At 33.1% G+C, this 72,089-nt stretch overlaps 4 protein-coding genes across 4 annotated transcripts; 2 read left to right on the top strand and 2 right to left on the bottom strand.

Moving 5' to 3' along the window:
- The first annotated feature begins 18,340 nt into the window (after positions 1-18,340).
- On the top strand, positions 18,341-23,173 carry LOC142606816 (uncharacterized). The gene is made up of 7 exons (XM_075778165.1): positions 18,341-18,628; positions 19,616-19,898; positions 20,146-20,201; positions 20,302-20,380; positions 20,472-20,610; positions 21,363-21,476; positions 22,644-23,173. Exons 2-7 carry the CDS (start codon positions 19,729-19,731, stop codon positions 22,833-22,835), a joined length of 750 nt encoding a protein of 249 aa, XP_075634280.1. The 5' UTR covers positions 18,341-18,628; positions 19,616-19,728; the 3' UTR covers positions 22,836-23,173.
- Positions 23,174-28,652: 5,479 nt separating this feature from the next.
- LOC142608187 (WUSCHEL-related homeobox 1) lies at positions 28,653-32,217 on the top strand. Its single transcript, XM_075779902.1, has 4 exons — positions 28,653-29,242; positions 29,621-29,929; positions 30,632-30,708; positions 31,681-32,217. The coding sequence occupies exons 1-4, from the start codon at positions 29,080-29,082 to the stop codon at positions 32,029-32,031; spliced, it is 900 nt and encodes a 299-aa protein (XP_075636017.1). The 5' UTR covers positions 28,653-29,079; the 3' UTR covers positions 32,032-32,217.
- Positions 32,218-42,927: 10,710 nt separating this feature from the next.
- On the bottom strand, positions 42,928-48,643 carry LOC142606613 (phytanoyl-CoA dioxygenase). The gene is made up of 9 exons (XM_075777930.1): positions 48,480-48,643; positions 48,214-48,338; positions 48,047-48,107; positions 46,431-46,499; positions 46,169-46,287; positions 44,557-44,704; positions 44,199-44,343; positions 43,990-44,076; positions 42,928-43,149 (listed from the first exon to the last, which is right to left on the bottom strand). Exons 1-9 carry the CDS (start codon positions 48,532-48,534, stop codon positions 43,107-43,109), a joined length of 852 nt encoding a protein of 283 aa, XP_075634045.1. The 5' UTR covers positions 48,535-48,643; the 3' UTR covers positions 42,928-43,106.
- A 4,453-nt stretch (positions 48,644-53,096) lies between these two features.
- On the bottom strand, positions 53,097-62,815 carry LOC142608289 (protein ESMERALDA 1). The gene is made up of 10 exons (XM_075780034.1): positions 62,299-62,815; positions 60,531-60,600; positions 59,490-59,557; positions 58,411-58,499; positions 57,174-57,371; positions 56,035-56,239; positions 55,765-55,932; positions 54,717-54,884; positions 54,438-54,628; positions 53,097-53,882 (listed from the first exon to the last, which is right to left on the bottom strand). The coding sequence occupies exons 1-10, from the start codon at positions 62,674-62,676 to the stop codon at positions 53,708-53,710; spliced, it is 1,710 nt and encodes a 569-aa protein (XP_075636149.1). The 5' UTR covers positions 62,677-62,815; the 3' UTR covers positions 53,097-53,707.
- Between the last annotated feature and the right edge of the window lie 9,274 nt (positions 62,816-72,089).

Raw genomic sequence — 72,089 nt, 5'->3', positions numbered from 1 at the left:
AAGAAAATGCTAGCTGCAAAGCACCAAAAGTAGGAGGTGGGTGGAAGCAATAAACAAGAGTTTAAAGGACTATAAAGAGAGAGAGATGAGGTAGTTGCAGTCTTATGAGTTATGACACCCTCTTTAACTCAACACATTTATATGCTCCATATTAATGGCCCCAAGCAAACATTCATGTCATGGGGAAATACTACTCCCTTGGGCAAAATAAAAAGCCTTTGTTTTTTTTTCTCTTCAACAGAATCTTTAGAACTAATCAAAAACTTAATTACTACTACTATATAGGAAGATATCTCTCTCTCTCTCTCTCCAGCCATTTCTTATGGTTTTCTAGGGTTTCGTTGACAAAACTCATTCCAAGGAAGTTTCTGTAGGTTGTTTTTTTATATAAAGATCTCACCTTGAGTGCATGAAATTTGTTTTGTCCGAAAGGTGGCACTGAAACAAGAAGTAAAATATTCGTTGAATAGTCCCACTTCTAAGTGTGAGTTTGGATATATAAAACTTAAAAGTAATGCACCTGAGAAACTATTTAAGTTTTACCCAAAAAAAAAAAATCCAAACCCATACTAAATATATATTCATGTAAAAAAAAAAATGATTAAATGGCACTCAAATGTAATTTTTTTTCCTGAGTAGAAATCTAAATAAATGTAGAACTAGAGTTACTTGTGCTAATTTTCTCTTAAACGTAAACAAGAGTTCCATATTCAACTTATGGAATATGGGAGATAATATATCATATCATCCATTGTATATTGGTTTTGAATTAATTTATTTAGTTTTTTTGTTAAAAGTAAACTAAAATATATTTGTACTTTAAAAAAAAGTAAAAGAAGAAATTGAATATTTTAAAAGTTATATATAAACAAAATATATTAGAATTTAAATAAAAAATCTGATGGCAAAACAAATCCAACTTAGCATTAGGTTACTCATAAAATAAAATAAAAAATGAAAAAGACAAAGACAAAGTGACAAAAGAAATAAAGAATGGCAGGGAAGTATCAAAAAATGGGAAGCGCCCGAAATGACTGCTATACATAAAACCCATTAAAAAAATGTTGGGCGTACAATAATGTCCTAAAAATCTTGAGAAACCGCGTTGGCCTTGAGAGTTGTACAGGCAAAGCATCCTCTCTTCTCTCTTTGATGAAAAATTTATGGTTTTGCGATTTCAAGTCAAAAATAGAATGGGAGCTTCTAGGTATAATTAATTATAAAACGAGTCCCACAACTAGCCAAATAGCCCAATACTTTAAACCAAAGTTAGCCAGTGTCAAACTCTCTCTCTCTCTCTCTCTGGCTCAAAGACCACAGCAACCATGTTTCTCCCATGTTATATGCTGATTCATCCGATCAAAAAAGGTCAAGACCTTTTGTTTTCTCTTTGGTTTGTTTGTGGTTTTACTAAAAATAATAACATAAACACCAATATTTTCCTCTTTTTTTTTCATAATATTGTATCAATGTGAGAAGTTATATTATCGACATTATTTTTATTATATACTAATTATCAGTTATGTTATTAAAATTGGGGAAATTGGTTTAAAATTATTCTCATATGTTGAGTGATTAGTTACTAGAGTAACAAGATTATGGTATCGTTTGGTACATGTGTTTAAACACATATTTTCAGTTTTTAAACAATATTACACGTATTTTCACACACTTTTTCACCTATATGTATTTTCAAAAAATACAAATAAAGTTACTATAACAACGTTACCGAACAAACCCTAAGTGTTTTATGGATATGTCAAATTAGTCAGACAGCCTCCCTAACAAAGTTGATAATAAATCAATTTTCAATCATCAGCACTCTTATTTACACCTAAAAAGGACCTAATTTTTGTTTTGAAAGACTAAAAAGAGTCTAATTTAATACTATCCTGGATAATAATGCCTCAATTTTACCATGTTCCACTTTTTGTTTTCTTTTTTGGTGCTAATGCCAATGCATAACACAGACAACCAGAAAGAGAGGACCAGATATTTGGGCTCACTCTTCTCACTTCTAAAATAAATGGGAAATGACATGCAAATACTAGTTACTTCTGATACCCAATTTCATTGGGCATGCACTCTCTAGGTGAAGGGTAATACATGTAGGAATTGCCTAGCCTAGCACTGCGTGAAGTTTATCAAGTCAGTAGCAAGAATTTCATTGTCACCAGGTAAGGGAAGAAACTTTAACTCGATAAAATACCCCACCATATATGATTACCTAAACAGGCCCATACGTGTTAAAAGATTTAATCTTAATTTCTATGGCATATTAATGATGCTAGCATCTTTTAACTAATATGGTAAAAATATTTTTTTTTCAAAAACAATTAAATTCAATTATGTATTCAATAATCAATACAACCATGCATATTTTTCTTTAAAAAAGAAAAAAAATACAACCATGCATACAGTTGAATTTAATTGAAAAAACTTTAAATAATTGACCAAAAGGCATTCAATAGTGATAATCAAATACTTTACCAAGTTTAGTGAGGTGCTCGGATAATATTCAGGCAAAACAAACTAAAAAAGTAGTAAAATAATAAACAGTAACTGCACCAATTAAATTCAAGAAAGTTTTAACAGAAGGTACAGAAAAAAAGAAGACTGCAAAAGAAGCAAGAGCATTAACGCTAGCCTATTCGTTGTCCAGCTTTTTCCCCCTCTTTCTCAACAGTTCTTTCTCACCATTGCTTCACTGCCCCATAACGTCATTAAACTCACACTGAAAAGGCTAAAGCTATGCTCTCATTCTAATACAAATAATAAGTGAAAAAGGAACAAAAAGCTGATAACAGAAAGATCTTACAAACATTTCCCCACTTTAAATTTTGCTGTAGCATTAAAAGCAAAAGCAAAACCCACCAGTGGTTTTTCATTTTTTTTTTTTCACTAGTTGTGAAGAGGATTTGGACCCGTATGAATTATTCTCTTCTCGTCCCCATATACTGTGTCTGAATCTCCATTAATGGTGGCCGCACCAGCTTGACCTGGAGAAGTACTACTTGAAGAAGTTGAAGGTGCATGAAACAATGGTGTCTGAGAAAAACGATCTTTCCTCGGCGGAGACCTAATGAACTTACCAACTTCTTCATCAGCAGCCAAACAAAAACTTATTTGAGTGAAAATTAAGATGACCCACAAGAGCAAAATTGCACTACTAGTAGTTGTTGTTGGTGTTGTAGGAGCTCTAGCATGTCTTGTTCCTCTTGCTCTTGCACAAGCTTCCGAAGGAACTATCATTGTAGTTGTTGTAGTGGAAAATGGATGACCATAAGATGCTCAAAGAGATCTCTAACTCACTGTATACAGTGTAAAAGGAAGTGGGGTTTTGGTTAATTCAGAGAGTAGCAGAAGAAAGAAAGAAAGAAAGAAATGACCTTGTTGCTTTAGTACTTCCTTATCTTATGGGTCTAGTCACATGAGCTTGACCCTTGATTCCTGGAACCTTCTAATATTTCTTATTTCACTTTCTGAATCTTCGGACTTCGCACCTTTTACTCACACAAACTAGTAAACCAACACTGCAGCTTTGGGTTTTTCTTCTTGCTTTTTGTTTTTTGGTTTAATTTTATATAGTTATTTTATATATAAATTTCTCTCACTGTTGGGTTGGAGAGAGTGTGGGACTGTCAAGTATTAATAGCCGTTGTCTCCGGGATATATTCAAATTTAGAGAGAGTATTTGACGTTGGTAAACAGAAGAATGGTACTACCGGCCATTTTGGCTTTTTGACAGCAAATTTGTTTACTTAATTGTAAAAATCTCTGGCTACAAAGATATGCTATCATGCATTGGTTTCAATTTACTACATATTTTTCTTCTCTGCTGATGACTGAATTGCCCCTTTTGTTCTGTGCTTCCATTTCAGCGTCTCATCAGCATTTCCTAAGTCAGCTGGGGTTCGACTTAATTGCATCAGCACCAACTTGTGTCTCTACTCTCTACTCTGTGTTAATGGTTTTGTAAATTGTAATATGTTAGGGATATCAATTTGTAGGACCCGCATGCAGCAGCATCATAAATCTCATTTTTAACATTTCTCCTTTGGACTTTATTAAAATCGATATATACCTAACAAGTTACTAGTCAAATCATGAAAGGAAAATATCACTCATCTTTGCCCAAATACTCAAATAGTTATACAGCCTTGATTCAGCTAAATTTCTATCTAAAAACGAAATATTAAGGCTTGTTTGGATTTGTTGTTTTTCATCACTCATAATTTAAATTGGTGGGTCTCATAGCAGAGGGGTTTGTTTGGATTTGTTTTCAGTTTTTGTTTCCATTACTTAATTTTCTGAATTTTGAGTGATGAATTATAGAAACTAAAAACACATTTTAGGGGTTTTCAAATTATAGAAATTGAGTTTCTATGACATTTTGGTAAATAAACACACACTACTAAGACCCACTAGTCTTGTCAAGTCAGACTTTCCTTCTCTCTCTCACCCATCATAAATCTCATTTTTAACATTTCTCCTTTGGACTTTATTAAAATCGATATATACCTAACAACTTACTAGTCAAATCATGAAAGGAAAATATCAATTATCTTTGCCCAAATACTCAAATAGTTATACAACCTTGATTCAGCTAAATTTCCATCTAAAAACGAAATATTAAGGGTTGTTTGGATTTGTTGTTTTCCATCACTCATAACTCAAAATTGGTGGGTCTCATAGCAAAGGAGTTTGTTTGGATTTGTTTTCAATTTTTGTTTCCATTACTCAATTCTCTGGTTTTTGAGTGATGAGTTATAGAAACTGAAAACACTTAAATGTGTTTTCAAGTTATGAAAATTGAGTTTCTATGACATTTTTGTAAATAAACACACACTATTGGGATCCACTAGTCTTGTCAAGTCAGACTTTCCTTCTCTCTCCCACCAGTCACTCTCCCCTTTTCTTTTTTCTTTTTTTTTTTCCTTTCTTCTCCACTTTTCTTTCTTTTTGTTTCTCTTCTTTCTCTATTCTTCGCTGCAAGCAAGTCAATTCTTTCTCTTTTTTTTTTTTCTTCATTTTCGCCTTTCTCATCACAAAATATTTTTGGTGTTATATTTTCTTTTTTACAGATCCTTTTCGAAGTCCAAACAGTTTCCACAAGTAGAACAACCAAAGCAAAGAGAAAAAGAGACACAAAGAGAGAGAGAGCCATGACCGGGAAGGATGTTTGTGTGTGGGTATTGCTGTTTTTCTTCTCCATCCTTCTGGACTCCACCGTCAGCACCATCATCTTAGTCTCAGACCCATAAAAAAAATCAAGAAACAAACTTTTCAAACAGAACAATCCCCACAAAATATCTTTACAAATTTCACCGATAAAACTTAAGGGATCTATGAAAAATCAAGCCTCGGGGTTTTGAAAATCAACATCGATAAAATGTGGAAATGGGTCACGTTTCTTCACACTTCATTAGCGCCGCTGGTTGAGAAGGTGGGAGATTGGCGCCGCTGCTACATGTCGGAGGAGATCAAGCGGCCCTAGTGACGGTGCAGATCGGTGCCGCAAGTCCGAGTGTCTTCTATCTTAACGGGGTTCGGGTTTGTGTTTTAGGAGAGTAACAGGGCAATGGTGACTGAAGGGGAAATGAGCAGTGAAGAAAATGAAATGAAATGAGGGTGAGGCGGGTAGGCTAACAGAACTTATGACATGGTGCTCAAGTATGGGTCCCACAAAAAGTACAAAAAATTGAGTAATGAGAAGTTGGAAACAGTGTGCCAAACGTGCCACCTTTAGAAAATTGGGGTATTTTAAGTGATGAGTGATGAAAATTGAGTGATAAGTGATGAGTGATGACTTTTTTAAAACCAAACAGCCCCTAAACTTTTCAAAGCTTAGTCTCTTTCGAAATAAAGTTACACTTTTACACAATAAACAAAATAAGTCACATAATCTAATGAAATAAGCTGTTACAAAATCTCAATATATGTTTTTTTTTTCTTTGAAAGCCAAAAAAAAAAAAAAACTCAATGTTTGTGGAGTGCCAAAATAAACAACTTTTCAAAATAAATTATGATATTTCCTATAGTGTGAGTTGTTTAATAATGACATAAAATTCATGAAAGAGATCATGCATAAATAAGCAAACAATCAAATTTTAATGTTTATCCTCGAATTGAAATAGAGTGTCAACCACAATTGATAATAGATTATAAAATTAGTTTTCAAGAATGTAAAATTCTTATATGTTTTTATTTTTTGTCAAATTAGTTATCCAATAAGGCATTTGCAATTTTGTTTATGTTTTGGGATGTTGATATTGTGTAGAAATAAAACTTGTGTATTTGTTTTACTTATCCTTTGTACTATTTTGTTTTGATTAGTAATGTTGAGATTTGTATAATTTTAAAACTATTAAACAAATATTAATTTGTTTAGCTGAGCTCTTCATGATATGAGTGGTGAATTTAAAGTATTGCATTTTATATTAAGTAATTTGCTGCATCAAATACATGTTTTCTTTTTATAAAAAAAATGCGAAAAATATAGGTCAACCTAACCAACTTGACCCGACTCTAACTCACCCATTTGCCATGTCAAAAAAAAAAAAAAAAAAAAGATGAGAAAATGCTACTATATTTTTCTGAATTCAAATTCTTTTCTGTAAAAGGTTACAAGAAATTTTTTTTTTTTTCTCAGATACGGCATAAAGAAATCTATTTCGTTGGCAGGCTAATAGAAACATTTACTTCAGGAGTAATAGAATGGAGTAACTGTGTGTGGATGTAACTCGCAAATTTCAAAAACTTGGGATTTCCAGAGATATATGCCATTAGGTGTTTTGTCATAGTTATGATTATAGGAACCGTGTGATGATCACTCACAATCAAAGTACGTATGATAGCAGAGAAATATTGACCAGTGCAGCTATACTAAAATGGGGAATGACAGCTATAATCATGGGTGCTTTGGAGAAGTCCGTATCAAATATTCATAAATTTATGGTCGGATAAATTGTAGTTATAAGCTATCCCAACTCAATTTTAGAACAACTTATTATATATGGTTAAAGTTAATTGATGTCTTAACAGCATTGGTTTAGAAAAAAAATTTAAAAATTTTATATGAAAAAATGTAATTGATTTTTTTAATAACTTTTTTATATTTTTTATAAAAATAATATTAAAACTTTCCTAAAATAGTTCATGGACCTAACACATATACAAAACACACATTCCCACAATAAATTTGTGCATGTAAGCTAATGAATTATTAATAACTGTATTTTTTTTTTTTTTAAAGAAATGTCAATTAGAGTCCTAATTTTAAAAATCGGTATTGTCAATAAATTGTTTTTAGTATCGATTCTCAGCTTTTGACCACTTTTGGTCGGTTTTGACCAGTTTTATATCGGTTTTAGGGTTTTTATTAAACTAGATTACTGCTCAGTTTCCGATTGAACCAATCAGTCCAATTTAGTTTTTAAAACCATAATTACAGCTCATAATTTAGTATTTATTAATTTTTAACTTGCACCCTTAGGGTACTTATTAATAAGACACCTATAGAAACAATCATTTTACTTAGTGGCTTGATTCCTTATGTTAGAGTATTCGCATTAGTGATATAGTTCGACTACAGGCCTTTGTATTCAAGTGAGCTTTTACAAATCTAGGCTAGCAGCCCCTATTAGTTAGCTAAATAAAATGTAAAATTAACAAAATAAAATGATAAATTAAAGAAACAAAAACAAATTCTTCAGTAAAATTGATTCAATCATTCGATGAATATGGTTCATGACCAAAACAGAATTGCGATTTTAAAGAACAAATAATCATGGACCATATGATGGGCCGGGCCAGCAGCAAATTCAAAGAGATGCCTAGGCGGCAAAGCTAAATTGGGAAGTGACCTTTCAGCCCAAGGTTAATAGAACCTAATTTTTATCATCCCGAATCAGTGAGCCTAATTATTTCTCTTATACTAGGACCAAGAGTGGGCCAGGCAAGAATCGACCAAGGCAATTAATTAGTCATTTAAAGAGAGTTCAACAAAGTGGTCCCTTGATGAAAGAAATAATCCAAACACTGGACAAGGGTTTTTGGGCCACTGAATTAATCCAATACTAGCCTCAAGTCCTGCCCATGCTAGGGCTCGGGAAAATTAGGTTGGTGTCCAACAACGCCACCATCTCCATCTCCCACCCAAAAGAAAATACTAGGGACAATTTGTTTTAATTATATTTTTCAAAGTTATATATTTATATATATATATATATATATGTATGTATGTATGTATTATAATTCACAATTACCATGAAGAGGGAGATTTGAACTTATATGTTTCCATTGAAAATACAAATGAGATGCTACTTGAATTAGGATCTTGGCAATAGTTTTTTTAAGATAATAAGTTGTAATAGGAGTAATACCACTAATACTCCTTTCATTTTGTACCATTCTATATCATCTAAATTGAGAATACTCTGAGAGAGATTGATAGTGAATTATCTGAAGGTCTTGGGGGCCTAAATTCAAATTTAAATGTTGGTGAGTCAGAAGTGGAAGTTGTTGGTAGTTTATCATCTATTAGCATGCCAGAAAAGGTGGAGAAAGAGCCTATCGAGAATATGGTGGTTATACAAGATTTGGAGATTATCATCTATACAAGATTTGGCTAATAGTGGAGTTTATTTTAATATGGGTTGTGAGAAGCAAGATAAAGTTAGGAAAACTTGTATTGGTAAACTTCGGACTTGGACTAGAATTCCAAAGTTCAAGTGAGTTCAAATAGAAAACTCACTAGGAGTGTGTCCTCTTCATCTACAGATAAGAAGGTGAAGTTTGTTGAGGAAACTAAAAAGCTTAGTGTTCTTTTAGCCACACATTTGGGATCGGTGGAGGTTGCTAAGCAACCCTACTAGGAATAATGAGTCTTTTAAGTTGGAATTGCCAGATGCTTAGGAACCCTCATACAGTTAATGCCTTGAAGAAGGTAGTTAGGATAGAGAAGCCCAAAATTGTCTTCCTCGTGGACACGAAATCATATAGAGATTGGATGGTGTGGGTCTGTGGTCAATGTGGTTTTAAGCAAGGATTGATAGTTCCTAGCAAGGGTAGTAGCAGTCAACTCCTCCAATAGCTCTGGCCTATAAGGTCAATGTGGATGGGGCTATTTTTTCTTCACAAAAAGCTGCTGGGGTAGGGGTTATTATCCAAGATCATGAAGATAAGTTCATTGTTGATTTATGTAAAAAAATTCAAGCATCGTTGGGAGCTATTGAAGTTAAGGCTAAAGCATTTGAATTGGGTTTGCTGTTTGCAAAGAAAGTTGGTATTTTGGACTTTGTTTTGGAGGGAGACTCTTTTATATTGTTCAATCTTTGTGTGAGAATGTTCCAGCTCCATCTTCAGTGGCACCTGTGGTGTATGGAATATTAGCTGCAAGTCTTGAGTTTTGCAATGTTCATTTCTCTCATGTTCATCAGTAAGGCAATAAGCCTGCTTATCTTTTAGCAAAATATGTTTTAGGCATTTATAACTATTTAGCTTGGATGGAAGAAAATCCTTTGTTTTCTTCTCCATGATGTATCTTGTGCATTGATTTAATAAAAGTTCTAGTCTGTTTATCAAAAAAAAAAAAAAAGAATAAAAATACAAGCCCTGCACATAGTGTGGGTTATATGCTAGTATGTAATAGGTTAGACGTTTCATGCATGGTCTATCTTCTTTTCTTGTCTTTCTACCTAATTAATTAATTAAATTGTGTCAATGATGGTCAAAGTCAGTCAGAAAGTACAAAAACGGCAGCCTACATAGAAAAATCGATTTTTTGTGTTGAACCATATATAGTTGCAAGCAATTGGAATCTCAGTATTTATCAATTAGTTTTGATAGTGATTTGTAATTTGTTTTATTTATTCAATATTTAAATTCAGCTCTTCTACTAGTATAATTTTTGCCATAAGAGGATATTCGTAAGAGATAGACATAATATACATGTTAATTTTTTTTTTTTTTTGTTGGTAAATGATGCTTGGAATTAATACTACTAAACAGTAAGTCTGTTACAACAAACAAATCTGGCTTTCTCTCTAGCCAGCAAATCAACCAACACATCCGGTGGGTTATACAAAAATTGAAAATCAGAGTTAAGCTCTGCTCCCATACAAGCAAGACGATCAGCACATCAATTAGCTTCTCTAAACACATGCGTCACCGAGTGATTAGGAAAGGTCTTTATCAGGTTTCTGCAATCAGTTAAGAGAGGTTCAAGCATTAGATTGACCACTAAAGGACTTGAAACAAGATGAACAATAAACTCAGCTTCATTTCAATACAAATATTCTCAATTCCCAACTGCTTGGCCACGATAAGCCCATCCTTCAGTGCCCACAGTTCAGCAACAGTACTTGTAGTGTTCTCGAGTTTTTGGGCAAACCCAGCTAACCAATCTCCATTGCTACACCTTAGGATACCCCCTGCCTTTATCGGGTTCCCAAACACTGACCCATCTGCATTAAGTTTCGTCCATCCCCTAGGAACTGATGTCGACGCCCAGCCTTGATTAGGACTATAGCGGAAAAACCGCAACTATCATTGCGAGCCCTCGTTCGACCACCCACCTTGGCGACAACTCCAACGTGCGGGGCCCCTCTTAATAGTGGTTGCGCACGTGTGTTTCACGCGGAGCTTCGGGTGCTCTCTTTCTCTCTTGGTGGAAGAAGGTAGGTCTAGCTTTGGCGTTATGGCAGGAATTTAGGCCAAATTTTAGGTGATTACCAAATGTGAGTGGAGTCGCCACCAATCATTGGGTTTTTTTAAGGTGTGATTAGTCACCTGTTTTTAGTTGATTTTATTAATCCAAGCATAAAACATAAACATGTGAAGGCAAAGCTAAAATCAAAGCAAGGTATAGCCATAGACATGTGAAGGCATAAAGATCCAAGCATAGAACATGTGAAGCTAAAATCCAAGCATGTGAAGGCATAAACATAGGTGTAGGAGCATAGAACATGCATACAAACATGTAGATCTAAGCAAGGTATAACCATAGACATGATATCAAGCATGTGAGCATGTAGATCTAAGCATAGATGGGGTAAGAAGCATAGATGGGGTAAGAAGCATGGAAGCAAACATGTGAGTATGTAAACCTATACATGGCATGCAGATATCACACAAGGTGCAAATCAATTATTCCAAATGAAGATAAGCAGAAAGTGTGGATTTAAAGATGATTGAAAGACCTTGGAAGTTGTTTAAATGCCTTCGAACAACTTCCAAAGGGTTCGGGAGCCCCTTTGTGATTTTTGAAAAGATGGAGGGCTTTATTGCAATTTTAGAGAGAATTGGGGTCAAGACGTAATTTTGTAAACTTTGGATTAAAATGTGAATTTTAGAGAAAGGCCAAGGCCAAAATGTGATTATGGGAAATTTATGGACAAAAACAAGATTTAGGGAAATTTGGGATAAAAACATGAATTTTTGGGATAAAAACATGATTTTTGGGATTAAAACATGATTTTTGGAAATTTATGAATTCATATGCAAATATGAGAAAATACGTATTTAGATGCAAACATGATAAAATGAAAACATAGTAAAATATGTGAATATGCAAATATGAGAAAAGGGATTAAAAATAATGTAACAAAACTAGCAAATAAAGAAAAGATGGCATTTTAATAAAGAAAACATGCATGAGCTCCCTTTTTATTTAAAAGAATGGGCTGAAAGTGTGTTTGAAAACATGAAGTGGATTTAAAACCAAAGTAGGCTGTCAGTTATAAAATATGAGATGGGTTAAAAGGGAAATGTGGGCCAAGGATAAGTGCTAGGGAGCAAACTAAGCCCAAGACATATAAGCCAATGAGCTAATTGGGTTCAAAATGGAGATGACCCTCGGATTGGGCCTAGGGCACACCTGGCCCAAATCCCATTAAGATAAACGGGTAAAAAACCCACTAAAGAAACGGGTCCAGCCCAAACCAACCCTTTTCTCCTCTGGCCCTAGCCGTGTTGAGAACCATCTCTCTCACTAACACTACAAAAAAAAAAAAAAAGTCTTATAGCCGCGTTTTCAACAGTGCACTTAAACTCGTAAGTACATGTCTGAGGGGTCTATAGCTACTTTTTTACAAATGTGGCTATAGGCCAAGACCAATGGCCGTGTTTTTAAAAACATGGCTATAGAACATACTTTAGCCGCATTTATAAAAAACGGCTATAGGGTACAGCTATAGCCACATTTGAAAAACACGGCTATAACCCTTCTTCTTTTCTTTTTTCTTTTTTTTTTTTCCTTGGCCAGATGGCAAATGCCAGTCTACAAGGCTATATTGATAATCCTAAGGCTATATAATCATCAAGTAAGATGCCACAAAATGAAAAAAAAAAAAAAAAAAAAAAAAAAAAAAAAAAAAAAAAAGGCAGGTGCACACATTGATAATCCTAAGGCTATATAAATACTTAAAATCTTTACTACCTAATCCATATATTTCTCCTATGATTTTCAAGTAACAATAGTATGTGTGAAATAAACTCACTTTTTTGTTTTTAAGTGGTGGAAACACTTACAGAAAGGCAAACTTGACATCATCATACTATATAATTTTAAAATAGACAAAATTAATGTATAGTTATTTCTAAAACCCTTTGTTGACACCCCATTTTACAACTTGTATTTAACCAATTGGTAGATCTTCAGATTTGTGATTAAAAAAAAATCTTGATGCTCTAACGATCATAATGATATGTCATGGATTTTGATCGGACCACCTGATTAAAAGTTATCATACAATCAATTTTCAATGATCATGCCTCACCTACACAATGGGCCCAATCACGTCCTATCTTAAACACTTAATTTTGATTGGTTCCAACAAGGATTAATTTAAAATTAATTAAGAGTGAGTTTCGATTGGATTTCATTTTATTTATTATTATTTTTTAAAAAAATAAAAAATGTTTTTCTTTATTGCATCTTATCAGCTCTTTTGAAAAAACAATTTGGAGAGAGAAAGATATGATCCATGAAAAAAAAAAAAAAAAAAAAAAAGAAAAGAAGAAAAATGCTCAAAAAACGTTATTATCTTCAGCAGAAACTTGAATCACATTTTTGGTTTGGAAAACGTTGAAATTTGATTTCCTCTATTTCTGGAAAGGGTGTAGAGAGTTAAATTTCCTTTCCAAAAACACCAATTCCGAATAAATTGGAATTTTGAGCAAAAAGTTATGGCCAAAATACGAAAGAGGTGTAGAAGATAACATAAATTCAGCATTATCTTCAATTTTCTTTCAAAATTTCAAATGAGGATCAACACCTAATCTGATCAAGCTTATCTAATAGGCTTATTCCCTCCCTTAGCTTTAGAAGAAAGCTTTTGAAAAACAAGTTGGATAGGAAAACAGATACATTCTTTGAAACATTTCAAAAAAACAAAAAAAAAACGCTAAAAAAACGTAACTATTTTCAGCGGCAACTTAAATCACATTTTTAGCCTGAAAAACGTTGAAAATTGGTTTTCTCTATTTCTGGAAAAGTTGTAGAGAATTGAATTTCCTTTCAGAAACACCAATTTTGAATCAATTGGAGTTTTGAGCAGAAAGTTAGAGCTAAAATACAAAACAGGTGCAGAGGATAACACAAGTTCAACATCATCTTCAACTTCCTTTCAAAATTCAAATAGGGATCAACGCCAAATCCGTTCTAGCTCATTTAAACAGGTTTATCTCCTCCATTAGTTTCAGAAGAAAGCTAATAATTTAGCTTTAAAGCTAAGTCATCCCTTCCCCTATAAATAGAGAAGATCTTTTCCATTTTCTAGACCCCGAATTCCCTCTGGACAGCTAGTGAGAAAGCAGAAAAGAAAAACTGTTGTGCAACCATTGTTCTTACTTTGGTTGTAGTTGAGTACTTCCTTGCTTTCTTCCTAGCCCTTTAAGTGGTCACTTCCCTCTTTTAATTTATATTCTATGCTAGTAAGTAGTTAATTATGTTCTTAACTTTCTACACATGCTTGAATAAATGTTTAACAAGTCATTATTTGTTTCTTTCATGATATGCTTGGATGAACATGCCTATATGTCTCATTGATATTCATTTTACATGCTTAGATGAACACTTCTAGGCTAAAACACAACTTTCTCTTGAATACTTAGATGAACATGTCTAGGCAGTTGTTTTACTTTGTTAAATACTTGAACAAACATGTTTAAGTATTTTGATTTTCTCTAGATGAACATGTCTAGGGGATTTTCCTTTACTTCTTTTCATAATTGCTTGGATAATCAAATATGCTTAAATGTTTTTTTTTTTTTTCTCTTTGCAATTATGTTGATGACAAATAACATGACAATTTTTTTTTTCTTCACACACTTAAATGAACATATCTAGGCTAGGAATTCTTTGTTTGCATTGATTTCTTGGATGAACATGGCACTACCTTCATGCTTTCTTGACATTAAAATTGTTATCTAACAAATTTCTTTTTTTTCCCCCTATTTATGTCAGATTCCCCTAACATATATTGCTTACAATTCTTGCAAATTAATATGTTTGTCTGACATATTGTTTGTATTTGTTTGACATGACATGATGTTGGCCACCTTAACGTAGGAGACCGGTTTTAACGGGCGAGATGGGTGCTTAATCCCTTCCCATCTCGTAAATTAGCATCCGAACCAAGATCAAGGGTTCTAGACTATGTTATTGTATATGCAATTTCACATTTTTTAGATTGTAACTAGGAAATAAAGCAATGTAATTTATTTTTCTTAGATTGTATGTAGGACAAAAAACATTGTAAATTTTTGTTACACAGTTGATGTAAATTGTCATATATATTAATACAACAGAAGCATTTTTTATATTGAAGGTTTTCTTATTTTTCCATTTAAATTAAATAAGTGGCGACTCCATGTAAAACCCTCGATCTAAGGGGGAGTACATTTTACTGTGAATTCATTCATTTTGAGCATCACGATCCCACCCGTTCACACGAGTTAGACTCAGTTTGAGAAAAAATTGGCAGGCCGGGGTCGCGGTCGCTCACACCCATGTATTCACAAATTACTGTGATGCATTTAGAATAGGAATATCAGCAAAATATGAAAACATTATCAAGCCACTGCCAATCTCAGCTCCAATTAAAAACATTCCAACAACAACAACAACAACAAAAAGCAAAAAGCATGTAAAGAAGAACAGTTGAAGAAGAAGCCAAAATTCGAAAGTGAGCTCACCAACCACAACCCCCAAATAACATTGAAATGTAAATAACTACTTAGTACTTACTATAGCACTAAGCAAACAATGGGGTTCCCCCTCTGTAACTAACACCAAGGAACTCATGAAAGTAAAATACAATTTAACTGTTCATTTATTGCACCGAATACAATAATATATTTGTAAAGCTCTTATGTAATATGTTGCAATAAATTTTTTTCTTGAATGAAAATTTTTTCTTATGTAATATGGCCCTCATCCTATGCCGTTATTTCTTGATGCCTACATGTTAGAAGCTGCAAATGTGCCAGATAATATGTCCCATGTTTTACTGTCTTTCCATTTCTTTTCCATATCTATCATACAATTGATGTAAAGAAAATCTCAATGGTCACAAGATATAAGCTCTTATGTAATATGTTGCAATAAATTTTTTTCTTGAATGAAAATTTTTTCTTATGTAATATGGCCCTCATCCTATGCCATTATTTCTTGATGCCTACATGTTAGAAGCTGCAAATGTGCCAGGTAATATGTCCCATGTTTTACTGTCTTTCCATTTCTTTTCCATATCTATCATACAATTGATGTAAAGAAAATCTCAATGGTCACAAGATATAAGCTCTTATGTAATATGTTGCAATAAATTTTTTTCTTGAATGAAAATTTTTTCTTATGTAATATGGCCCTCATCCTATGCCGTTATTTCTTGATGCCTACATGTTAGAAGCTGCAAATGTGCCAGATAATATGTCCCATGTTTTACTGTCTTTCCATTTCTTTTCCATATCTATCATACAATTGATGTAAAGAAAATCTCAATGGTCACAAGATATAAGCTACTCAACGCTACATATATAACCTATTAGCAAGAGTGGTATTACTTACAAACAACTTCAACTAGTTTTATAACTTTAATTGATAGATGTATTTGTTATCAAATTCGCATTTGTTTATGCTACTCATTTACACAAAAATTATGTATAGATTCGTATATAGAATAGAACTTGAAGCATGTGATTGAAAAAAAAAATTATCAGGTATCTAATTTCACAAGGGCTGACTGTATCCAAATTTAGGTCAAAACTTTGAAGTGAGAACTTGAAGCAAGTGATTTATAAAAAATAAAAAAAACCGAAGTTTGAAGGAACAACCACCATGATAAAGAACGCACAACTTTTCTTGGTGTCAAAGCATACCTATAAATAAGCTTTTTCTCGTGAAGTCTAACAAAAGCGTCTGTCAGAGCTCTTGAGCTTTTCTCATCCATTGTGAAGCACTAATTCAAGAAAAATAAGCAAAAATCACTCCAAGAGTGGGGGAAGAAGAAAAAAAATAAGAGATTCATGACTGAATCTGACATGAAAAAAAAAAAAAAAACTAATTAAGAATGGTATGCTTTATCCACAACTAGTAGAGCAGAGGACTCAATGTCCTTGTGTCACCAGGCACCCAAGCGACGTAACTATTGTAAAATGGTGCTACCATACTTATTTTTCCAACCCCAAACCTTTCAGCACAATATAATGGAAACATTAGAAAATGTGTGTGTGTGAATAGACAAAGCAACATGAGGACATCAAAATTATGAACAGAGTATATTTTTCCCTTGGCAAGGACACTGATATTAGCTAGTGTTTGGACATCAAAGCTACATGTCATTGAGCAATAAAGGACAACAAAAAGCTACGTGCTCACAGTCAAAAGTAAACCGAAATTTTAAAAAGTATAATTTACTAACAAATTATATATGATGTTAATAGTGTGGGGGTAAAAAGATCCTGATGGGAATGTGGGCCTTTTGGGCCGTGTTAAGGAAGGCCGACCTGCTCCTGGGTTTAGAATTTGTTAGTACTATGGGTCGGCCCATACGCCGAGGATCCGAGGATTCAGCCGAGGGTGAACTTACCCTCGGATGGACACCGAAGAACTCGGGATTTCATAGTAAAGATTAGGGGATGACACGGTTAAGGCCAATGGTTAAAAGGGGGAACCCTAGAATGCCCCAGAAGCACCGGTGTTGGAGAAATGTCAAGGATAAAGGTTGCCACATCCGCATTAAAGACCCTGCACCTACTACCCTGGCCGCATTAATGGGGAAGTGACACCTGAACAGTGGAAGGGAAACTTCTGGTTACTATTCAAAGGCACTGAGAAAAGAAATATCTAGGTTAAGGGGGAGATGGGACAACACGTGTACAAAGTATCAAAGAGAGGAGTATTTAAGGGGCAACCTAGAACACAAAAAGGGGACGGACTTTTTGTAACCTAAAAGGAAAAAGAAACAAAGAGAAAGATATAATATAAGAACAATTCTCGGCTTACATCCGAGGAAGCTGATTTACAATATTCCTTATTGTTTCCAAGTACTTGCAATCTTTAGTTTGTCATTTAATCCTCACACACTTCTAACCTGGGTTTCAAGCCCACGCTCTACAACTTCATATTATTTAAGGCTCATTGGGCCTGAGCCCATAACTGTTCTTGGGACCAGGTGCAATTGTGCACTTACAAATAGTTAGTTAACTGACAATTAATAAAAATTTGTCCTAATAAAAGTTTATAAAATAATTTGTGTTAGTAACATTATTCTTCTTGCAATTAAGATTTTGTATTTTGTATGTTTCGTAACGCTATATGTCAAACATGCTTTAAACCTTGGGCGCCTATATATATATATATATATATATATATATATATAATAGAAATTTTACTTTAACCTAATCTAAGTGTATATGTGTGTAAAATCTCTCTCCTAGAGACTTGAACTCTGACCCTTGCCCCCCACACCTCATAAATATTTATACTTGTGGAGTGACCATCGCATCAAGGTTATGCAGTGATAACATTATATTTTCACTTACTAATAACAATGTATAATTTTGAAAACAAAATTTTAAAACAAGTATGTTACTCTAGCAATTTTTTTTTTCCTGGCAAGAAAGATAGATTCTCTCAGTTTCAAAGTTTAGCATCATATCAATTTTCACAACTTTGTAGCGTAGTGACTCGTGAGCGGTGAAATCATGGATTTACCATTTTATTTTCACCACTTATAGCTCATTATGTGGCAAAGTTGTGACAAAATTGTGAAAATTAATGGGTACTAGACTTACTCATTTTTCTTGCCATATAGATTGTCTCCGTTTCAAGCGGAACAAATAAAGTTGAATTTGGGTTGTCTACGGCTTTTAACTTTCTAAAATGGCATACTAGTATTAGCCGTGTGGAATATGCGCACAGGCCATGAGGAAGATTCTTAGACTAATGCGCATCTCCCGCTTCCTATATTCTCTTTTCTTTTTTGGCCTCTCTATAAAACTAGACTCTGCCCTTTTCAACTGAATCAACCACCACCTTCTCTCTTCTCTCATATCACTACTCTTATTCTCTTATATATATACACAAACCCAACCCCATTGGTGCTTCTATCCTCAGCTTCACCAGGTTCTCTCTCTGTCTCTCTCTCTCTCTCTGAATATATGTGTATGCATGGCAGTTGGTAGTTTAATATGTTGGTATTCTTATGTATGTATTTATGTGATGTTGCTGACTAATTGGACCCATCAAAGATTTTGTTTTTGATTTCTATTTTAGCTTTATGGGTCTTTAATAAAAGAGATGAATTTAAAGATTGAATGGTTTTTATAAGGAAAAAAAATAGGTTAATGGGTTTGGTCTTGAGTGTGTGTTGGTGGGATGAGGAAGTGCTTATAATATGTTCGACAAAATGCGGCATAGTGATCTGAAAAACAATTTTTTGAAGAAATCAGGTGGAATTCTTAAATTTTGGGTTTTGTGTATATGGGTGGGTGTTGAAAAAAGTTGCATCTGGATCCAATTTATATTGATTGATTGGATAGCTGAAGTTTAACTTTGCCAAGAGGCAACTTTGTTTCTTAGTACCTTGTTCTCCCTTTTATTCTTTCAAATGTATCATGCTAATCAAGGCACACACTTCATTGGGAATGTAAAGGCTTATTTGGTGGGTCATACGATTAAATTTGAGCTCAAAAGACCAACTGTTCAGTTAGTTTCTTATGTAAAAAAGTTAAAAATTTCAACTTTCTCTCTTCCTTGCACAACCGTAATTGATATATAGTGAATTGTTGATTATGTTTGTATGTCTGTATTATATGTTGTAAGTGGGCCATAAATGTAGACCCTCTAAAATTCAGTAGTGCTTATGGCTGCCAAAGAATGGTAAAGCTATGACTAGCTTTTTCAATGGGCTTAGTTATAATTAGAACTGATATTTTGAACACCGAAGCAACTATACAGTGTACTTCTTTGAATAGCAATATATTCCATGTTACAGTTCATTAATTAAGTTGTGGAATATTGGATATTGCAGAAATTTTGACTTGCATTGTTCAATTGAAGCTCTGGCTAATTTTCAATTTCAATGTGTTCTGCTGTTTTGTACCATTACAGAATCAAGATCAAACAATATATTCAGTTTCTCTGGTCACACTTGTTCCGTTCCAATTGATGCCAGCAAGTTCTTTCTGGCAATTGAATTGATTCAATTTTTTACTGCAAAGCCTATGTGTCCACAGAGTACATTGAATACAAGCAGAGCCCTAGAGGGCGTCCATGGGGTGCATGTGGTGCCTCATTCACCATTTGCATTGGAAGAGACTACTAAAGATGGAGATTTTCTTCAGTCAAACAATAGAACTTCGATTATTGAAGTAAATCAGTGCCTATTGATGCAGTGAGTGAAAATTTAAGGAATAAAGAGTTGCTTATTGACATATGCTTTAAAGTATTCAGACATTGTTAAGTAATTAGAATAATTTATCAAAGATAGGAAAATTAATTACTAATATGTATAAGTAATTCTTGTGATTCATTCCCCCATTTTTGAAGTCTCATTGCTATCTACATTTTCCTTTACATAGTGGTTTGCATGCAAAGTTGATGCAGCATGAGCCGCACTAATTTTTTGTTTACATCTCCAGATGGGTATGGCAGCGTAGACCAGCCTGTTTGAGGCCCATCCAGGGATGTATTCAAGGTATTGCAAAGAGAAATACCCTTTTCTCTAACTTTGTTTTTGCATGTCAGGCTGCCCAATCTCTTGTGAAAAAATTAATATGTTTGCTAACTTTTGCTAGGTGATCAGAATCTTTCAGAAACAGTGGCTAATGTCCTTACTTCACTTCCTTTCATAGCTCTTGGAATCCAGGCCCCAAGGTGAAATTTTGCTGCAATTTAGTTGATAAGCATAATTTTTTTTTTAAATGAATCTTCTAATATTTGTTTTATTTGCTTGACTGGAATGCAGAAAGAGCATGAGCACTAAGCTGTATGCTAATTCATTAATTGGAGTTGGAGTTGCCTCAAGTTTGTACCACACTTCAAGAGGAAAACTGAGGCAGTATTTGAGATGGGCTGATTATACAATGATAGCCACAGCAACAGTAGTAAGTCGAAACTAATAATATAGTTTGCTAATCACTCGGAATTTTCAAAGTGAAAAAACATGTGGCTGATTGATGTCATCGCATGATTTTATAACATCTGCTAGAATGAAAATTTAATAGGATTTCTATGCAGAAAAAGTATTGCAGCACACCTGCTTTGAATTGTATAATTCTTTGAGATTCATGAATCTTGACCTTGTATATCAAAATTAGCAGAGCTAATGTGCGTATCAGTGTGTGTATACTTGATGATTCAGTCTTGATCTAGTATTTTCTTTTGACTGATCTGGTTTAGTTTGTGCTAGTCCACGTACAAGTTGCTTGTGTGTGTCTCAAACTAGCGAGAAACATTAACTATAATGCTAAATCAATGTGCCGCATTAACCTATGTGAATTACTTAAACAATTAAACTCAACTTCAGCTTTGAAGTTAACTTAGTGTCAGTTCTCCCATATGTTAAGTCATTCTCCTTATTTCCTAGAAAAGATGACTTTCATGATTAATTGCACAGAAATTATTTTATTATGAAAAATGAAGAAATTGGCTTAACTTACCAATGCATGTATTTGTACATCTATATAAGAAAACTGATATATTTTATGCATGCATGTATATGTATGCACACATCACACATTATAAGTTTTTTTTTGTTTCTTTGCAAACAATTAGCTCCACCAGCTCACATTCTTCTTCAAGTTCTTTCAATTGCTCACTTATACATAAAACTGAAAACTGGTAAACATTTTGTCAGTGTCTATCAAGAGCCCTCAGAGGTGACAACCCAAAGTTTTTGATGGCAGCATCGGCATTTCTTCTACCTGTCCAGCCTCTAATGGTTTCGGCTGTTCATACAGGGATGATGGAGGTAATTCACTGTTTTTGATCTTTGACACTCTTTTTTCATATATTAGACCCCATAATTTTTAGGCTAAATACTATTTACACCCTTAAGTTTGGAACCACTTCTAAATCAGTCCTTTGACTATGAAAACTTGTGTGTTACACCCTTGAGTATTACAACAATGTCAACATGCCTATTCCATTGACATCCATTAGAATCTTTTAAATTCATTAACCCATCCAAAAACAATATCTTTTGGAACCAAAAATAGGGGGAAAAAAGTCAATTTTGGGCTGGTTAATGGCGAAAATGTGACGGAGAATAATGGAAGGGGCACATGACATCATTATATTTAATATTTGATGGAGTAAATTGCAAATTTTGAAAGTTGAGGAACTTAAAATGTAAAGTGCATTTTAGCCTAATTTTAGTTGTGGCTTAGCTGATAAATATCAGTGCTCAAGAGCTTCTTAATCATTTTACAAGGTAATGCAGTTTGGATTTGACCATATTGTTCTGCCGTCAAAGTAACTTCTTTTGGTGGGTTACTTATTCAAAATTAAAACTTTCTTTGTTTAATGACAATCAAAATCCACATGTAACTACAACATTTAGGGGTTCATCCACTAATTTGGAACCACAATTTCTGTCGAGTTTTATTTCTGACTATGTACTGTTTTCCTGTGACCTGACCAGATTATAAAGTATTTTTGTGGTCTACAGTCTATGATAGGCTAGTAATCAGTAATCACTAGAGCTGAACATGATTAGCACATTTTGAACGGTATGAAATGTTACACTGAGCTCAAAACCTGGCCAGAGAATGAATCCTTGTTGTATGCTACATGGTATGATAGCCTAGTCATTACTTCAACTTAACATGACTAATATTCATTATTCAAACAATATGAAGTCAGTTTGAAGAGTGAAAACCCACTACATACATGCCTCTTAGTTTGTTCACATAAAATTATGTATCCCATATCAGAACTAGCTGACTGAAATGTAGTGGCTATGTATTTAGCATCCATTCTAAAATCTCTACTAGACATAATTTACCAACATCATCTCATATATTTAATATCCAAATCAGATTTTATTATTATTATTATTATTATTATTTTAAAATTTCCATCCCCCTGAGCGTTTACTTTTGTTTAGCTAAAATAATTTTGCCTTGTTTTATTCCAGGTAGTATTTGCAAAAAGAGCATCAAAAGATCCAGATTTGAGGACGGCCCACAATGTGCATAAGATGTCATCACTGTTGGGCGGTGTACTTTTTATTGCTGATGATGTTTTTCCTAGGACTCCATACATTCATGCTGCCTGGCATCTCGCTGCAGCAGTTGGTGTTGGCACCTTGAATAAGCTTCTTGAGTAGTTGTATATTTTATATGAATTCCTTGTATCTAATTCATCCATAGAGCTGCATCATATTCTTGGGAGAAAGATTTCCAACTTCAATTGTGAGTAAATCTGCAGGTTGAGAGGTAATGGAGGGATTTGTTGTCTTGATCAGTTAGTGTAGTTCATGTATTTAAACTGCATCAGTTCTATGATCTTTGCTCTCCAAATACACTTCATTTTACTAGAATTGCAATGTAACTATACTGGAATGGAATATTTCTCGTAAAACAGTGGCAACTATTGTACTTTAGATCACCATTGACCAATGTCAAAGAGAAGAAATGTTTCTTCTACTTGATTATCTCTTGCAAATTCGGACTATCATTATTAGTTCATCTAGAATATATATTGTATCTATGTGTGGTGGGCCTTTTTGTGATTTTGGACTAGACTGTCTCCTGCTGTATTGAGCTCAAGTATTCTGGATAAGAGAGTCAGGACCGGCTCAACTGCAACTCATTTTGATCCGGCTTGCGTACAAACTATGTCCCCGTTTGCCGAAACTATTGTCACATGCCCATGGCAGGCGAAACGACCACAGAAGAAAGTTGTGGTGGAATGGGTGAAACAAAACAATGATAAGCGAGATACATTATTATTAGGCAAACTAAATAAACAATATTTCGCAACAATAAAATAAAAGAACAAGTTGTAAGAATAATAATAAAGACTGGAGGAGAGAATATAACGATAATCAGTAAAGTCAAAGAAGAATATGACTAGTTTGCCACATTTAGTTTAGTTACAGAGTTGTGGTCAAGGAGGGAACCGTTTCCTCAATGTGGGTAACCTCGCAGGAGCATCTTGCCGCGGAAATTACACACTTTGAGGGAGCAGACCTGAATGGCTTGTGCCCAAAAGTATTTCTTAACAGAGGGTAGGCTTTAAGAGGGAGAGAAGGAGAAAACTCATTGGTGCATGCCTACCATTCTAATCTCTCTTGCTCTTTTTCTCTTATCTCTCTGTTTCTTTTCCCTGTTTTATTATTTCAATTTCTCCCTTTTTGTTTTCTCTCTTTTCTTTTGTGCTTTTTTGTGCGGCATAATGGTAATCACTCTTGTGGTGATTGTTACCATTTTCCCCCCCCCCCCTTTACTATGCACGGCAAATGCTCTTTATATACTACCTGCCACAACTGTTTCTTTACCATTTTACCCATTAACAATCTTTGTCTAGTCTGAGTGTCCTTACCAACTATCACTGGTCTGTCAGTGCCCCAACCACCACCACTTACCTGTGCTGGCTATGACACTCCCCATTACCAGACAAAGAAGGTTGTTTTGTTTGTTTGCTCACTGTGGCCTTCTCATCTGCCACGGTGTGGGTGTTCTCTCTTCCTATCCCTCATGGCATGCACCTAATGGTTCCAGCTCATCCTCCCTCTTTTGGGTGGTATGTTATCTCAGCAGGACATTTCCCCCAAAAGAGCTTGAGGAGGAACCCCAGAATAGGCTTTCCCTTCTCCCCACCGCTAGACCATACCCTCTCTTACCTTTGACCCATGACCCACCACTCTTGTATTGGCTAGGTACAGGCTGGTAGGGCCTGGGTCTTGGGCGTGCTCCACTTCTTGTGTACATTTAAAACCTGTTTGCTGCTCATGCGTTTGCCGTGGTCTGGGACTCATCTGTGCGTTCGGCCGCCCATCCTTGACCTTTTATGGTGTGAACCATCTTCTGGTCTTTCATTCCTTATTGGCCTGCTTCTTTTCAAGGGTTGGGCCTTATTTGGGTTTCTCTTTTTAGTCCATTTCTTGCTTCACCCGTAGTCTTGATGTCATTTTTGCCACACTATACTGCTATTCTTGCCATGGTATTATTAGACCCGTTTTTGCTGGGCCTTTTTGGGCCTGCTGCCCAGCCTTCTTTCAATGACTTTGTATGGTCATTTATGTTACACTGTTTTCCCAATCTGTTACATTGTTTGTAGGCTCTTTTGTCCCATTTCTTTCTCCTTGGGCATCCTTGGCCCATTTGCTAATTCTATATTCCTATGGACACTTTGCTAACTCTTTTGGGCTTCCTTAGCCCAATTACTTTATCCTTCATCCTTCATCCTTGGAGCTGATGGGGTTTCCCTCAATCCCTTTCTTTCTTACTTCATTACATCGGGCTTGCTGTGGCCTATTCTTGTTTTTTTTTCATTACATAATGCCCATGGGTTTACTACTTCCTCCTTTTGGGCTCTTCTGGACCCATATGCTTTTCTCAAGATCTATTTATTTATTTTATGGGCCTATGATCTATTATTCCTACCGTTAATGGTTCCTTCCTATCAATTCACTAACTCCATTCTTGCTCATATTGTTGGGCTTCTTCCTACTGGTGGGCTTTTTCAAAAAATGAGCCTCAACAGACTGTAACTCCTAGATGGAAGTATGTCTGTTACATTGTGCATGTTTTTTAAAGACTTATATGTGGATTAAGGGCAATTCTTCCTCACCATCAAAGATAATAGACCTTCTGCAGAATCGAAAATAAAGTTCAAGGTTTCTGCACGCCTGTTGGGCAACTCTATTGAGGATTGAATAGGATCAAATTTCTCCTTGTCAAGTTTGGATTTGAGATTGGATAAAATTCCTTCTTTGAAGTGAATGGAATATTTTTTTTGTAGAACAGTGGCAACTATTGTACTTTTAGATCACAGTTGAGCAGTGTCAAAGACGAGATGTTTCATCTTTTTGGGAATTCTATTATCTCTTGAAAATTGGACAATAATTCTAAGTTCATCTAGGATATATATTATACATGTAATTGCTAAATGAAAGCATGCTTGTTACATCTTGCACACTTTGTTAAACCCCGCAAAATGTTCTGACTTCTAAATTTAATGTTAATTTCTTTGAAAATGGCCATGGTTTGGACCCACGACTTCTATGTGAATAAAGGACATGTAAATAGAGTCCCAGTCATATTTTATTTCTTATATCTAATGTGGGGTCAGATTGTTTAAAATATGTTCATGGGCCTTGGGCCGGGTTCGGGGTACTAGTCTGTCCGAGCAAAGCCTTAAAGCCCACAAGCGGGTTATTTGCAAAAAGGTTAGAGGGGCTTGTCCGAGGAAGGGCATCTCCTCGGCTAGGTCAGGTACAAATCGGATGATATGTTACGGTGTTTAGAAGGAGATTCTAGGAGGTTTGGTGTATGATGATGTGTTCTACAAGAGAGCAGAAGGGGAGAATGGATAGGAAATATCTTAAGGAAAGCTGCTACCGCCGCATTAAAGACTCTGCACCTACCTCTCTAGCCGCATTAATGGGGAAATGACTTCTGAATAATAATGACCAGCCTTACAGCAATTATTTGAAGACTTCAAGAGGGTGGCGGATGAGACAAGTATCCAACTTGGCGATTTGTGTTACACGTGGAAGATGAAGGGAAGAAGAAGAATGATATAAAAGAATGAGAAAGGAACTAGAGCTGGGGACCGAGGGAGAAAGAAAAAGAAAAGAGAGTACTGTACGCATCATCTTTAATTTTAATCTATTGTTGGAAGAAGGAAAAGCAATATAAGACATCTTCGGCTTACGTCCGAGGAGGATTTTCCGTTATTTTTATCCATCGATTGTGTAGATAGTGGCAATCTAGCCCACCATCTGTTGTCAAATATCCATAAAACCTAGGTTTCGAGTCCACGCTCTACAAATTTGATTGTATAAGGCTTTTTGGACTTGAACCCATCACGCAGTTGGGTCAGGGTACAAATTGTGCACTTACATCTAGTAAAATGTATTTGGTGTTACATTAGGTGATATTAAATATGCATTTAGACTTGTAACATTTAATATGAATCATAGTAAAAGTAGATTTATAAAGAAGATCCTAAATCCAAATGTAAAAGCCAACTTTGCAAAATCGAAAGGCAAAAGCCACCCTGTTGGGTAGGTCTATAGGGGATTGAATAGGATCAAATTCCTCCTTAATCAAGTTTGGACTTTTTGAGTGTTAAAGCCACCCTGTTGGGTAGGTCTACAGGGGATTGAATAGGATCAAATTCCTCGTTAATCAAGTTTGGACTTTTTGAGTGTAAGTAGGGGCTATCTGACGTGCACAATTAGTTATATATTAATGGCTTATCATATTCAATTTTATCTCTATGATACCAGCTCATACCTAGAGGCTAGGCTAAGCTAACCTTTCCAATAATTTTGTAATCATGGTTTGCGTCACACAAGAGCTTTGCCTATTTGTCATGCACTAATTCAAACATCTTATTGGTGAGATGGTAATTTTACCTCATACGTACGTAGAAAACAAGTATATATATACATATATGTCAACCATATTTAAGTTAGCAAGTACAAATAATTTAACAGTACTTATAACGTCCAACCGAAATAAATCCAACAATAATGATTTCCAGATATGGTCGATAGACACCAAGACAGAAGCGTGCAAAATCATTTTGCCATATTTATGAGTTATGAGTTATGACTATAGTTAAGAGTTGAGGAGCAAGTCAGGTTGGTGTTGGCTAAGACGAAGAGATAATAAATATGATTGAACAAATGGAGTAATGAGAAAACTCATGTATGGAACTAATTAGAGAGGCAACACGATCGATCGACAACATGATTGTGTGATTTGGTACCAAGCTTTCCTTTTCATTGGACAACCTTATTGCATGGTTAACAAACACACGTATTGACATTATTGTGAGGATGGAGCTAGCTAGCTCTTTTAGTTCTCAACTTAACACTTACGCGTAGACATTATTGGGATGTCCTCTCATGATTATTTGTATATCTAGCTATATGCCCCCCCTAATTCCATATATATTTTTTTGGTACTCCTATAGTTATCAAAATCGAAATTCTTGGTTAAAAATCTTATGATTCAATGACATTACTTGATTTTCTCCATAAGAGAAACTTGGATTTGAACCCCTTTATTATTATTATTATTTATTTATTATTTTTTTTTTTTTTAAAGATACACATCCTTTGTAGAATAAATTCACCCTCACTTATATGATTGTCCATCTCCATATGTTTTTGGACAATTGCCATCTCAGAATACCTCTATTATAGCATATTAATTAGTTATGTTGTGGTTTGTCGGGTTGAGTCCAAACTTTGATGTTGGAAAGGAAAAGAGATATAAATGTTGTACGTAATAACATTTCTATCATTATTACGTAAACAACAACAACAACAACAACAATAATAATAATAGAGAAATAATATGTCCACAATATTTTCACAATATTTTTACAACAAATTTTAAGTGGTAGGCTGTTACTGGTCATTATTGTTGGAACAAAAAAGTAATCTTAGTGTTAAGTTCAAATTTGAACCAATAACAACTAACCACCTATGATTTGTTGTGAAAATATTGTAAAAATATTGTGGACGTAACGCCTCTCATAATAATAATAATAATAATAATATGATGATATTGAAGAAGAAAATTAAAAAAATTGACTATCATTTGTAAGCTATGTGAAAAGAAAATAGCCACAAAAAGTATAATGCATGGGGCCCTATCACACAATTGTGGGGCAATCATCCAACATTTTGTTATACAATATATGGACATAGGAAGAGTTCATGCCTTCACGGATGCCCACAGAATATACTATTGGTAATCTGTGTGTGTTTGATTGTGTGTGTGTGTGTGTGTGTGTGTGAGAGAGAGAGAGAATTGAAGGAGAGAAAATATTGAAGCAAACAGTATAAATTGAGAAGAGTGAAAGGCACAAGACAGTGTAATTAAACAATAATAGTGTGGTGTGTTTCGAATAGGGCTTTTATGATACAACACTATCATTATGGTCACGTCCTTTTTATACCTCCTCGCCTCCCAATATCTCTCTCTCAGAATTCCACGCTTCACTGCACCCATTCTTTAGCTTTGTCCTCCTATTGCATACCTCTCTTGTCCCTCTCTCTCTCTCTCTCTTTTTCTTGTATGTACGAGTTTTGAACCTTTTATCTCTCTCTCTCTCTCTCTCTCTCTCTCACTCACACACATATATATATGAAAGCTTGGTCAACCTAGCTACTGTCTTGCTTGCTACTTTACACTTTCTTGTCTCTAATTTGAAATCCAACTTTTTTCATTCTCATTCTTCATTCTCTTACATACTCCTTTCTCTTCTTCTTTTTTTGGGGTTGCCAGGATTCATATCTTCTACTCAAACCTTGGAATGTATATGACATTTCTCTAGGGAGAAGGAGAGAGGGCATAGCTTCATTGCAGTGATTCACAAAGTGGATAATGGGTTGTGGTGATGGTAAAGAGTTTAATGTGTCTAACTCATTCACTGGTCTTAAACTTCGACCCCTTGTTCCAAAGCCTATGTCAATCAGTCCAATATTAACCCCTCTTTACTGTGATTCTACTCATTACACCAATCTTTTCTCAGTGAATCACCATCCAGGTATATGCGACATTATTTTTCTCAATTCTTTCCCATTTTTGTGCTTGTGTGAATAGAACAAAAGGGTTGAATCCATGTCTCTCTCTCTCTCTTTAGAATAATAGTCGAAGAATATAAGTTTCTATAAATATGGAAAATACCCTAATTTTGAATGTGGCTTGAACTATTAATTTATGTAATGGAAGTAACAAAAAAATTATTTTAAAACTTTTGAGATAAGTAGTAATTTACTATTCTACAACAATGGGGGCATGTCTTACTTTATTATTACACGTTTTTTATTCCTAATTTTCCTTATATTTGATGTACTTATATAGTTGTAGCAAGCATTGGTTATTTTCTTTCACTCACATGCATATGACTTTGTTATCCTTACAGCTTATGTAACTCAACAAATTGAGACAAATTTTAACACAAAACCGTTGGCAAGTTCACGGTGGAGTCCAACTCCGGAGCAGATACTAGTCCTTCAAGAGTTGTATCAACATGGAACACGAACTCCAACAGCTGATCAGATCCAACAGATTGCAGCATATCTTCGAAGGTTTGGTAAGGTTGAAGGGAAGAATGTTTTCTACTGGTTTCAAAATCACAAAGCGAGAGAGAGGCAGAAACGCAGGCGGGAACTGGCTTCACACTTACAAGTGCAACAACATGATTGTAACAGTCTAGTTAAGAAAGAACCAGGTACCAATCAATTATATATATGTACATTTTTTTATAACCATATCCAATTTTTTCATCATTTTCTTAGATACCATACCCTTAATGCTCACACAACAATTATATATACATACATACATATATATATATATATAATTATTGGTAAACAACAACTATCATAGTTTAATATGGTGGTAAAAGTATGAGTTAGAAGGTGATGAGGTTGGACTTATGAAAATCCAAAAATTGAGAAAAAGAAAAAGATGCAGAACTTGTGATTCAATTATGATATTTTTATTGCACCATTTATTGATCTAGAACATGGCATACATCACAATAGTGACCAAATAAATACAAGAGAGAGAGAGAGAGAGAAGCTAGGTTAAAGGGCTTTCGATTTCCACTTTAAAAACAAAAAACTTTTTCTTTAAAAAAAAAAAAAAACGGAAAGTGAACTGTTTTGAGATAATTATTCTTGAAAACATATGCATCTTATTTTCAAGAAAAGAGAATCAAAATGAATAATTTTCCTAAAATAGTTTTATATTAATAAAAGTATCTTATTTGTGAGTTTTCCTTTTGTCCTCCAAAAATAGTGTTTAAAAACTATTTTATGAAAACACATTAATCCTTAACTTTTTGTCCCTTTTTTTTTATTCTTTTATATGTGGTTTTAATCTTTGAGATGTGTAAAATTGAATTTGCTTTGTTTCTGATTGTCTACAGTGATGGAGAGGAAAGTTTATAAAGTTGAGCAGGCAAAGAAGTGGGCACCTCTTTTAAACTGCAGAAGACTTATAGAGGTCCGCCAGTCATCTTTATCTATGTACTTTGCGTGCTTTTGGATGGGATGTTTTGTCCAATTTACGCGTTCACTTTTTTTAGTGGGTCTCGATAGTACTGTTCACGTATTATCAAATTTATTTTTTCACAAATTTTTAGGTAAATTTAAGTCTCACAGTACTATTCACATTTTTAAAAATTATTTTATTACAACATTTTTAGCAATAAATTTTTGATTTTTAGTAAATAAGCAGTATCTGAACACATCTTTTGTATAATATTCTTGACTTTAGCTGAAAGTTATACCCAAAAGAAAATTAGATGCCCTAAAAATCTATAATTAGAAGCGAAAAGAATAAGAGAAAGCAACAAGGCCTTTTGGATGTTGGGAAGTAGAACTTGTATTCCTTACTTTTTGTTGGGGCTGCGTGTAAGATTTGAGAACTTTTTTGGACTAAGTGTGAATTTAATCACTTAACTGTCGTTGATAAACTATCATTTGTCCAAAAAAATTAAACAATTTGAAAGGAGTAAAAAAAAATCGTGATTAAAATATTATTATAATTCTTCCATCACGTGCAAACGTAGAGTGGACTTGCGGTAAAATTTTTATCTTTTTCAAATTGAAGACAATGTTCAAAACATAAATAATCTATTCTATTACCATAATAAACTATCACATGCTCCGCAAGTTTAAATTAGGTTAAATTGTATATTTGATCCTTAATTTTTATCTTTATTTCAAAATTGTTATTATACTTTAAAATATTTCACTCTAGTCTATATAATTTTGAAATTGTTCAAAATTTTCGTGCCGCATAATAGACTTCACATCATCAAATTGACTTGGATTCATGAATTCTGTTTTGTCAGTATTTTCTATCCGGGAGGACCTTTTAGAAATATTTTAAACTATATGGTTTTTGAAACAATGAAATTTATTCATTAAACCATTAACTATCATTCTAACATCTATTATTCGTGATTTTCAGGAATCTGCTTTGGTGCATAGAGCAGCAAAAGCAGAGAAAATATCACTTGGGCGGATTCAATTTGAGGGGAGAGTATCACAAAAGAGGAGAACAGTAGAAAGGCAAGCTACGAGTCAAGATAAGGAGATGGCTCATGTTTTATCATTAAGGGAAGGTTTCCCCGACCCTGAGGATCAAAGAAGAGAGTTTAAAACCCTTAAACTCTTTCCATTATATGGTGATGATCATTGTGATTGTGATGGCAATAATATTGGTTTCACAGAAGAGGACATCAAACTAGTGCCTAACAAAACTAGGGACAACGAGCTTGCTCCAAGCCAGTACTTTGAGTTTCTGCCTCTGCAGAAATAAACAAAGCTAAGAACCCCACGTCAAGTGATCAGATGTGTATGTTAGATTAGATGCATGGTTAATATATATTTGTGTGTGTTAGATAGTTAATTACTACATTATGGTGGAAATGGTAACTGGTTAATATATGTGTGTTAGATAGTTACTACATTATGTTGGTAATTAATGGCTACTGTTTTTCCTATTTATTATGGTCTGCATGGTGCACGAGTGAATGACAAAGACATGGGAAAATAAGACCTAGCTGGTTGTACCAAGTTGTAGAGATCCATTCCATAAAATAAATATGTATAAAAAGGGTTGTAGAGCTCCATCATTTTCTCACAATAGCATTTTGTTCAGACCATGTTTGTGTTGTGTGCACATACGCGTGTTGGAATTGACAATAAATGTGATAGTCCAGTACTATTTGTCTGAAGAATGAATAAATGGTGCTGTTTCCTTTGCGATCTTTGTCCCTCTTGGTTTGTGGAAAACGAACCCACGAGAATAAATACTTGCAAGGTAAATATGTGTAGAATCTTTTTTTATGTAATCTCAGATGGAGTTTTGTCAAAGCTGAAGAAAGATGGTACCAGATAGAGTGATATTCTGTGTAAACCTATTGGAACTGAATGCAAGAACGGATCTATTTTCATCTGAGGGTGGGGAATAAAATAAAAAAAAACTTTCTTTTCCAACCCAAACTATAATTTTTTTTTTTTTTTAGAATACTAAAGTATTACCACACACACGGGATATACACCGCTGTAAGTTTCTTTAAAAAAACTCAAATTATAATATTAATTGTATAACCTTTATCTTAATTTAGTGAATGCATATAAATAATCTTTTCTTTAAGATAATTGAAAACAGAAAATGTTATAATTATTATCAATTTTACTTTTAAGTTTACAATTTACTAATTTCATAATTAAAATGTGATTGAGTCACTTCAACAATAACATAATAAACAAATACTTTAATTACTCTCTTTCTAATTAGCGACACATCATATTGTAAGGTTTTTGTAGTCAAATATGTAACATTTCTAATACAGTCTCAAAACCCTAGAGTTGACATTGCTATATAAATCTGCCAATGAATGAGACTTAGTGAAGATGCCTACAAATTAATCCTACAAAGAGACAAAATGAAGTTGTAGCATGCTCAAAAGGAGATGGTGCCAAGCAAACGACAAATTTTTTTTTTTTTTGAGCAACACGCACATACATATATATAGGGGAGTGGGGATAAACAAATGACAATTGATCTCAATATGTTTGTTGTATTCATGAAAAACACCATGGTACACAACAAGCCATACAGGGGCGGCCCAACAAATTCGGAGGCCTAAGACGATATATTTATATGGGAATATATGTGGGGTGGCACAAGAGTATTTTTTGGGCTAGAAGCTCAGTCTGAGGAGGTGGAATGGTCCGAGTGTGTATAAATATTAACTCATAAGAAAATACTAGGTAAAGAAGAGATAATGTCTGAATAAATATGTCCGAGGAAGATTGTGTCCTCGGCGAGGTGAAGCTGAGGTAGGAGAAGGATTGTTTGATATCCACAGGCTATGTTCTAGAAATTCCTATAGGATAGAGAAGACATGGTATACGTGGGGGATAAGAAGAAAAACGGTGGAATATCTAAGATAAAACTGTTACTACCGCCCCGCATTAAATGCTTTGCAACTGATATTCTGGCCGCATTAATGGAGAAATGAGACCTGAACATCAGGCTTGAAACTTGGCCCCTATCTCCAAAGACTTCAGGGAAGGTGGATGAGACAAGTATCAAAACCAGCGGTCTAACCATGAGGTGAATGATGAGAAGGGGAAGAAGAAGAAGGGAGTATAAAAGGGAGAATGGACCTTCGGTAAGAGGGGGATTTTTTGGAAGAGAAAAAGAAAAAGGACACTAAAAACCTGACTATCCACAATTGTAATCTATCTTGAGAAATAATAATATAAACTATCCTCGGATTGTGTCTAAGGAGAAGTTTTTAATTCATATTCATATAAACAACTCCTTGTAAGTGTCATTGGGCCCAAAGCCCATCATTCTTTGTTATTTAAACATCATTAGAATCTAGATTTCAAACCCACTCTCTACAAATTTCATTGTAAAAAGGCTTTCAGGTCCATTCCCTTCTGATTGTGGGTTTGAGCTCAAATTGTGCCCTTACAACTATATTCTTTTTATTTTGTAATATGCTTTTTTATTTTTTTGGAAAATGCTAAAGTTATAACAAATTTTATTACAAAAACACTTAGGGTACATTTTGTATACTAAATGAGGATTACGATAGGAATTGTAATTTTTATTACTAAGAATCAAATGTGTTGTAATATAATAACTAAACCTATTCATTAGTTTGGTTGTAAATTATAACATTATAATGAAACTTAACATTTATTTTAGGAAATTTCTTACTCATACAATTATAAAATGTTTTATTTTTTATAATTTTTTATTTTTATAATTGTTAGATGTATATGAAAAGTTTGTTTATTTTTGAAATATATTAAGTTTTGAAATTATTGCAGTTTGTAAGGAATAACTAATAGAATCTTTTAAAGAGGAATAATTATTCCTCATTTTGAAGAATAGTTATTCATAAGGAATTATTATTTCTTATAATAAAAACATAACTAAACTAAAGAATAACTAAACCATATAATAACTATTATATTATAGCGCCTATTACAGTCTACCAAACATGCCATTAGAAACGTGTAGTAATGAATGTGATTAGTGACACTTCAAGAAGATAATAAATATGTATTTGAATGAATGATGTTAGAGATATTATAAATTTTACAAAATGAGGCTTACAAAGACGTATCATTTATCACAAAAAGTATTTCAAAAATGCACTTAATAAGTTGTTGATGTCCACAAATCATATTAATTGTCACATCAATTTGTAAAGGTCTTTGAAGTAAAACTTACAATATATATTTCTTACATTTTCCTATCTAAATTATTTCTTGTGATTAATGACATATATTTATAGGACTCATATATTTAAAGTTGTATTGTCTCTAGTATTACTTAATTATTTGGAACTTCTTAAAAGTTTTTTAAAAAAAAAAAAATCTATATTTCCAAAAACATTTTTTTTTTTTTCGAAAACAATATACTAATTTTTACCCTAAAATTCGAAATCTTTCTTTAATAAGAAGCTCTAAGTGATGGCCAAAGTGGCTTAGCCTTAAGGCCGGCCTGAAGCCATATCTTATAGTAACCAACATAACCGAAGAAACTCAAAGGCACCCATGCATGGAGTCTTTTGGGTAAATATTGGTAAAAATGAAGTTTTTTGGGGTTATAGTCACTGTTCGAAGTTATTTGGAAAAATGAGGAGAGAGAGTGAATTTCGGCAACAGTGTTGCCGAAATTCGAAGAAAAGTATGAGAGAGAAAATCCAAACTGAGGAGAGAGAAATTTTGAGAATTTCCGCAACAGTGTTGCCGAAATTCCTTCTGCCCAAACCCTGCCCGCTTCACTGAGTGCCCATGCGCGTGAGTGCCAAAAGGAAAAAATAAAAAAGGTTTGTGGCAATCCCATTGCCGAAAATGGAGGGAAAAGAAAAAAAAAAAAAAAAAAAAAAGAAGAGAGAATTACAGCAATGAGATTGCCGAAATAGGGGGGGAAAGAAAAAGAAAAAGGAAAAAAAAAAAAAGTGGCCATGTAGTGCCGAAATAGGAAAAAAAAAAAAGGAAAATTCGCAATGGGTTGCCGAAATAGGGGGAAAAAAAAAAGTAGCCATGTAGTGCCAAAATAGGAAAAAAAAAAAAGAAAAAAGAGGAAATGTGACAATGGGATTGCCGAAATAGGGGGAAAGAAAAAAAAACAAATGTGGCACTACATAGCCACCTTTTTTTTTTTTTTTTCTCTCCCCTATTTCGGCAACCCCATTGCCAATTTTCCTTTTTTTTTTTTTTTTTTTTTTTTTTTTGCCCCCGATTTCGGCAAGCCCATTGCCAATTTTCCTATTTTTTTTTTTTTTTTTTTTTTCCTTTCCCCCCTATTTCGGCGAGTCTTTTGGGTAAATATTGGTAAAAATGAAGTTTTTTGGGGTTATAGTCACTGTTCGAAGTTATTTGGAAAAATGAGGAGAGAGAGTGAATTTCGGCAACAGTGTTGCCGAAATTCGAAAAGTATGAGAGAGAAAATCCAATGAGGAGAGAGAAATTTTGAGAATTTCGGCAACGGTGTTGCCGAAATTCCTTCCCTCCCAAACCCCGTCCCGCTTCACGAGTGCCCATGCGCGTGAGTGCCAAACGGAAAAAATAAAAAAGGTTTGGGGAAATCCCATTGCCGAAACGGGTGGGAAAAGAAAAAAAAAAAAAAAAGAGAGAATTACAAAGAATGGGATTGCCGAAATAGGGGGGAAACAAAAAGAAAAAAAAAAAAAAAAGTGGCCATGTAGTGCCGAAATAGGAAAAAAAAAAAGGAAAATTCGCAATGGGTTGCCGAAATAGGGGGAAAAAAAAAAGTGGCCATGTAGTGCCAAAATAGGAAAAAAAAAAAGGAAAATTGGCAATGGGGTTGCCGAATAGGGGAAAAAAAAAAAGGAAAATTGACAATGGGTTGCCGAAATAGGGGGGAAAGGAAAAAAAAAAAAAAAAAAAAGAAAAAGAAAATTGGCAATGGGGTTGCCGAAATAGGGGGGAAAAAAAAAAAAAAAAAAAAAAAAAAAGGAAAATTGGCAATGGGGTTGCCGAAATAGTGGGGAAAGAAAAGAAAAAAAAAAGAAAAAAAAAGAAAATTGGCAATGGGTTGCCGAAATAGGGGGGAAAGGAAAAAAAAAAAAAAAAAAAAAAAAAAAAAAAATTGGCAATGGGCTTGCCGAAATAGGGGGGAAAGAAGAAGAAAAAAAACAAAACAAAAAAGGAAAATTGGCAATGGGGTTGCCGAAATAGGGGCGCTAAAAAAAAAAAAAAAAAAGGTGGCTATGTAGTGCCACATTTGTTTTTTTTTCTTTCCCCCTATTTCGGCAATCCCATTGTCACATTTCCTCTTTTTTCTTTTTTTTTTCCTATTTTGGCACTACATGGCAAATTTTTTTTTACCCCAATTACGGCAACCCATTGCGAATTTTCCTTTTTTTTTTCTTCCTATTTCGGCACTACATGGCCACTTTTTTTTTTTTTCCTTCCCCCCTATTTCGGCAATACCATTGCCACAATTCCTCTTTTTTTTTTTTTTTTTTTCTTTTCCCTCCATTTTCGGCAATGGGATTGCCACAAACCTTTTTTATTTTTTCCTTTTGGCACTCACGCGCATGGGCACTCATGAATGCCTGGGGTTTGGGCGAAGGAATTTCGCAACACCCGCGAAATTCTCAAAATTTCTCTCTCCTCAGTTTGGATTTCTCTCTCATACTTTTCTTCGAATTTCGGCAACACTGTTGCCGAAATTCACTCTCTCTCCTCATTTTTCCAAATAACTTCGAACAGTGACTATAACCCCAAAAAACTTCATTTTTACCAATATTTACCCAAAAGACTCTGTATGGACTCTGGCTTGTTATAATAGCAACGTCAGACCTAGGGTTTTGTGCATATGCTGCCATCATCCAGCAAATTGTGACATCTTCATTTGCCAATATCAGCAGCCACGGTACGAACATCCTTCGGTCATTGCAATCATCCTCCGGCTATTATTCTTCGCTGACTGCCACCATCTAGTGTCATCAACATTTGTCGCGCGTGTTTCATTCCGCACCCTCCATTCAAAACTACTCAAGGTCCATCCTGAAATTGAATAGGGATGATAATAATATTAGTAGATTCAACATACATGCACAACTTGTACCACTACCTATTGTAACTTGTACTACATCTTAAGGATAGTTGTTAGGATGTAGTATAAATTTTATTTTGATGACAAAAAATAATCATTAAGAACGAATGTCATAAGTTAAAAATTATTTTTTTTTCAAAATAAGATTCATTTTATAAAGATTTAATTTAAAAAAAATAAATTTAAAAATATATAATATTACATTATACTATTAAAGTTTGAAAAAAATTAAAAATAGTATATATCATTATATTTGAACTTGACTCTATTAACAATTTATTTTAAACATTAGGCTTGAGTTTGACTCTTTTATTAAAGAAATGAATATAAACAAGTTTTGATTGAACATAAAAATATGCTAGTAGCATTTATATTATACTCTAAAAAATAGTTTGAGTTACAATTGGATCTCTCTAAAAAATATTTTGACCTAAAAAAATACTTGAGGTTAGATTTAGCACACATCCATACAACACGCGCTTATCCAAATTAACTTACATAATCGTGTTTATAACAATAATAATAAGAAAACGTTAATGAATACTTTAATGATATTGATTTTAAAACTATTTTTAGAAACTTAGAAAAAAAAAAAACAATTAATGTTTTTTACAACTTTTTATATTTCTTATGAAAGTGGTTTCAAAACTTTTTTAAAATTGTTTATTAATAATTGAACTAAAGAGACTTGTTAATATAATCATAATAATAAGAGAGGGCTATTAAATTAAATTGGAGATTGATTAACCCGTCTTGGTGGAAAAGTAATCGGTTCAGAGTTGAGACTTTCGAAAACAATCATGATAAAAGTGCTAACTTCCAACTCTTGCTGGGTGTCCAGACAAATACTTTGCGGTGATTGCGTACTTAACAAGATAAAAATCTGGCAAAGAGTATGTTTGTGAAGACATAGACATAGGGCAATGGGCATGATGAGAAACAGAGAAAGTACCCAAAGAATAAAACTAACGAGACAAAATCCATGATGCAATTGGTCATTAGCGTTTAGGATATATGATTAGAAGATGATACAATCAATAAAAACGTAATGTCCTACTAGGAAAAGTAATAAGAAGAAAATAATTTCGGAAGATAATTCAAACCTTTTGCATAACAATAAATCTTAGAGAACCCAAAAAAATAAATTATAGAGGTATTCAACTATTCATGATTGTCGAAGTGGAAATTTATTATTAATAAGTAAAAAATTTACATTAATTGTGAACCTAAATGAAAATCAATAAAAACTTGTTAGCTTAACTATTATGAAAATTGTCAGATGTCTTGTTGTTGAATTGACACCTCCCCATGTACAAAGTGCTTGGAGGTATAGGGAGGAAATAGTTCGAACTGCGGAGTTAGCAGCATGTTGTAATCATTTCTCAAAAAAAAAAAAAAACTATTATGAAAATTATTGTATCTATGATATTACTCTTTATGTAATGGGGTCAAAACACATTACTGTACTTACACATCTTCAATAGAAAAATATACTACAAAAAAAAAAAAAAAAAAAAACTCTTTTTTGCTCCACATTCAACAAATTAGCTATCGAAAACTAAAGAATGCCAAATTCACTAGCATTATTGGATTAACAGTATCATTATCATATCGTAGATAGAAGTTGAACATGGCTCAAACTTGGACATTTTTTAAACAAAATGATCAATAGAGAGAAAGAAAGAGAAAGATTACCACTAATGTACAAAAAAAAAAAAAATTTATTTTCTTATTTGTTAAAATTTTGTAAAAGTATAATAATATTTTAAAATACATGTATATATATATATATATATAACATAAGCAAAATAAACATATAAATTAAGGAGAAAAAACTACTCCTAACAAACAATTGTCTACCATCTGTAGCTAAGATAATGTAAAAATAATTGATAATTGCCCACAATCTTCCGCATCAAAAAAGTCTTGACAAAGTTTGTGATAACTGAATAACTCAATTCACCAAGTCTTTCTGTGACTTATCTCAACTGCACGGATGAAAGAGTTAAACTGTAAAAAGACAGTACGTACGGTATAGCCGACCATGATCTAGATGAAAATCTTAAGCATTGTTATAAACACTGACCAACTGTCATTGCCTTCTTCAAAAGTAGGGAGAGGCTGTCTCAGACCTTGACCCAGATCTCTCTTTTAATTACTATCTGTACTGCCCTGTCTCCTCAATAAGACAAACAAAACTTCACATTTTCAATTTACAGCAGTAGAGTACAAATGACACTGTTTACACATTATAGAACTCTTCTATTAATGGGGCCATGTCTCAGAGCATCTCCCTTAGCATCTTCAATAACTTCTTTAAATCTAATTTTAGAAAAAAAGATACTCCAAAAACTCATTCCAAAAGTTTTTCTATTTTTATTTTTTAGATTAAAATTGTTACGGTATTTTTCTACTTGTAGAAAATACGGTAGTGTTTATCGTTCACATTTTAAATATTTTTTTATTATATTAATTAACTATTAAATAAAAAAATATTAAAAGATGTATAATTATTAATAAATAATAAATAAAATAATAATAATTAAATGAGGTAAAAAAAATGATATTGAATCCGTTAAAAAATATATTTAACAAAATAAGTAAATAAAAATTAAATATTATTGTTTACTATTTACAAAAATTTAAATAAGTTGAACTTCCATGTCGCCAACCAAATCTCAGCTCATGCAAGTTTTTTTCTTTTGATTTTACTATAGAGCTAAAAATATCCACACACAATAATTATGACTACTCTTTAAGATATTATTATTGATGGTACTAGTGTCCTTTGGGTATATACCGTATATTAGATTTGTCCATCTGTACCACACAGGACGAGCTAAAACTTTGAGTAAGGGACAGCTGGCAGTTTCAACTTGCGATACTATTTAGCCGTTGAGGTTTTTTTGTTTTTTTGGCGTGGCTGAGAACAAAATTATTTTGGTTTAGAATTTTTTTAAAGAGTAGGATTGTTTATTTTGGATAAAATTAGTTTATTGAACTTAATTTTTTTTTAGTTTTATTATTGGTGATTTTTGTTGTTGAGCTAATTTTTTTTGGACTTGTATATTTTATTTTAAATTTTAGATCTATAAATTTTTTTATAGTCACTAAAATAAGGAAAATGCTAAAGTTACTCATTTTTTTTTTTATAAATTGCTGATATGATGAGTGGTTATTGGTAAGTAAAAAAAATTATGTAAGTGGTGGGTCTATATGCGAACCAATAAAAATTTGTTACCAAAACTATTTGTAAAAATATTATAAAAACATTTGTGAGTATGACATTACTTTTAAAAGAGCAAAATATAATTTTATATAAAAAAAATTACTAAAATTAGTACACATACATATAAAAAAAAATTTATAAAAAATTAGGGGAGCTATTGCCCCCTAGTCCAATAGAGGTTCTGTCCCTAACCACATACATAGAATGTACAGGCCCACCTTGCAAGATCAGAATACTTGTGAATCATGATTTATTATGCTTAATATGTTTATTTAGACCCGTCATATAATCCTAAATCCATTTTCCACTAAAAATTATCATGAATTACCTTAATACATATATAGTTTTGGCAGATGAAATCGTATATCCCTAGTTTACTCCACAAGGGTTAGAAGCTTAGGATAAGCTATAGACAATAGACATCTGAAAATTCTCTTGAATTATCTTAATACGTACTTTTAAAAAAAAAAAATCTTAATAAGTACTTCTAGCGGATGGAGCTATGTATCTCTAGTTTTCTCCACAGGGGTACGTCCAAAGGGTATTGGTGAGATTCCACATCATCCCTATATATATATATATATATATATAAAGGGGGAAGAAGAAGAATGAGACAAAGCTAAGTTACACACACTAATAATCATTGAACCCTTCACCTTATTCTTACAAGAAAAAAAACGTGTCATTTGAATTTGAATTTGAATTAAAACGCATTAACATTGATAACTACCAAGTTCATAAACTAAAATTGTCTACAATTATTCTTACAAGAAAAGAATGAATCATTTGAATTAGAATGGGTCAGTATTGGGTTCATAAATTAAAATTTTCTTTCTAGCCTAATAGAATTATAACATAAGATTTAAGTCGTGTTTGCAGTTAATTATTCTTCTTCCTTTCTTTGTTTTGGGGGAGGGGGGAGGAGTTTAGTCCTCCTTCAAACCAAAAAAAAAAAATGTCTTACAAAACTCGTACTTTTGGTTTGGAAGAGGTTATGGTAGGCAATTTTACCCTCAATTTGTGCTAGATTCTAGAGAACTACCCTATCAAGCCAAAGACATGGAGTACTAACTGATTATCATATATCATGGTTGCTTGTACATCTCATCAGGGTCTAGGATATGCTCAATCATAAAAAGTAGATTCCTTTGTATATTATCAACAAATGATTCTCATCTCCAACAATCCTCAGGGTTATGTGAGTACTCTTTAATTAAGTTCTTGTCTTCTCTGGAGTCTCTAGGATGTTTAGTAGTAAAGCTTCAACTTTTAATAATAAAACTTTTGCGATTCAGATTTTTTTTTTTAACAATGTTTGACAAATTACAATTGATAATAGTGTTTTAAAACTTAACTTTACAAAGCATGAAAAGTACCTTATCGATATTTTTCCACCCTAAAAAACACCAAATTTCAACTTTTCCTTAAAAGGCTTTTGAGGAACTTTTAAAACTCTTTTGTAGAAAGCTTTTACAAGACAAAACACTTTTTTTAGCACTAAAAGTCCGGCTTTGGTTTTACACACAACAGCAAAGCTAGATAGAGCCTAATACTACTAAAATTGGAAACGATTTGTAAATAAGACCAATAATAAAGAACCAACACACTGCAGGGTTTATCACCAAGGGTTGGCAGTAGGATAGATACAGAAGGTACTTATTTGGAACAAAACATTTAAATGATAGGTACATGCATGCAAAATACTTATTGGAAGGACATGCATGGCTAGTAATGTAGCATGTAGACAAATTTATTCTGATTTATGACTACATCTTCATGCAGAGACAGTATGTCATTTGATGGGAGAGCAAAAATAATAATGAAGAGAGAGAGAGAGAGAGAGTAGCTGATGGCCACAAAGACGAACCTAAGAAAACATTACAACTCTTACCAACAAGTATTATATCGATTTTGTTCATGATAATCTTGAATCTTCAGTATCAAATTACCCCATTACAAGAAGTTTACTACAGCGTATAAATTATTCTGCTTGAGATGCAAAGGTAGCCATTTGTAAAACAGACTGTTGATGAAGTGTCTGGAGATATTAAGATACATAGAGGGGCTCTGGCTCCACTTTTCTTCTGATCCTGAAAAATAAATTTAAAAGAAACAACAATGTTTAAAATAAAGTGGTTATAGCTAGGGGTGTATAATTCAAAACCATCTTGTTAACCAGGTGGTTGAGTTCAAGGGTGTGTTGAGAAACCAGAGAATTGGGCAGCTGTGAATGGTTAATTGATTTTGACGTATATATAACACCACCACACCACCACCAAGCAAGCCTTAGTTCCAAAATTTTAAGATCGATTATGAATCCTCAACAAACTAACTAGAGTCGTTCACATGTATTCTTTTCTGTCATTCTAACAAAGTGACTAAATTTTACTCTAGTCGTTGACCTACTACAATTCTCCTTTTTCTAGGGTTAGGATTGGTTGTGAACAAAATATACAATAATACAACCCTATACAAAAGACACTAAGAAAAATATAGAATTGGTTCCTTTTTTTTTCCTTTTTTTTTTTTGAGGGGGGAGGGTTTAACTGACCAATGCATAAGAAGAAGCAAAAGTATTCTGAATATAGATACTGTCCAAACAATCCAAATGTAAAAGCTAAATAGTACTGGTTCTTAGTCTAAGTTCCACTTAAACTGGTATTTATTCTAGGTTTGGTTCATAACTAAGTTTATAATTCATTGACAGCCACTTTAAGATCTAGTTGGATTAGTTTATTTCCTCTTTTGTTTTTAGCAATTGGAACACAGTCTTGCCTCTTTCACTAGAAACAAACCAATAATTTTAGGATGTTTTTAACTATCTTGAATATTTTTCTGTATAACTTCCAATTCTGTGTTGATTAGAAAACGAATTAATTTTATTACCATCAGTGCATGTATTACAGTAAAGGAGACCTCAGAGTGCGTACCAATTATCTGGGGCCCATTTGCAGCCATCAGTATCCACCACATGCAAGCTGTAGGCGTGCCTTGATTTTGGGGACTGATTCTCAAAACTGTAGTCCAAATAATATGAAACGAAAGAAGTAAAAAGAGAGTTTTGAGGCCATCCTGCTATTGGGGAAAAAGTATTATTTCCTTATTTCAGAAAGAGTTACAATGGGAAATCCTAACCAACCTTTGATGAATAAGATCCCCATGAATCACAACCATAGACCCAGCTTTCACTTCAATAGGCACAAAATCTTTCTGGTCATACATCGGCAAAGGCCGGTCAAAGGAAACCCCCTCTTCACCTCTAATCATCCTTCTAACAAGCCCATCTGTAAACAACACAAAATAGAACATTAAATTACACCAAACATTTCCCAGGGTTTTGTTTTGCCCTTTTGGTAACGTGTTATCACGCCGCACTTTTTCAAAATACAACTTTTTCAAGGTATAGCCTTTTCAAACAACTCCAATTTTAAAAATCTGAAAAATAACTTGTACCAAACAGGACGGGGGAAAAGGCTACATAGAAGCAAGAATTTTACTTTTTTGAGACCCAGGAATAGCCCAAAGGCAACCATTTGTTATTGTTGCATCTTCAAGAGCAAGCCACAGCCCGGTACAAGTTGGTGGTTCAGTATAAAGAAATGAGTTATCCTGATGTGGCACTACTTCGCCTCCAATACCTGGTTGCTGCCAATAAAATAATGCAGATTACTTTGCACATGAATTATACAAAATATGAGCACATTTGAACTCTAAATATGGCGCCAGGGTGATTAATAAAACTATCTGTAGCATATTCTGTTACAAATCTGCATGATAAAGTTTAGAGAAATAAGACTATTGTAGCCTCAGTTTATTGTGGTGTTAGCCTTTGAAACATATCCCAACCAATTATGTTCAATATAGGTGTACACATTTTGAAGCATCCACTTGACACACTTGTTTAGAAATACTCAAAAACAAAAACTTAACAAGCCCATTAATCACAAGATCCATCTGATGTAAGGGGAAGTGTTCATTGCCAAAAAATAAGCTCAGAGCAAATACTTGTTTTGTTTTAAAAGGTAAGTGTGCATTATCATTGTAACCAGTCCTCTTTTATTGGGGGTGATATCATGTTTTAGGACATGAGGTTTGGCCTTTCCTTTTCACTGGGTAAAAAAATCTAGAACCAAAAACCAATCAACTATAGTTGCAATTAAAGAAATTACATAGAAAAATAAGTCAACGAATCAAGAACATAGGTGAAATTCATATGATTAATGCTCCACAAAGCAAACGTTCAAAGTATGGAAGAAAGAGGTGTTTCCACAACTCGCCAATCTTGTCATTGCATAAGCTCACAAATTGCGGTTAGGGCTGTGAAACAAAGGGAATTAACCAGCCTGAACCCAGCCCTATTAATGCATGCCATCCTCTAAAACAGTTTTTTTTTTTTTGATAGGTAAAACAGTTTTTTTTATATAAACTTGCTTAAGCAATATAGAAACTTAATAAGAAAAAATGTCCAATGATAGGATATTAGATTAGAAGGCAAGTGGAATGAAAATATCTATACCAACATTCAGTATTAAATTCCAAATTCAATTGATGAACCCAAGATGTCTAAATGAAAAGAGCAGGTAAATTCAGCAACCCCCACCCAGCCCAACTTCTTTTCCCCTATGGCATAAAGATACACATATATATATATATATATATATACGTGTAGAAATGTGAATATCAATGTACATGTCCAATTTTGGCACATGCTAATTATTCACTTCAAATAACACATCATGAATCATGCATCAACTATCTTACTTTTAACAAGCAGAGAAAAAACTTGCTTGCAGAAAGGGGGGCATACGTTTCTCATGCTTAATTTTTTAAGTTCCCCTCTTTCAATACATAGCATACACTAAAATATTAAAAAAAAAAAAAAAAAATTTAATTTAAAAGAAAGAAAGAAAGAACAAATAAATTAATTTTCCATCTATTTTTTATGTGCATATAATGTGTTACACACTGCAAGAGCTAATAGTGGACTTTAATATGGAAATGTCTTTCAATAAATTAAGCCTTCTTGATATCTCAACTAAGAAGCCAAAGAGTTCTCATAATGACATCATTTCAAATAAACTCCAAATGGTCAACAAGAAACTGGAATACCTTAAAAATGTACATGGACTGAATGACCACTGGTCTCTTGTAACCCAGGGAGAACATCAAACTAGAAAATTTCTCAGAGCTGGAGAATTTTTTAAAGGCTGGTTCAATCTCATGTAATGCTGCACATATAGATATACAATATATACCAAGACCCCATTCATTACAAAATTAGCTTTGATGAAAAAAAGAGTAGGCAACTTCTATATAGAAAATATGTCTAAACCGCCACAGAAAATGAGTTGGCAACAACTTCAAAACTTACCATGGCCAACTTTATTGATGGAAAGTTCTTTTTGTTGCCTTAAGTTTCCATCATCCCCAAAAGCTTTCTCTGCCAAAAGTAATAGATACCAATCAGAATAGCACAGTAACAATACCCTTCCATGAGCACCAAACCAAAAGCTCTTACTAGTTAAAGCAAACATAATTTCCAATAAATAAACCTATCAAAAAATATATATATATATATATATATATTGCTATAAAAAAAAATTTTTATCCACTGAACTATGAATCTCTCCTCTCCAAGAAAAAGCAATTCAGCACATAACATAACAAAACCTTTCTAGCTTTGCCAATAAAAGATCAGGACCTACTATTTGGGACTTAAAAGGTAAGGATCCATAGCGGACCCAAAAATTTGGACTTAAAAGTACCAAACTCTTTTCTTGATGAACACTATTAACAAATTCCACAAAACGGAGTACTAAGTGCTCTAATTGTTACAAAATAGAAAACACCAAACTACTCAACTTTCTTTGCAATATTGTCACATAGAAAAAAAGTGGCCAATGAAACAACAACCTGAAAGTGCATTTTTTTCCCAAGTTTGATCCCAGGTTAATATTGTAGATGCAGGTGTTTTGAATGCTAAAGTTTCAAGCATACTAAAACAGGGTTCTTGGCACTGCCCTCCAGCAAGTTCTGAAGCAATGGTGCATTTCCAATCTGGGTTACCACAGACTGCTTGTGCTGATGAAATTTCTGTTCAGTGGATGATATCAACATCTAGGACATTCACTTGCTCCTTTGCTTGGAATGAAATAAGGGTCAAGCGTGAGGAGGTGGATTAGTGGAAATTGATATGGCATCATACATCCATTCCTAAAAACTCTTTTATTTGTTGGTTGGCTACTCTAAACAGACTATCAACTCGGGAAAGGCTGGTTAAATGGTGTTATGATGGTGAATTCTATGTGTTTTCAGTAGAAACACGATGGAGAGTCATGATCTTTTTTTTTTTTAATGTTCCTTCACTAGTAGAATTGGCTCTCATCTAATAAGTTTGGTTCAAGTCGAGTTGGTGTTACATGGCCTGAGGTGCTTAATTGGGGATTAGATTCTGTTAAAATGAAAGGGTTCAAATCCATCCTTTGCAGGTTGGTACGAGCTGCATCAATGCTTCAAATTTGATTATAACAGAATGTTAGAGTGTTAAATGGTAGAATTTTGTCAGAAGACGCTATCATTCAACTAATTAAGAAGAATGTGAGGCGGCGTGTAAGAGGTTGTAAGCCAATTACTAATTCTCTTTGTAATAAAAATCTATGTGGTAGATGGAATTTCTGATTCAGTTGGTATTAGAACAGGGCAATGTTTTGTAATTTGGGATGGTATGGTTCCTGTGCTGTATGAGTAGCCGGTTTCTGTTGTGGATTGGTGTTTGTATCCTACTTTGTTCGATCAATACTATCACTTATTCATTCAAAATAAATAAATAAATAACAATCACAACCAAGCCTTAGTCCCAAAATTCCAGCCAGCTATATATCCTTAACAGACTAATAAGGGTCAGTCACATGTATTCTTTTCCGCCACAAAAGGCAACTAATCCATACACACAAAAGCTAAAGATTAACAAGCCAATAACATACATACCCTCGAAGAAAAAAGAAACATTCTCAGCACTTTCAAAGAAGTAATTATCGGTTGACTGTTGCTGAAATAAAAGAACCCAAAAAAATGGTTTTGAATTATTGAGTTCATATAATCAAAAAAAAGAATTCAAAGTTCTGAAATTGATTTATCAAAATTGAATAAAGAACCTGGTTTTTGGTAGAGAAAATTGAGGTGGTGGAGAAGCAATCAAACTCATGTAACAACTGCTCCATCCTCTTCATCATGGCATCGATTTCTTCGGGGCTTGCAAACGATTCAAGCACGAGAAAACCTGCAAGAAATTCATATTAAAAAACCAAGTTTTAGAACAAAATGAAAACAACAAAAAAACAAATATTAAAGGCTTTTTTTTTTTTTTTTTTGGGTTTTAAGAAACCAGTTTTAAGGATTGGAATAATGGGTTTTGGTTTACCTTGTGAGTTGAAGGAGTCGAGCTGGTCGGAACTGAGGTTTCCGATGATTCCCATGGTGTCAGTTTTTTCTGTGAGTTCAAACGGTTGAATTTTTACGGTATCGGATTAGTCAGTGTATGAAATATCTCACATATGACCGTGTGCTTTTTAACGTTGTTATCCAAAAAGGAACAAAAAGTCATATCTCACATGGGACTTTGTTAAATGATTACGGTGATTCAGGTTGGTTTCAAACGCTTATTTGGTTGGTATTGAAATTTTTTTGCTAAAAATATTATAAATAAATGTAAAATTTAGTTGAAATAGTATAGTAAATTTATGAATAGTATTAAAATGTGTAATAAAACCCATAAATAGTAGCAAAAATAAGCTGAATAGTAAAATATTTTTCATTTTTCATTTCAATCCAAACGGAGGCTAACACTCTGTTTGTTTTAGCATCAAAATTTTCTGGAAAATTGTTCATTTTCTAAATAGCATTTTGTAGAAAACTATATTATTTTTCAGTGTTTGGTAACGGTCTTGAAAATGAGCTTCAGAATGTTTTCTAGTGTTTGGTATGCAAATTTTTATTTTTATTTTTATTTTTTATATTTCTTGTGTAATTTAAAACGTGTATATTATATAAACCAACTAATATAATTAATATAAATAATAATAATAATAATAAACCAAGAATGAATTTGATTTTCATACTAAAATTTTGACAATAGATACAATCAAAATTAGTTGTCAAATTTTCATGATCTCTACCACTAATCTTGCTCATATATATATGGATAGGAACGTTCACACACACAAACACATATATCAACCATTTGTCTATATACATAAAATTAACAGGAGAATACATCTTTAATAAGTACAAATAACAATAACTTTTAATTGTCTACTATGGTCAACCACAAGTTTTTTATATTACTCAAAATTATGCATTTATATAATGTATCTACATAATATATCATTACTACATTGTATCTGCATAATGTATCTGTCAACAACAAAAATTATCCTATGTAAAAGCAATTTAGAGCTATATAGGCACTGTGCTTAAAATTTTCGTCTTTTACTTCATTCATTCATTCTTTCTTCTTTTTTATTTTTTTTAGTACTTTTATGTGCAAAAAAAACTTCTACCTGGAATCCATCAAACCAAAAATTTCTTAGAGAAAAAATAAAATTAAGTTTGAAATTCAAAGTAAAGAATTAGGATTTTGATAGAGAGGAATAAAATAATTACCATTGCAAATATGTTCTCTTTTGCAAGTTGGTAAAAAGAATGAAATAATTACTGAGTAATGAGGGAAAAAAATCTAATCAGAGAACTGTGTTATAAAGGGGTAGAGAAATATGGAGAGAGAGAGAGAGAGAGAGATCTATGGAAGAGGAGAGACCAGAGTTAGTGATAGTGAGGCTGTGAGGGAAGAGAAAGAAAAGGAAAGAGAGTGAGTGAGAGAGCGTACCGTGAGAGAGAGATTGTTTTCCAAAAAAAAATTTTGGAAAACAACTTATAAAAAACAAGTCTTATTTTTATTAGGATTTTTCATTTATTAAAGATAGTTTTCCGTTAACCAGTTTTTTTTGTGCTATCAAACACTAAAAAATGTGGAAAACTTTACAGAAAGTTTTCCAGAAAGTTTTCCAACAAAACAAACAGAGCTTAAGTGTCTGGTATTATTTTAATAACGTTGTTTAAAGATTGTAGAAATACGTGTGAATAAAAAGTATTGTAAAATACGTGTTGTATTATTTAAATAATAAAAATTATTATTTAAATACCCCCACCAAACACCTCTTATCTTTTTAATTCACACATATTTTCACACTGAACATGTTTTCAATGACTCAATGGAGTAAGTGTTACTGTAATGGAAGTTGGAAGGTAAATAAATATTGCATTAAAAGTTAAGCAATTATTAAATAAATAATTTAATAATAATAATAAAAGCTGATTTGATTGTAAAAAAAAAAAAAAAAAAATTACTTTATCCAAAAAAAATAATAATAATTTTACTTTAAGCAATGCAGATGGCAAGCCTACACATAAGTACAATGATTTTGGTCAACAAAGAATTGTGGAAGTACAGGTTTTATCTAGCTATCCTTTGCTTTCTCTTTTTATTTCTTTAAAATATCAATTAAAAATTAAAATTGAACTAAATGAAATAGTTATTTTATTGGATGGATGGTCTTGTTTTCCTACCATCTTGCTTTGCATGTTTCAAGGATTACTGCGTGAATAACATTTTTTCCATTTTGCATGAGTAAATTCTGTGTATAAATAGAATGACGTTGATGGATATCGAATAATGAGTACAACAATTTCTTCCATGGAGAATTCCTATAACATCTTAATTTTTTAAATTAATTAATTTAATAAACTAGATTCATTTTTCGTACATTATAAAATACCAATTAGAGCATGTGCAAGTCACGTGCCTACTGTGGAACAAAAGTAGTGATTAATATCAATTCTAGATTTTATTTATATCACAAAATAAAAATATAAATCATTTGACTTTGAAAGTACATAGAGATTTACATTAATCAAAAGTGATATTAATTTTAAGAATTTTGATAATTATATCATAAAAAGTTATTCTCATTCGTATAAAAATTTTGATCACACTTAAAATTAGGATAGCTATTTAACATATAAATATCTATTTTACAATAATAGTTTTTTAGTACCTATTTGCTAAAGATAATATATTCACTCATTAAAAACTTCTAAAAATGATAACGAATATTATCATCTTCCAACAATAAGCAACTGAATTTTGTTAAGAAAAAAAAAAAGATAACAAAACGCATGTGTCATCGAATTTTCCATTAGATAAATTTAAGTTTCGAAAATTTAAACCTATAAAATCGATGTTATTTAGATAACAAATAAAACGCCTCATATCATCATTTCAACTTTCCAAGCATTACTACTATCTAAAACTCAAAATACATTAATAAAATTTTTGGGATATTAAAATTTAGTGGGAGTATTTTAAATATTACACAATAAAATATTTTAAAAATCATAAGTTTTCATTAGGGTTTAACTGAGTGAATAACATATGAAATATTTTTTATTTTCCAAAATATTAAGGGAAAATTTTTTTGAATTTAAAGTTTAAGGAGAAATTGTAAAGTATCCCTAACATAAAGAATGAAAAGTGTTTGTATCCTAAGTTTTTGTTTTTGTTTTGTTTTGTTTTTGTATAAAACTATGTGTTTTTACTTTTACTTAAATGGTGCGTAAAAAAAAATACAAAAGTCAACCAAGAAAACTGTATGTGAAATAATGAATTTTGGCTTAACAAAGTTAACTAAACCAACAAAAAAAAAAAAATCTAAAAATACAACAGAATGACACAACATTTTTATAATACCTTTATAATTTCGTTATATTTTATTTTGACTTGTAAAGAATTGACCACTTTAGCAGTTTTGAAAATATTATGATGATAACAAGATGTCTTAACATTTTCACAAAAAAAAATGTTATGTCCACGATATTTTTACAACAAATCATAAGTAGTAGGTTATTATTAGTGAGCAAAAAAGTAATTTCATTGGTAAGTTTAAATTATAACCAATAACAATTTATCACCTATGATTTATTATGAAAGCGCTGTAAAAAATGTTGTGAATGTAGCACTTTTCTTCCTCACAATGTATCACCAAAGTGGATTGAATCAAGCACATACCAACATTACACTAAGCAAATGACATAATTGTCAATAAAGTAGCTCCTCTTTCTAGGCAAACATCTCACAATGCATCTCCAAAGTGAAACGAATAAACTGAATGGACCGCAATGGACCAAAGTGAACCAAAATAGACCTAATGGATTGAATTGGAGTGAATGGGCCAAGGTGGATCAAAGTGGACCAAATGAGCCAAAGTAAACCGAATGAACCAAAGTAAACTAAAATGCTACATCAACCTCATCAAAAGCGTGACAATAATAAATACTACACTTCAACTTTTAAACATATAAATTTTCACATCTTGATCAAGCATTTCGAAAAATAATTAGGAGAAGAAACTAAAAGTAAATTCACACCGAAATTTCCATGTTACTTCACATTTTCTAGCCCCTAAATTTGTTTTGTTTAAGGTTGCCTCCATTGCTAAGTACAACCACATAGAGCAACTTTCTTTAACTCATCCATTTAATCAAACAAGGGTAGTGCCTGGGGGCAAAACCCCCGGGGATCCCCTAGTTACCTCTGTCCCTGCCCTGTCGCACTAAAAGCTTCTACTGCCAAAAGGTTTAATTTTCTTGATTCTGGAATAGCTACATGTTTGGACAAGGGCCACAACACAATTTTAACTACCCAGTTGTACAATTCATATTCTGTATGCTTAAAACAGCAATCAGAAATGCCTCACTTCTGCATGGTACTTTCTGCTTTCTAGTAAATTGGATGTCAATAACTAGACATTACAGTATGGAATCCTTGAACTATATATATATATATATATATATAAAGAGAGAGAGAGAGAGAGAGAGAGCGAGAGAGAGAGGGAGAATTCTTGAAGGTAATCTTACCCACTGACATACACGCAGGACATAAGAAGTGTAGAACAATAACATAAAACTAAGTTACATTGTGACCTTGCACAAAAAGAATGAGGATGTGATTAAAATAGAATGATAAATGTGTTGTCTCTAACAAAAGGCATCCTCAAAAGAGGGAGGCCAAAGAAAAAGGCAAGAGCTACAAAAATGATTTTGGAACAAAAAGAATCGTTACCCTGATTTCTGGCAAATGTACAGATGCTTCAACCTGTGTCTTTCAGTGTTACACATGCAGATCAAACTCCAAAAAATGTACATACAAGGCAAAACCGGGGTGTGGTGTGAAGGAATGTGATGCGTCATTTCGCAGCTTGTTAGATACAGCAGCTGCAACTTAACATATGAAACAATGTTCAGTCTACGTCCGGGAAGCTCTGCAATGGGACAACTTCTGCAATGGAAAGAATGTCCTTTCTATGTTCTTTGGCATCATATACAAAAAGATGCAAGTCCCCTACGGCCCAATCCCGGGAAATAATCAGATCAATGTGACCTCCAACAAAATCCTTGAAGCTCCCAAAATTGATGTGTTTGCCCTCTCACCAAATGGAAAGGGGAAAAAATGAAAGAATTACAACATGGAAAAACGGGGTCAGCAGCAAGATGTGCTCAGAAAGTTACAGGGAGAAGAAACACCAATCGTATTCTCTATTTAGGCAGATCATGTGCTGATGATGATCTTGAATCTTCTGTTTTGTTTGTATGGCACATGCAATCTGGGCATGGAAAGGAATATATCGACTCATTTGGCCTTCTTAATTCAAATCCCTTGGAATCACTATGACCCCGCATATTCAGCATTTGTCGCCTAAAACTTTTCCATCTGGGAACCAAATAAAGAAAAATAAATATCAGATAGTGTCACTTCTATTTATTGCAGGTTTAGAGCGCTTTGAATAAGAAACAGCCAAAAAATATGAGTCCACACTCCACATTAATCAAGCATTTTTATTACTGTCTTAGGAATCAATTTAGTATTTACTTACGGGGAAAAAATTAAAAAAAGAAAGATACTCAAAATTTAGTACCTTAAAATTTGAAAATCCTATTGAGTTTGTCATTCCAATAGTATAGTTCCATAGAAATGAAAAAAATTAAAATTAAAAAAAACTTTCTTAATGAGTATATATGTCCTAACCAGGTTGTTGAAATTGAAAGATACGTGTGTTGCCTAAAATACATCATTACCCATAATAATTCTTTCAACCTTGGTTCTCGCCCAAACATTCAGCTAAAAACCTAATTTGTAAAGGCCTTTGTCTTGACTACTGAAGTGAAGCCTAGTAAATTTTTACTCCTTTCAACCATTTCAGTCCACATGAAATGCATTGACCATTTGTAAATAAAAAGATTTTACAATGATATAATATATACGTACCCAATATGGGGATTATCAAAGAGTAGCGCTAACTTTCGCTTGTCAGGCCTAATTGTCTTTGCATGTCCACCATACAAGTATCTCCGGTGGCCCATTAGAAAATGAGGAAAGTTTCCACCTTGAGTTGTCACAAAAACCTCACTGTGAAGACAGACAGTGTAGTCTATAGCAGCCATCCTGGAAGAAAAACTCTAGAAGAACTAACTCAAGTCAAAACAATGACATTAAATTAGACCTTAGATTGAAGGGGAGAGAGAAATAACCACAAATCATTCAAACCTTAAATGGGGCAAGTTCCTCATTTGATGCCAGCATCTCCTTAGTTTGCAAATTGGGAAACATTTCCAATAGTGGGGCCATGTATCTTTCAGAATTGTATATCTTTCCAGATGCCAAATAGAGATATGTGCTTCTATCAAACCCCATTCCCCTAAGCATCAAGCCTACCTGATGAGATATAAGAAAACATGAACCTACATTTTTTATTTTTTTGAGAAAACATATATGTATATACATGCCTACATACATATATTACATACAAATTAAAATTAATAGAAAAGCTCATAATAGCATTCAATGAATTAACTTACGTTCTTTCATCTGTAGCATGAAGAACTCTACAAATATTACTCTACTGACTGGAAAATCCAGTCAGTTTATATAACAACCTTTGTCTTTCTTCAACCCAGCTTGATAATCACATCAACTATGCTTTTGGCTTGTATAAAAGAGCAGCAAAGGCATTACTACTACTACCCAACGTCTACAAGGTTCTTGAGCTTTACAAATGCATTTGTTTCACACAATTGGTCAACTAAAATCTAGCACATCAACCTTATATCTGTCCAGAGTTGACTAAAAATAAGGCACTTGACTGAACATAGAATTCAAGCCTTCGCTTCTCCTTGGATTTCATTCACTTTCTAAAACAATCTACAAATTTAAATAATACAGACATTTCTTTCTTTTTTTGATAAGTGAAGAAGACAGACTTTTAAGATTCTTGCAGCCTAAATAGTTTACACGTATACCTAAATAGTTTCTAAGCAAATGCTATTGCTATGCACCAAGAAAGAATCCAAATAGATCAATTTATCAAGATTTTAAGGGAAAAAAATCAACATTTGATACATATTGATTTTAACCCAATGTAGGTAAATGGTGATAAAATGAACAATCATATAAAGCAATTTTCTCTATTTTTGAACTGAACAGTGAACACAATGCATTGATAACAAAATTTTGAAGCATTAGCATCTTTGGCAGGGTAATGCAAAAAGAAGTCCAAGTCTATCCATCATTAAATGTATAGAGCAAGAGATATTACCTCTAAAGGAGTAAGGGGACATTTGCCATTAATCCTGATAGCTCCAGGACGTATAACTCGACCAGGTTTTGTAAATTTCCCTTTCCAACCTTTTTCCCTTGCTGCTCTCATGTCATTCGTTTCTTCCTCTCCGCCATCATATACACAGCAAGAGAAAGCAACCATATCCTGCACATCTGAGAATATTTAAAACTTGAAACCAAAATTGAGATGCTAATCTCAATGCTGATTTGGTTATAACATAAATCTTCTTATCTAACTGAATCTAACCTCCTCAAAGCGAAGATGCACAGAAATGTATTTCCCACCATTATTTGCACTGCGTTCTTTCATTCTTGCAACCAAACTTTCTCCCAATGTTCGTATAGGACTTGAAAACCTTAAGGCTTCATAGTTTGCTAAGCATCTAAGCCGTTGGACAGCTGGAGGAGCATCAATTGACAGTCGATTCGCAAAAGGAGATATCCTTATAACCCTGTTTTATTTATAAAAAAAAACATTTGTTTCAAGGTTCTGCAGCATTAAGCATCATTCTGTATTCATGAAACACAATGATAAGCATTGCATGAGTTCCATGAGTATTTGCCAATGCCATGCCATGACAATTGCTATTGTTAAATTATTAATTGTCTTAAAAGCTTAGGCTGTTAGGAACTTGTGATTTTTTTAATAAGTCAATTAGGATTTCCTACGGCAAATACAACTAGGGTTTAGCAATTCTTAATAAGCCAACTATTGTACTCCTTTTTTGGAGTTGGTTGATATTTTGATGAATGAAAAAAAAATTGCCTTTTGGTCTCTTTGGTCAGGTGCTAACTCTAGTTCCACCTTAGGTGCCGGCTCCCAAGTCATATCTCTTCTATTTATTGTCTTTCAATTTTATTGTTCATTTTGTTCTGATTGTCCTGCATCACCTAAGGTCTTCCATTGTATGCTAAATAAAAATTGGTGATTAAGGGCCCATTTGGTACATGTGTTTAAACACATGTTTTCAGTTTTTAAACAACATTACACGTATTTCAACACACCTTTTCACCCACACATATTTCCAAAAAATACAAACAACGTTACTAGAACAAGATTACCAAACAGCCCCTAATTAACTGAGAAACAAAATGCTCCAAAATCATTTTGTAGTAAAGTTATTAGATTCTAGTTGATTGACTATTTAATTGTGTAATTACCACCTAACACTGCCTGGAAAGAATACACCTATAAATATAAGAAAGCATTTTTTTGCAAATACATCTTCGAAAAATCAGTTTTTTTCTCTTATGCTTATATAAGAATAGCTTATTTGAAAATAAACTTTCATTGTTTAATAAAATTTTTACCACAATAATAAAAGAAGAGTGGGAACACATGGAAATAGGAAAAACAAAGAGATAAGGATTGAGATTTTAACTCACTGTTCTTCAAGTAGCTTTGGAAGGACTGTCTCCCTATAATACTGAATGGGAGACCATGCCTTTATTTTGAAGTTGAAAACATTGCTCAGGTTGTGGTCAAACCGTTCCATGATGTATCCAGGAATCTTGTTAACCACTTGCACATCATTTTCCAGGGCATTGACGAAATACTCATCATCATAAATGTCTCTGAATTTGCTGCACAAGTAAAACCTAAAGTCAGATAATCTAGCCCATGTTAAAATATGAAACACATTGTGGTACTACAAAAGTTCAATGAACTACTGTGAAGTTAAATTCATGATGCAACTATACAGTGAGCTGCTGTGAAGACTTACGAAGTAATTTTAGCTTGCACAAAACAACATTGTAACTAAAGTATACCAACACTTCAATCTCATCGTGACTGATATCCAATTAAAAAAATCCACTAGCTTAAAATGGTACCTAACAAAGGTTTATGTTATAACCAGTTTATCTTGCATGAAACAACTCCTGTGACATTAATATGCAAACAGGAGTTGATACCCAACACTTCAATCTTGTCATAAATGGTTACAAGCTACCAGCTAAATTTTGTAATGCAGTTTGGGTGTCCAACAATAAGAAACAATCCTAATCAACATACCAGGCCATCTATTTATAGAGGCCTCTTTTATAAAGTTTAAACCCTCCCCTTTAAGTATAACACAAGTGGGACCAGATGAGAGCCATGAGGCTACAAACATCAAAACAGTTTAAGATTATTATTTAAATAGATACTTGGCAAACAATATTATGGCCTATAATGAAGTCAATCTAACAATTAGATATCAATAATTGAACAAGTAGCTTCAACGAATCAAAGAAACCGCTATATACATGCAGCACATGTATGCCTGTAATGTAACAAGAATATTTCATCAGTTTCATCATGAGAGTTTCAGCCCACGAGTGAATTCTAGAGTCCCAAATAAATTTCATAAGAAACAAATGCTTAGAAGTCTAATTCAGTAGCATTATTAATCAGTTACATTTTGCAGCACGATACCGTCATTTAATAGCATTCTCAAGGTGCTATTTTAGTACATGGGGTGTATACATAATTACATGTAGATATTGCATTTGCAATTACTTAAAATATATTACCATTTAAAGTTAAATATCTTTGAATATTCATACTGCATTTACTACTACTGCACATCAGGCACCTTGGATCCACACACAAAATGTTAAAGAAACATAATTGCTGACAAACCTAGGATCTCTCCAAATGCTATGAAAATGAAAATTAGGGATTACAAGGGTTGCATTAAGGTAGCCCGCGACAGCAACTGCATTGCATATCTACAAACAACCAACAACCATGTGGGGAAATGTGTCAACATAATTATAAATAAGCAATTTTTATACAAAGAAGCAATAATCAAGTTTAAAGCCTTATAGGAGTAAACTACAATTTTGGTCCCTGAACTATATGTCAAAGTCCAAGTTAATTCTGAACTATCAATTATGTCGATGTACTACTTGAAGTTTCGAAAACAATGCGATGTGACCCTAACAACCCCCCCCCCCCCCCTCTTCCATTTAGAAATTGATGAAATTGTTTTACAAAATGATTCAACCTCTAGTCAAGTTTGATCCCTTATTTTGGCAGTAAACATTGGAGGAAAGTGTATTATTGAATTGCTTTTAAAAATTCATGAGCTAAATTATGATATGGCGGGGATATATGTATTAATTAATTATTAAATATATATTTTTATATTGTTAAGCATTTATTTTCCATATATTGTTAAGCATATATCAATTTAAGAGTAATAATGGATAATAAAGTGAATCCATGGCCCTTAAATGATGTTTAGAACACAAATCAAGATCCAAAAAGAGTAAATAAATGATAGCTAGATAAGTGTTTTTCATTGAAACCAATATATATAATATAAATATAAATCTTCTCAAATTTGGGCCATCTCTCACCATAGAAGGGGTTGGGTTATGACTGTATTAGTGCTGCATCACGGGTGTATCCCAAACATATTGGTGCCTAAAAAAAAGGGACATGCATGTGGATAAGGGTATGTGAGTAAAAGTGGAGTATTTGTGCTTCCTAGACTAATAACTCATAGTTCTTGTACATAAGTTTTTTTTTTTTCTCTCTTTGTTGCTTGTACATATTTCTTTGTCTACTTCATTTCTTTGATTGAGTAGTTTCTTTTTAATACAATTTTTCTTACCTATCAAAAATAGACTATAACTCATAGTTTAAGGACCAAAAATGTAGTTTGACCACATATATATACAAAAAAATGAACTTAGAAAAGCAATATAACCAACCGAAGTCCTCTGCTGATTCAGGCCACCGTTCGCCTCAACATATATGTAGCCATTCGTTTCAGGCAAACCTATAATGATGTACACAACCATAGATTCAAATTGGAAGAACATACCACTAGACAAGAATGACCACATGCATTATGTATAATCGTAAGGAAACATACATAAAACAATTACAGATATGACAAAGATGGCAAAGGGAGGGGGTAAAAATGAAGAATACAACATATTTTAATTGTACTATAAATCAATATGCACAATTTGAATCAAGCAGGATTTACAACGTGTATATCAGCAAAAGTACATAACAAGAAATTCAATATGTATTCTGGAGCAGGAAGTGTTTTTTGATTCATGATATCATGATGGAAACAGTGATAGTAGTCAAAGTAGTAATGGTAGTGAGGACTGTGGGTTGAGCTGCTAATAGCTATGGCATTATAGGAAGAGGACAAAGAGATGCATGGTTAGTAGAAGAGGTGACAGGCTAATGACAAAAAGGAAGCTCAAGGTAGTGGTGATGACTGCAATAATAAAAGGTTGCACCTACCATGATGTGCTGGTATGTGGAGATCATATTTATGAATTGCACATGGACATTGACAGGCAGTCTGATGGTAGCATTGGCAGTGTAATGGTGAATGTAACAGTGCTTTTGATAGCAAGATGGTGGGTATTATAAAGTTAAAAGCAAAATTATTGTATCCAAAAACAGGATGCTCTTGGAATTTCTTCCTATATCTGACTATGAATGTTCATTTCAATTTGGATTGCGTGGAAATAAAGAACAAAAAATATAAGAACAGGAAAGTTTATTGACACTTTTCCCACAATAAAGAGATGGTAAGCTAAACTTATTGCCAAGATGCAACATCAACAACCAGAAGTGGTCATCCCCAAATATAATAAAAATTAGCCATAGAATAATCCTACTTTTCAATCAATGTAGTGAAAAAGGACCCAGGAACCCCCCATTATGTAGAAACTGAAGCAAGGGAATATCATCATGAACTCTCCAAAGTAAAAATACAGGTTTCATACCTCCAGAAGAGTTTTTAATACATGGTCTCCACTCGCCACCTTTATAGGAATGTTTCCATATAGTTGATATCTAATAGGATTTGTTAGCTTGTGTCAGTACAAGTAGCACATGAAAAAACAAAATGAAAGTGCAAAAATTATATTACAAAGATATCTAAAAACAAACTAGCAACAAGCCAAAAGACAGGCTCAACAAAAAAAATCTACATCCAGAATTACCAGCCAGTATTGAAATGTAGAAAAGCATCAACCTTACATCTTTTCCTATCTTTTTTTATTATTTTATTTTAATTGTTACAACAAGTAGGGGAGGGGTAATTTGAACTCTGGTTTTCCTTATAAAGGAAACCAGACTATGCCACTACGCTACAAGGCTCTTGGCTTTAGCCATGCATTGATTCCAACAAAGAATATTGATACAGGTCAATATCTGGATGCAAACCCTTCAATGGAAAATGATCTTGGAATTAAATATAATAACTAGAACCTAAAGCTGGCACACAGATGCTACCAACAGTTTCTCTTCCAAAATTTAATTATATACTTAGGCCACATGACTGGAAAGAATACATGTAACCGATCCTGATTAGTCTGTTGAGGATCCATAACTCCAAAATTTTCAGACTACAGCTTAGTGGTGGCTGTTGATGATGACTGAAAATTAACGATAAGAAAACACCAAAAAGTACTCTGGCATTAAAATAAAAAAATTAAAAAAAAAAAAAGTCCTTTTTCTGTAGGTGTTTTGATAATTTAAAAGTAATATTCATTTCCACTTCCTTTGGAACTTGCAGCACTCCCCATTAGATCAACATGTTCCTAAAATCCTCCACAAACTAAGCCTCTAACTCATTTCCATTACTCATTCCGAATTTCTCAAAGCCAATACAGTAGAACATGACCCAACTAAAGCATCACTACCCTTTCGCATAGAGATTATATTGTTAGTCAGATTGATAGAGTTAGTTGCGTTAGATTTCAAATACAAATTCGTCCACTACATTACCCTACTTTGAACGACCTCAATACAAACAGCTAGACACCCACCGGGCAGGGAAAGATTTTCCCCTATTTCATCAGATCCATATTCTAATTTCCAGCAATAAAAGATTGAACTATAATAAATAAAATTAAAAAAATCTGGCTTCTAACTCAGAAGTTTTCCATTTTCCTTGGAAAGAGAGACACCACAAAACTAGCTAATAAATTATCCCCTTCTGAACTAGATAACTAAAATCAACAGAAACATAAACGATCACAATGCACCATGAAATGGTACAGTTGAAATCCGTGCACTTCAAACAACTTATAAGAAGCTGTCCAATACAAACACATGCAGTGCCAAACCATTCCAAGTCTCTCCAAATCAAAATCAAAACAAAAAGAAACACCCAAAAGACAAAAATCCTCAGCACCAAATCTCAACAGGAAAAAAAAAAAAAAAAAAAGGAAATTCAACAGACCCACTTCCCAAATCCCATTGATTTTCACCTCAATCCCCATAATTCACCAAAAAAAATTCCCAAACCAAACCATACCCACATCCCCAATCCCCATAATTCCACAAACAAAACCACACCCACATCCACAAACCCAACAAAGACATCAAATTTTAATTCACTAGCAATTGTAGCATTAGAACTAAAAGCTCCAAACCCCATAATTCACCCAAAAATACAATAAATTTTCACAAAACCCAACAAATTTATTTCACTACCAATCATACCATCACAACTAAAAGCTAAAATAATAATAAAAAAAAGCTCACCGCATCGGCGGAGGAGTTATCTGAGTCCATATCGGGTTTGAGCTTGAGATATAGTTCCGGGCTACGGTAAACGGAGCCGGTTGCGGGTCTATGAGAAATTACCGGAACGACATCGAAAGACACGGAACCCATGTAGAGAAGCATGACGGAGATGTAGATTAGAGGAGCGAAGAGGAATATGCCTTGTCTTCTGAGAAGCACAGAGAGGAGCAGCCACGCTAGCCTCTGTGCCAAGGTCCGACCCGGTTGCGCCTGGGCCGGCCCGAACCGACCCGACTTCGACGACGGCCTCCGGTGCCGCGGCGAGGAGCGCAACGGCGACGCCGGCGGCGATGGCGTGGTGTGCCCGCTGCTTGGGATTCTATTGTACGCGTGCATCTTTTTTTTTCTTCTTTTTTTTTCGCTCTCTCTGTTTGTGTTTGTATGTCTCTCTACGACGTCGTTGTATGAGCTGGCTTGGCTTTTTCACTATCTCTCTTCTTCTCTCTGAAAGAGAGAAAGAGAGAGAGAGAAGAAGAAGAAGGGAACGTTTTTTTGTTTTTGGGTTTGAAAAGGAGGTGGGGGGTGCACGTGGTTGTGATAATCATGTGTTTGGTTGGAAGGAAAGTATAATTTTCTGTGTTTTATTTTTGATCTATCAATATGGGGTTTCACTCTTCATTTGCAATGGTGAAATTTTTTTATGTTTACAACAATCTGATTTTTCCAAAAAATTAGAAAGAGTATTGTCTAACTCGCTGCGTGACTATTTATAAAATTATTTATGTGAGTATTATTTAAATAAGTTACACGAACTAATTTAAAAAGTTATGTGATTCAAAATATAAGTAAGTTGTCTTTTTAACTACCACGTAATGAGTTTGAAGGAGTTTTCCTCGAACTGATCTTGAGGTGAACTTTCTCTAGTTGGAAAAACTAAACAAAGGTCATTCTAAATAAGTCATTGTGATTATTTATATGTTCATGTTGAGGTGGTTACTCATCTTTTAGGTAATCTTTCTTATTCCAAATTAAGTCAAGTCTTTTTATTCCATTACTAAGTCAATTGACTTTTTATTTTTTACTAATCAAGTTGTCAAAATCTTTTCGAGAAGCTCATTACTTGAACCTTGCCTATCTCTACAAGTTCCACATAAATTCTACTTTTTTTTTTCTTTTTAAAAGTACAAAACTTGCAATTAATTTAAAGTGTGTTGAAAGTGTGAAGAGTCTACACACACATCTTTTTGGCTAAGTTATATATATATACACACACCAATATACCAAAGACCAAAAAATTATCGGCAATCTCATGCGTATTTTACATAGAGTGTGGAACTTATGATTTTATTTCTATTTTTGTTACTAATTTGATAGCCACAATAATGGAAGAAATGAGGACTTGAATCCTGAATGTCTTTTATTATAAACATTAAAAGATGTCAGTCAATGGTAAAACCAAGATTTCAGCTCAGGATAGCAACATTAAAAGACAATAATAAAAATTTCAATCATTATATTCGTTGAACCATGTTGAATTAAATCAAAACTGTATTTTTTTTAAATTCTCTTTGTGGAAAAGTTTGGTCAACTAGTTGATAAGGTCCACATTGTAGATACGTTCTTCAAACATGATATCTATCTTTAGGACTGTAATAAAAACAATTTTTTCTTAAAGAAGGATCCAAAGGAACATTTGCAAAATTTACTTCAATACGAGTTCGTTAAGAATCCCTCAGACTCATTATTACATTTAGGATTCTCCATAATTTTAGTTAACTACAAATATATATTTCATATATTAAAACAAATAAACAAAAATAGCCCATCCATAGTTACTAACAATCAAACATTTAGGATTCTCCATAATCTTAATTAACTAAAAATATATATTTCATATATTAAAACAAATAAACAAATATAGCTCATCCATAGTTACTAACAATCAAAGTTTGGAGCTACTTCTCTGTCTTCTTTTGCTGTCTTTTTGAGCCCACCACCTCTGGTGGGTAGTATATTAGCCTATGACAAAGCGAATATATTTTGTAACAGACTGGTTAATTTCTAAGTTTAATGCATTTTTCATGGTTTACCAAAAAAAAAAGTAAGAAATTAATCAAAAGACCAAAAGTTTAGACATCTATTTTGATTCCTCAAAATAACTTTAGAAAATAGTTCAATCTAAAAGTGTTAAGGGTATAAATAGGAGACAAGAAGGGGCAAAGAACTCAACTATAGTAATACTAAGAGGAATATTTGGTAGAGTCAGGGGGGTAGTTGCCCCCTCTCGACCTCTCTTGACTCCGCCAATGATGTCAGTAGATCTATAAAACTTTTGGTGGAACCTATTATGATCTTAAGAGTTTTGTCAATGATGAAAAATAATACTTATTACTTAACTAAAAACAAAAAAATAATAATAGAACTCTTGAATTTATTAATCATTGATGGTGGAATGTTTAGTAAGTGTAGGAGAATTACACGGTTCACACCTCAATGTAAAACCAATAATTCCAATATAATTTTTTTTTTAAATCACAGTATTTCTGTATTTTTATTTTATAAAAGACTCATTAGTGATGTAATGTTTAGGAATTCTATAAATGCATCAGATTCCGATCCCTATCAAAGCAAGCTCATAAAGTTTTATTTTATTTTTATTTTTATTGCTGTAGCTTGTTTGATAACGCAATTCATGGAGTTACAACTCTAGTACAGGTTGGGAAGGGTGCCAAATTAGTGCATAAATAAAGAATTGCATGCTGTGACTGTGAGTGAGTGGTGATGCAATTTCAATGGTCCTTTCAAAGGGAGCACGTGCCCCACCGCCACTGGGAGAGGATACCTCATCATGGGGTGGCCTATCCCTGTGGTTGTGGGTGTTGTTTGAAGACACAGATTTGAATTTTAATATTTTATTACTCTTTAATTTATACTTGTTTTGGTATTATATATTTTATACCTTATCAATTACCAAATGCAGTGTTCTATGTTTTTATTTTTAAAAAAATTTAATTACTTTTTTTATTAAAAAAAAAGAGTGTTATAAGCCTTGATGGGTAAGTGAAAATGTGAAATAGAAAAGTTATCACAAAGGATCTTATTCAACAAATATATGTTAATTCATATTTGGATTGGAACATCTCACAGTTGTCAGTTGACTATCTCATCTCATCTCATCTCATCTCCCCTAGTCCAGTCCATTGCACATGTGGGTTGGAACTTGGAATGTTATAAACCGATCTGACGGATTAATGTTTTTTTTTTAGGATGTCATGAATATTCAAACCAATTTGTACATTGTGATCTGCGCTGCTACTGGATAAAGAGAATATAAGTTTTTAAAGAATTACCCTTATGAAGAAATAAAATAAACTATAAAGGTATATATGAAAGTTTAATAAATATGTAAATTAAATAATGGTCATTAACTTTGCAAAAAGGTGGCTAAGAGAATTGTAGGTTCAACTAATTGGCACTATCTAGCATGGTTTTAAAAATCGGATTGAAACAGCCAATTCAACTAATTCATTTCGGTTGATTCGATCAATTTAGTCTACTTTGGTCTATTTGGATCAATTTGGTCCATTCAGTTGAGTTCATTGTGATTTATGCTGCTACCATTTGCTTATTAGGTTGGGCAAATATTGGATAAAGAGAATATAAGTTTTTAAAGAATTATCTTCTAAAAAAATACATAAAATAAACTATAAAGGTATAATTGAAACTTTAGTAGAAATGTAAAATAACGGTTATTAACTTTACAAAAGGTGGCTAAGAGCCTTGTAGTTGGTATTTTCTAGTATTTTCAATGGAGACATTTAGAAAAAAAAAATACAAAATATGTGAGAGAAGTCATCAATAACGGTGAAAAAAAATATAGAGAAAAACAGGAGGGCGAAAAAAAAGATAAAAATTGTGTATAGGGATGTGTATATCCGAAAACATTATAAAACTTGAGGAATAAAAATGAAATTTTGTAATATGTGGGACCAAAATGAAAATATTCCAAACATAAAAGGATCAAAAATATAATTTAGTATTTAAAATTGATCCTCCTGTGGCATCATTCAAATTTTAAGACAAGCAATGGAAATAAATAAAAAAAATTCAAGAATAATGTCAAAAGGTTATGATTAATTATAAAATTATTGCGAGAGTGTTTTAAGTCGGACGGCACGGCAACATATATGGAGAGAGAGGGACAGTTCAACACTTAAACTGAAAGTGTGGGCAATTGATTTCTACGTAGGTCAAGAATTCATTCTTTTTTCATATTTAATTCTTTAATCCTACAAACTATAAACTTATTCTTTTCATGTGTGTGTGAATTCAATTAAAAACAAAATTTAGCTACAAAATTGATTATAGTCTACGGTTATGATCTAATTCAATTAAGGATAAAATTTAGCTAAAAAATTGATTATAGATCAAGGCCATAATCTAATTCAATATTTTTTTATTGGAGTTGAATTTTGATAAATCTACTATTAAATTTTTTTTTTATATCTTTATATTTGCAAAATTTTTAGAGACCTAAAAGATCAATAGATATGTCATTAATAAATTTTTAAATTGCAAGTTTTTGTAATTTAAAATTATGCATATAGTATTAGCTGATTAGCACAAAATTTGACATATATATTAAGAGCGTAAAAAATATGCAATTTAACTGTTAGATTTTCAAAATATGTAATAATATTCATTTAAAAAAAATTGTAAGCTAAAACTGCAACAAAATTTATAGTCAAACTTTATACTTAAAATAATTAATAATAGCTCTACACGATTAAGATCCCAATCCCAACTCCGCAAACTCTAGGTGGAGTTTGTTAATGGTAATAAACTATAATAGTCAAGGCTTAAAAACAACTTCTCACGACTGATAAAAAGAGTCACTTAGAAAAGTTTTTCCCTCTTATTAATGTCCTATCGGATTGGCACTCTGTAGTCTTTGCAGTAGTTATTGTTATTAAGAATAATGCCATATTACGATTCCTTTTTTTTTTTTTTTTACCAAACATATTATGATTACTCAATTAAAGGTTTCTATGTATTATTCTTGCAACACGTCTCAAACAATAGCCATGATCCACAAATCCATTTCCACTATCTTTGTTAGTGCCCTCGACATTGATAATGACTGATGCATCAATAAATACTAGCGTGTGCGATTAGGTTTTTTTTTTTTTTTAGTGCTCGTATAAAAAAAAATATGTGTTTTTTTATTTTATATATATATATATAATTTTTATTTTGAAAATCTAATTTATATGTAGATAAAGAAATTTGAAAATCAACAGAGAGTAACCATATTTTATAGGCAATGTTTTAGTGGAAGTTAGGGTTGTATTTTAACCGGATTATCTTTTAGAGAAATGATATGTCCACAATATTTTTACAACATTTTTATAACAAATCCTAAGTGGCAGGATGTTACTGGTTGTTATTGTTAGGGCAAAAAAGTAATCTTAGTTTTAAGTTCAAATTTGAACCAATAACAACTAACCACCTATGATTTGTTGTAATTAGTTTTGTCTATACTTAAACATAGGGATGTAAGAGTATTTTAGAATATAAAAAAATCTGGTTCAAACAAGGGAAGCCCCTTAAATAATAGCATAGATAATAGTATAAATTAAATGACATTTTTACTGATTTATCTATACTATTATTTAAGGGGCTTCCCCTGTTTGGACCGGATTTTTTTTTGTTCCAAAATACCCCTATAGATTACATTTAAGTATAGGCAAAACTTGAGGATAACTTAGTAAAAATATATCTCTAACTCTCACCTAAAACATTTCCTACAAAATAGGATCACTCTCCTACTAACCCACTTCTTCAAAATAACTATACATTTGTTGTTATTTCTTTTTTCCTTTAAAAAAATCATCCTCACATTATCTTCAAATCAATTTTTTTTATAATAAAACATCCTCAAGTTTATCCCAAAAAAAAAAAAAAGGAAATAGATATATATTACAATTTATTTATACTGTTTTAAACTTCTTTTTAAAAATTAAAAACAAAAAACCTAATGAAAAAAAACACCCATGTTTCTATCAAAAAAGTTATCTATTCTTCCTCAGATTGATGACATTCAGTTTAGCTCTACATCCTCTTCTTTCTTCTTCTTCTACTTTCAGATTTGGTTTCTAAACAATTTAAACAAACTATCAGAGGCTCCTTCTTATACTTTTAGATTTGGTCTCTAACCAATTTAAACAAATATGGTCAGAGACTCCAACAACTTTGCAGATACTATCTTTTGTAAGTTACCTTTTCTTTTCCTTTTTTTCTTCTTTATCATTGATTTTCTTTGAGTTCTTACCTGTCATGGCTGTCAAGTATTCAGAGTTTGAGACGTACTTACCCGTGGGTGAATGTAATTTTTTTTATAGGAATTTGAGGTTGTTTTGATGCTTGCTTATTATCCCTGACTGACTTTAAAAATTTCAATCAAGAGGGTTTGTGCTTGAGAAAGGATACTGGTAAGAATTATTTCTATTTGTAGTTTGCACTAACGTGTTTCCAAACATTTACTTTTTATTTTTTATTTTATAACGAATTCTTTCTTTATTTTTTAAATGATTAACATTGGATTTTTTTTTTTTAAACTATAAAACTTTCTCTTAAACACAAACTCTTTTTTAGTTTTTTTAATAGGAATTTACGTTACTTTGGTTTCCCAATTTAATTATGTTTTGATTTTTTTTAAATAATGATAACCTTAAAAAATAAAAACTTCAACGTGTTTGTGAACCACTTTCCCATCATTGTTGATTAATTTAAAGTCATTCAACATGTTTGTGAACCAAAAAAGTCATTCAAGGTCATTCAACGTGGTTATCAACAAAAAAAAAAGTCATTCAACGTCATTCCATTTATAAAAATTGCTTCTTCTTTTTTCAATTTTAAAATACTTGATTTATTCAAAATAATGATAATCTTAGATTCATCTCTTTTCCCTCTCAGGCTGATATATGCACAAATTTCTCAAATTGCATTCAGGACTCATTGGAATGGAATATTGATAAGTTTGGGTGAGAGATTTTGTAAGAATTATTATATGATTCAAATCTCACATAAAGTGGTTGTTATTTAAGAAATTGTTGTAAAAAAATTTCTTTTGTAAAAGAAATTATATATATCATTTGTATAATTCTATGTGGGATTCAAAGAAAAGGATAAGGGTTTTTTCAAAATTATTTCACCACACATAATATTCATCACATCCCTAAGTTTTTTTTGTGCTTGAAAAATGTAGTAATCCCAAATTATAATAAATGCTCTAAATTAACCCTTACCCAAAAAATAAAAAAGTTTCGCATGTGCTCAGAGGCTAGTAATATATAATAGCAGAGAGCACACACATTGTTTATCATCATCATCTCTTGTAACTAAATGATATCTACCACCCACTCTTAAGGTAGGATGATACCTCTTAATACCCAAAATGTTAAAAAGATCAAGTGGGAGGGTTCATGACGTAAGATCAACAACTTATTAATGTACATATTTTTAATAACCTATAAAAATAAAATGATGTCTCCTTGAATAATGTATTGGAATGATGACACCATTTCTAACTCATGCTTAGAGCATCCACAGCGCATAGGGCAAATGGCAAATGTAAACCTAATTTCCCATTTAAGCCCAAAAACATCACTCCATTGATTATTGTAAAAGCCAATAATTGCAAATTTTTTTGCAATTCAACTATAGTGTAATTCTAAATGTAGAATACATTGTAGCTGAATGGTAAATGAAAATAATATTATTTAATTCTCTCTCTCTCCTCCTTTTTATTAAAAATTCCAAAACTTTCTCTCTCTCTCTCTCTCTCTCTCTCTCTCTCTCTCTCTCTCTCTCTCTCTCTCTCTCTCTCTCTCTCTCGTTATTTCTCTACTCTCTTCCTTCTCTCTACAGACCCAAAACCCATAGCTACCACACCACGGTGAGCCACCACACCACAACAGATCGGCCTGGCTGACTGTGGCGACGTGGCTTGGTTTCTCTCTCCCTGGTTGACGGCGGCGACATGGATCGGTGTTGGTTTGTGTTGATTGTGTTGGATATTTGGAATGGGTTTTGGAGTAGCGATTGGGTGGTTGAAAGAATCAGGGTGTGCTCGCCGTGGGTCTGAGTTTGCCGACGTAAATCTGAGATTTGCTCACCGTGGGTTTGCCGCCATGGGTTTGGGCTTTGCTTGCCGTGGGTCTGCACTTGCTCATCGTGGGTCTTTTTTTTTTTTTTTTTTGGTGGTGGGCTTTGCTCACAGTCATGCTCTTCAATGGTGGTGGCGGTGGCAATGGGTTGTGGTGAAGGTTTGTGTTCACGATGGTTGCTGAGTATGTGGTGTGGGTTGGTTTCAAGTTCGATGGTTCATTGTGTTTTGGGTTTCTTGTTTTGATCGGCAAATAATTTGGGTTTCTTGTTTTGATTTTGGATTTGGATTTTGATTTTGATTTTGATTTGGATTTTTTATTTTGATTTGGATCGGAGATCGGCAAGTGATTGGCTGGATTTTGCTCAGCAGAAATGGGTGGTGTGACTGAGAAGGTGGACGGTGGTGGTGGTGGTGGTGGTGTGACTAAGAAGGTGGACGGTAGTGGTGGTGTGACTAAGAAGGTTGATAGAGGAAGAGAAATAGAGATCAGAGAGAGAATTGAGAAATATTTTTATATTGTTATTTTTATATTATTTTAATTTGTAGTATGGTAAAATAGAAGTTTGGATGTTGATGTATTGAAAAATGGTATTGTATAATTGATAAAGTGGCTTTTTAAGATGGTAAAATAGGATAGAATTAGAAAAAATGAATGCTGATACTCTTACCATTTCAATGAAAATGAGTTGCAAGCATAAAATCAACAACAGCAAATCAAGTTTCAAAAGCTTGAGAATGCATGTAATATTAATGACATTATGACAAGATTGCATGGGTTGAAGAAACCCAAACTTAGTCTGTGTTCAAGTCCATCTTGATGAATATATATCAATCAATCAAAATTTCAAGCACACTAGTCAACAAGCCATCTATTAGATTCTCTAACCAAAGTACACTGGAATACTCCATTCTATTCTTGAAAAAAAAAAAAAAAAGTGCAGAGAATGTAGAGAAAAGACACTGAAAAAGAGACCGTCCTTGGCACATCAAGGTACTTTAAAGTGACTTCAAAGCTATACTATAAGAAGTAAGAAACTTGACTTCGAAGAAAAACAAAACCCCTCATACTCTAGTGTGTGTGTATATATATATATCTATTCCTTGTTACTAGTTGTTAGTTAACTATATCGTTAATAAAATTTGGAAAGATCTTCTCCCAAGGATACAAATTAAGAATCAACAAATCTAATTTGAACTTGATTCTTAAAATCATAGTTATCATCACTATGGGGGGCAAAAAGATCCTGATGGGAACGTGGGCCTTTTGGGCCGTGTTAAGGAAGGCCGACCTGATCCTGGGTTTAGAATTTGTTAGTACTATGGGTCGGCCCATACGCCGAGGATCCGAGGATCCAGCCGAGGGTGACCTTACCCTCGGATGAACACCGAAGAACTCGGGATTTCATAGTAAAGATTAGGGGATGACACGGTTAAGGCCAATGGTTAAAAGGGGGGAACCCTAGAACGCCCCAGAAGCACCGGTGTTGAAGAAATGTCAAAGATAAAGGCTGCTATCTCCACATTAAAGACCCTGCACCTACCACCCTGGCCGCATTTATGGGGAAGTGACACCTGAACAGTAGAAGAGAAACTTCTGGTTACTATTCAAAGGCACTGAAAAGGGAAATATCTAGGCTAA

The sequence above is a fragment of the Castanea sativa genome, chromosome 8, assembly GCF_040712315.1.
Source record: "Castanea sativa cultivar Marrone di Chiusa Pesio chromosome 8, ASM4071231v1".
Lineage (NCBI taxonomy): Eukaryota > Viridiplantae > Streptophyta > Magnoliopsida > Fagales > Fagaceae > Castanea > Castanea sativa.
Note: the sequence above shows the minus strand (reverse complement) of the source record. Positions and strands in the feature narration are given on the sequence as shown.

Excerpts from the sequence above, each read along its gene's own strand:
- LOC142608187 (XM_075779902.1), top strand. The coding sequence starts at position 29,080 with ATGGGTTGTGGTGATGGTAAAGAGTTTAATGTGTCTAACTCATTCACT. Across the intron at positions 29,243-29,620 it reads CTCAGTGAATCACCATCCAG|CTTATGTAACTCAACAAATT; the intron begins GTATATGCGACA and ends TTATCCTTACAG. Across the intron at positions 30,709-31,680 it reads ACTGCAGAAGACTTATAGAG|GAATCTGCTTTGGTGCATAG; the intron begins GTCCGCCAGTCA and ends CGTGATTTTCAG.
- LOC142608289 (XM_075780034.1), bottom strand. The coding sequence starts at position 62,676 with ATGCACGCGTACAATAGAATCCCAAGCAGCGGGCACACCACGCCATCG. Across the intron at positions 60,601-62,298 it reads ATAACTCCTCCGCCGATGCG|ATATCAACTATATGGAAACA; the intron begins GTGAGCTTTTTT and ends AAATCCTATTAG. Across the intron at positions 59,558-60,530 it reads TATTAAAAACTCTTCTGGAG|GTTTGCCTGAAACGAATGGC; the intron begins GTATGAAACCTG and ends ACATCATTATAG.
- LOC142606613 (XM_075777930.1), bottom strand. The coding sequence starts at position 48,534 with ATGGGAATCATCGGAAACCTCAGTTCCGACCAGCTCGACTCCTTCAAC. Across the intron at positions 44,344-44,556 it reads TATTCCTGGGTCTCAAAAAA|ATGGGCTTGTTAGAAGGATG; the intron begins GTAAAATTCTTG and ends TGTTGTTTACAG. Across the intron at positions 44,077-44,198 it reads GGGGATCTTATTCATCAAAG|TTTTGAGAATCAGTCCCCAA; the intron begins GTTGGTTAGGAT and ends TTTGGACTACAG.
- LOC142606816 (XM_075778165.1), top strand. The coding sequence starts at position 19,729 with ATGTGTCCACAGAGTACATTGAATACAAGCAGAGCCCTAGAGGGCGTC. Across the intron at positions 20,381-20,471 it reads CTTGGAATCCAGGCCCCAAG|AAAGAGCATGAGCACTAAGC; the intron begins GTGAAATTTTGC and ends ACTGGAATGCAG. Across the intron at positions 21,477-22,643 it reads TTCATACAGGGATGATGGAG|GTAGTATTTGCAAAAAGAGC; the intron begins GTAATTCACTGT and ends GTTTTATTCCAG.